At 38.2% G+C, this 57,891-nt stretch overlaps 8 protein-coding genes across 12 annotated transcripts; 6 read left to right on the plus strand and 2 right to left on the minus strand.

Annotated features, from left to right (window-relative positions):
- Window positions 1-149: 149 nt before the first annotated feature.
- On the plus strand, window positions 150-4,076 carry LOC147507471 (trans-ocimene synthase, chloroplastic-like). The gene is given in 9 exon segments (XM_086600174.1): window positions 150-302; window positions 376-528; window positions 1,224-1,485; window positions 2,012-2,390; window positions 2,512-2,730; window positions 2,847-2,985; window positions 3,092-3,200; window positions 3,203-3,339; window positions 3,637-4,076. Coding segments are annotated over 9 exon segments (1,854 nt in total). The 5' UTR covers window positions 150-152; the 3' UTR covers window positions 3,943-4,076.
- Window positions 4,077-5,218: 1,142 nt separating this feature from the next.
- On the plus strand, window positions 5,219-6,124 carry LOC147507472 (uncharacterized). The gene has a single exon (XM_086596283.1). The coding sequence runs from the start codon at window positions 5,219-5,221 to the stop codon at window positions 6,122-6,124; it is 906 nt and encodes a 301-aa protein (XP_086452409.1).
- Window positions 6,125-6,436: 312 nt separating this feature from the next.
- Window positions 6,437-6,952, plus strand: LOC147507473 (uncharacterized). Its single transcript, XM_086596284.1, has one exon. The coding sequence runs from the start codon at window positions 6,437-6,439 to the stop codon at window positions 6,950-6,952; it is 516 nt and encodes a 171-aa protein (XP_086452410.1).
- Window positions 6,953-28,071: 21,119 nt separating this feature from the next.
- On the minus strand, window positions 28,072-29,876 carry LOC147507474 (D-isomer specific 2-hydroxyacid dehydrogenase family protein). The gene is made up of 2 exons (XM_086600175.1): window positions 29,373-29,876; window positions 28,072-28,737 (listed from the first exon to the last, which is right to left on the minus strand). Exons 1-2 carry the CDS (start codon window positions 29,796-29,798, stop codon window positions 28,219-28,221), a joined length of 945 nt encoding a protein of 314 aa, XP_086456301.1. The 5' UTR covers window positions 29,799-29,876; the 3' UTR covers window positions 28,072-28,218.
- Window positions 29,877-42,731: 12,855 nt separating this feature from the next.
- On the minus strand, window positions 42,732-51,439 carry LOC147507475 (putative tRNA-splicing endonuclease subunit sen54). Of its 5 annotated transcripts, none has more exons than XM_086600182.1 (8): window positions 51,308-51,439; window positions 51,113-51,244; window positions 50,636-51,037; window positions 48,522-48,659; window positions 48,135-48,428; window positions 47,973-48,023; window positions 47,793-47,866; window positions 42,732-42,894 (listed from the first exon to the last, which is right to left on the minus strand). In XM_086600182.1, exons 1-5 carry the CDS (start codon window positions 51,379-51,381, stop codon window positions 48,389-48,391), a joined length of 786 nt encoding a protein of 261 aa, XP_086456308.1. In that variant the 5' UTR covers window positions 51,382-51,439; the 3' UTR covers window positions 42,732-42,894; window positions 47,793-47,866; window positions 47,973-48,023; window positions 48,135-48,388. The 5 variants fall into 5 exon arrangements, with proteins under 5 accessions (XP_086456308.1, XP_086456307.1, XP_086456306.1 ...); XM_086600181.1 differs by lacking the exon at window positions 42,732-42,894 and adding an exon at window positions 44,731-44,865; XM_086600180.1 differs by lacking the exon at window positions 42,732-42,894 and adding an exon at window positions 46,695-46,939.
- LOC147507476 (rho guanine nucleotide exchange factor 8-like) lies at window positions 42,915-47,365 on the plus strand. Its single transcript, XM_086600176.1, is given in 11 exon segments — window positions 42,915-44,775; window positions 45,064-45,180; window positions 45,508-45,662; window positions 45,778-45,852; window positions 45,933-46,010; window positions 46,013-46,201; window positions 46,278-46,343; window positions 46,346-46,600; window positions 46,690-46,814; window positions 46,816-46,958; window positions 46,961-47,365. Coding segments are annotated over 11 exon segments (1,536 nt in total). The 5' UTR covers window positions 42,915-44,564; the 3' UTR covers window positions 47,083-47,365.
- Window positions 51,440-51,500: 61 nt separating the features above from the next.
- Window positions 51,501-54,798, plus strand: LOC147507477 (D-amino-acid transaminase, chloroplastic-like). Its single transcript, XM_086600178.1, has 5 exons — window positions 51,501-51,699; window positions 51,793-51,836; window positions 52,730-52,908; window positions 53,280-53,953; window positions 54,426-54,798. The coding sequence occupies exons 1-5, from the start codon at window positions 51,501-51,503 to the stop codon at window positions 54,575-54,577; spliced, it is 1,248 nt and encodes a 415-aa protein (XP_086456304.1). The 3' UTR covers window positions 54,578-54,798.
- A 505-nt stretch (window positions 54,799-55,303) lies between these two features.
- LOC147507478 (putative glutathione S-transferase) lies at window positions 55,304-56,596 on the plus strand. Its single transcript, XM_086600184.1, has 2 exons — window positions 55,304-55,904; window positions 56,074-56,596. Exons 1-2 carry the CDS (start codon window positions 55,596-55,598, stop codon window positions 56,425-56,427), a joined length of 663 nt encoding a protein of 220 aa, XP_086456310.1. The 5' UTR covers window positions 55,304-55,595; the 3' UTR covers window positions 56,428-56,596.
- Window positions 56,597-57,891: the final 1,295 nt, after the last annotated feature.

Raw genomic sequence — 57,891 nt, forward strand, 5'->3', positions numbered from 1 at the left:
TGTAAAAACATGTTTTATTTGCCTTTGCTTTTTTATAACCATGTTTTTCATATTTTGTGTTCACTTGCAGCAGTTATACTTCAAATTTATAAACATGTTTTCTTTGCCTTTGCTTTTTTAATGTTTTCTTACCTGGACCGTGCTATATAAGTATGCATTTGGGTTACCCAGCTCTGTACCAGCACTCTTTCCTCTCACTGCTAGCGATGAATCTGATTAATTTGCAGTTCTCAACATCAGCCACGAGACTCAATGATCACCAATGCACTGCAAAACGAGCTTATGCGTTTGGGAATCTGCAGGTTAGTATGTTCCCTCTGCAGTTCTCATCATGTACAGAAGTTTTTTCTTGTTTTTTATTTTTCTCTTGTGCAGAAGTCACAAACCAAATGCAACTCAAGAGGAGCAAATGTGAAAGGACATCGTTCAATAATGTCCCCTGATTTGCAAAAGGAACGACGATCTGCTGATTACCACCCGACTATATGGGATCCTCAACTTGTTGAATCTCTAAAAAGTTCCTACTGTGTAAGACTAAGACTATTCATCTGCTGATTCTAGCGTTGTATATGAATTGTGATAACGACAAGTTAAATATTTTGAATTTGACAGTGTTCGTATAATCATATTTGAATGTATATAAGAGGATATGGCCAAAGAAACATATCAAGCAAGGCACCCAATACCTAAGAATTAGGGACACCAACCACTTTCTATCCATTAACCACCATCTCCACCATCATGGCATCATCCACCACCCAACGAACTAGCATATATTGGCAGCGTATCCCAAATGGTATCATAAGGATCGATCTCTAACAAACCTGGTAAAGTGACTAATTTATCATAGGTAAATTAGTATCATTTCAGAGGCCAACTGTTTTTCGGCAAGACCGGTGAGCTAAATCTTGCCAATGACTCTTTTTATGGTTTGTAAGTGGTAACAAAGTTTAATTATGTGTTTTCCGGTTAATAATATAGTCCATAATTGTTCTGCTTTCACAACATAACACGGTTTTGATAAGGTTAGAAACATCCAAATGAGCTGATTTTTCAAGTGGATGTTCTCCGACGGAGAGAAACTCTCCACAGAAGTTCATCTTTAATTTCTTGTGAGGGTCCACATTTAGGTAGGATGTCTATTAGAGGTGGCTAGCTAACGTGCCAATTAATGTGAATTCTTGTCAACAAACTTAAGTTTTTCAATGGTTTATCCCCTGCAGTATGAAAGCTTTAACAGCAACTTGGAGGAATTGAAGAAAGAATGCAGAAGGTTCCTCAAAGAAGTCAAAGAACCGATTGCTCGATTAGAACTTATAAGCTCCATGCAACGGCTAGGAGTGGCATACCACTTTGAGGAGGATATCAAAGAGGCACTTGATATCACTTATTATTCTGAAAAATATTACAGCTGCGACGATCTTCACACAACTGCATTGCAATTTTATATTTTACGACAACATCAATATTATCCAGTTCCTTCAGGTATCATTTTACTTTTCCAATTGAAACTAGCACATTGTCATGATGTTTCATATACAGAAACCTTGCCTTTATAGGTCGGACGGTCGGTGAGCAAATATGCACAACTCGTTAATTATATTTATCATGATAGTAAAGGGGTAACAACATGTTTACTCCTCTCCCTGTTCCTGCCATAGTACACTGCCGTTACATTTTCCATCTCAACAAATAAACCATTTCAACTAATAACCAAATATGGTACTTCAGGATTTTCCCACTTGACGTTAGCCGTTAGGTCCTATGTAGTTCAACACTTCAACAACAACAATAAATAATTTGTACAAGCTAGCGTGAAATCGCTAATAGTACTTGTTAGCAGAAAAAGCGCCCAATATATATAATTTAATTACTAAAGGACGTATTGAACATGAATACAATACGAAAATGGACCAAGTAATAATAATGTTGTTTCTAATTTACAGTCATTTCATTATATTATTCTCACTTTTTCTTCATTATATCTTACCTTTGTTATTTTGCTATAAAGCGGAATTGTGCTTTGAGAAATTCAAGAATGAAGATGGTAGATTCAAGGAGTACTTGAGCCGGGATACAAAAGGGATTTTGAGCTTTTATGAAGCTTCGCACCAATTTTTACATGGGGAGGATTTGTTTGATGAAACCAAGAAATTTACCTATAGGTGTCTGGAGTCTTTGAAAGGTCACACGAATATCGACCAAGCAATGCTAGTCCAGCATTCACTGGAGACACCTTTACACTGGAGAATGCTAAGGCTTGAATCTCGGAATTATATCGATGTTTATGAAAGATATGATAATAAGAATTTGGTTCTTCTTGAATTGGCAAAATTGGATTTCAACTTGGTGCAGTCCGTACACCAAACAGATTTAATTGAGCTATCAAGGTGTTGTTTCTTGACTAAATAAATTTCAATCCAGTCTAGCGCGATGAACATAAATAAGTTATTGAGATCTGAATATGAACTTGTTTGAAGCCATGACAAGAAAATGCTCATGAATCTGTAGGTGGTGGAAAGAGTTGGGCTTCAAAGAAGAACTAGCATTTTCAAGGGATAGATTAGTGGAAAATTTCATCTGGGCAATGGGGATTATCTATGAGCCCCAGTTCTCAAAATGCAGGATAGGCCTCACGAAATTCATTTGCATATTGACAGCCATCGACGACATCTATGATGTATATGGGTCACCAGATGAGCTTGAACTCTTTACTGAGGCAGTGAGTCGGTAAGATTGATCTGAGTAGATTTAGAACATCATGGGTATCATAGTTTCTTTAAAATGTACCTTATTGGTCAGTAAGATTATTAATAATCGATACTTTCACACTTTCCTTTCCTTAGATGGGATGTCAAGGCCGCAGAGAATCTCCCGAAGTACATGAAGATATGTTACTTGGCTATGTTTAATTTTGCCAATATGATCACCCATGATATCCAACGAGATCAGGGGATATGTGTCTTACCCTACATAGTGAAAGAGGTAATAAAAACAAGTTTAATATATGTATCTTATATCTCCTACATTTTTTCAGGTTGATTTCAGCTCATTAGTGTACTGAACTATTTTAACATGCATATTACCACAGTGGATTAGCCTTTGTAAGTCATACCTAGTTGAAGCTAGGTGGTTCTATAATGGGTATACACCAACACTGGAGGAGTACTTGGGAAATGCATGGACGTCTGTGGGAGGTCCAGGGCCATGGTCCATGCATATATTCTTCTTGGTGAAACGATAACTACTGAGTCACTTGATTGCTTACAAAATGGGCCAGAGCTAGTTTACTGGGCATCAGTCATAACCAGAATCAACGACGATTTGGGAACATCAACTGTAAGTTACTTATCTACTGTATCTCTATTGCATGCATCATGTTATTTTCACCTGGTGTACGTTTTGGGTCACAGCATTAAGTGGTTTCTTTACAAAAACATTAAGTGGTTTGTAAAAATACAAAACCATACCGAATGAGGGGTGTGTGTGTTTGATTACACATGGGATCTTATTCAGCGAAATGGAGATTCTAGTATGCAAGTTAAGGGAAACTATTATAGATTAACTCTTTATGAGCAAATATTTGTAGAGCTAGTTAGCAAATCTTTTTGTGACTAAACAATCTTACTATTGAAGGCTGAAATGAAAAGAGGAGATATACCGAAGTCAATCCAATGCTTCAAGAATGAGAAGGGTGTAACAGAAGAAGAAGCTACAGAGCACATCAAAAGCTTTAGGAGCAACTGCTGGAAAAAACTCAATCAAGAGTGTATGAAAACTTCCCTTCCCAAATCCGTAGTAAACTTGGCTGTAAACATGGCAAGGACTAGTCATTGCATCTTTGAACATGGAGACGGCATTGGTACTTCACATGGAGTGACTAAAGATCGAGCAGTTTCACTGTTTATAGAACCAATTGAAATCAAATTCAGCTCATTGTGATTACAAAGGGCCTTAGTTAACGGAAATAATTACCTAATTAGTATGCTCTTTCTTTTTGCTATTGGTATGTTTTCAAAAAAAATCGGCAAAGACACAACAGAGGGTTCCAAACTTCACAACACAAGCTGGAATGTTTAAGTAAACTTCTTAGAAGTTGATTCGCAAGTCAGAGCGCGCTCTCTTCGCGCACTCTCTCGAGCGGGCCCGTGCCTCGAGTCCTGTTTGCTATACTTGCACCGCTTGTATTTGTACAGATTCATCTTTGTTATTTTAGTTTCTATTTTAGGAACTTGTAATCTCTATATAAACCATTGTAATCTCTATAGAAATTAATCAAGTAAATATTCTCTCAAATCAATCTCTCTCTCTCTAATTTATCATGGTATCAGCCTAATTTCGATCCAAACTCTAACCCTAACCGCTCTAAGCTTCCGCCTCCTCTCCATTCTCAATAGTCGACGCCTCAAACACCAATAATGACTCTCCTCCAGGTTCTGATCCTTTCTTTGTACACCACTCAGATAGCGCCACGGCTATTATCGTATCTCCTCTGTTATCCGGTGACAATTATCCGATGTAGCGACCCAATTTATGATGGTCGGCGGTCCGGCAGATGATGGATCCAGAAAGAGGACATATAGTGGGGTGAGAAGCATTCTATTAGGGCCGCGGACAGAGGAGTCAAAAGTATGAAGGCTGAGAACTGAGGACTGATAGTGGAGAGTCGCGACTTGAGGGGATAGCTGACCTGGAGTTGTACCATCGGGACACGTGCCCAGTAGGAGCACGGGCAAAACCTAGGGTTGTACGGGAACCCTCCATGCGGCAATCAATGGACCGAGAGATGGAGGGACAGGTGGAGGGCCTAAGAAAGAGATGAGGGATTATAAATAGAACAGGAGAGGAGGAGCAAGAGATAGGTCACAACATTTGGCCCCGTCTGTGGGGAACAAGAGTGAAAAATAGTGAGATGGCAACAAAAAGAAGAGTGGGTCAACCGAAAAAGACGACGGTCGCCGAGATGGATGTGGAATCAGTAAGGAGTGAAGGGGAGGAGCAAGGTAGGGAAGAGACAGTAATGTCAGAGGCGGAGGAAACAAGGTTGTTGCATGAGGAGATAGCGAGGTTGAGAGAAGAAAATTAGGGGTTAAGGAGAGAGAAAGAGACAATAGAGGAGTCGGAAAGGGAGGTGTCGAGAGCAGAGAGAGAGGAGGAAGGGGGAACATATGCGGAAGAACAGACGGTGGTGGGGCTCACCAAGGAGCAAGTTAGAGAAATGATCGCCAGCGATCTGAAAGCTAGTCTGGAACAGGCCAAGGGCATGGGAGGTGCGGCAAGTCAGGTGGTGGCAGGGTTGAACCGCAACCCACTGGCGGACGCAATCTGGAAGTCAGAGGTGCCGAAGAGGTTCAACCAGCCAAGGTTTAAGAGGTACGATGGGACTGGAGACCCCGCTGACCACATTCATCACTTTCGGCAGCAGATGATGTTGTGGCAGGAGCCGCGGTATGACGGGCTAAGATGTATGATGTTCCCGGCAAGCTTAAAAGGGGGAGCATCTGACTGGTATTACAGATTACCTTCTAAGAGTATTAATAGCTTTCAGGAGTTGGAGCAGGCGTTCATTGACCATTTTATACACCAGAAGAAACGTGTTGTGGACATTGCGGCCTTGTTCAATGTAAGGCAGAGGTCCGCTAAATCGGTAAGGGACTTCTTGTGTAGATTCAAAGCGGAGACCTTGAAAGTGGAGAATCTGGACGAAAGGATGGCGGTGATAGATTTTGAGAGAGGATTGCGCCCGAGAACGAGGGTACATGAGTCGGTAGCCAAGAATGAAATTGCAACATTACAGGATCTGTACCCGAGGGTGGAGAAGTACATCAGATACGAAGACACCATGCAGAAGGAGGTGAGAAGGCCAGGGAAGGCGGTGTTATCGCTGGAAAAAGGCGAGGGGCGTCGGCGATATGAGTCCTCAGACAAAGGGGGCAGCGGATACCGAGGACATTCGTCGCGGCCCGAGAGGAGCAGAGAAGAGGCTAGGAGGGAGAGTCGAGACAAAAAGCCCTATCGCGAGGTAGAGCAAGTGCCACTGAACAAGTCGTTGAGCGAGATACTACCGCTGATTCAGAATTTGCAGGGGTATGAGGGTCCGCGAACCAAACCAGTGGAGGTATAAGGCAGACCTTATTGTGCCTATCATCAAATACACAACCATGAGACGGACGGCTGCTATGCGTTAAGATGAATGATTCAAAGGATGATAGGAAAGGGGTTGTTGAAAGAGTTTATAACAGAAGAAGAGAAGGTAGAGCAAGCACCGACCCAGGGGAGGATATTGGGGACGATCAACGTGATCTTCAGTAGAGAGATATTGAGCCACAATGCACGCCGAGATAGAATATGGCGGGCGGCGAGCATACAGCAGGTCCATGAATCAGCAGGACATTCGCAGGCGATCTCCTAGTCCGCGAATGGAAGGGGAAGTATAATGTTCACCGACGCGGATCTTCAGGCCATCGATTCCCCGCATGAGGACGTGCTGGTGATCACAGTGGCGATGGAAAATTACATGGTAAAGAGGGTGTTAGTAGACTGCGGCAGTGCAGTAGATTTACTGTTTAGAGGGACAATGGAGGAAATGAAGATAGAAAGGAAGCAGTTGAGACCCTCGCTGACGAATTTGTATGGGTTCAATGGAAGCATGATGGAACCTTTAGGGGAGCTTCTACTCCCAGTGACCACGGGACCTGTTATAGTGTTCTCGAGATTCAAGGTGGTGGATGCCGACTCACAATACAACGCCATCCTGGGAAGGAGGTGGATTCACGAGATGAAAGCAGTTCCCTCTACCTACTACCAAGTGATTCGATTCCCTACCCCTACTGGGGTATATAAGGTCCGCGGGGATCAAGTGACAGCTAAAAACAGTCACCAGAGTACAGTGAAGAGATTGATCCACGGATCAGAGGAAGAGACTTCGCGTTCCAAGAAGAGGCAGGCATAGCAATTCTGATTAATCACCGTCGGGGGGGTTGGTGAGTCAACGGAGGACCGAAGACCTTGGATGAGATAGAGGTAGTGAATTTGGGGGAAGGCGACGAGGAGAAGTTCACATCAGTGGGGTCCAGTTTGTCTGAGGAATGGAAGGTTAAGTTAGTACAGTTTTTGTCTGCCAATTGAGGAGATGTGTTTGCGTGGACGATTGAGGAGGTCACCGGATCAGACCCAGAATTCACATGTCATAGGTTACATATGAGGGAAGATGCTAAGCCAGTAAGACAAAAGATGCGAGAAATTAGACCGAAGTTCGCCGAAGGAATTCGCGAGGAGGTCGCGAGGTTGAAGGGGGCAGGTATAATATGACAGGTGTCGTTTACCGACTGGTTGTCAAATGTGGTCGCGGTGCCTCAGAAGAATGGCAAGGTACGTATGTGCGTCGACTTCACTGACATGAATTCAGAATGTCCCAAGGACAGCTACCCATGCGCCGAGTAGGAGATTTGGTTTAAAGTGTTTTCCTTCATGGACGCATCAATGGGATATAACCAGGTCGCCATGTATGGGCCAGATCAGGAGAAGATAACCTTCGTGGTGGAAGGCGGTACATATTGCTATACGAGAATGCCGTTTGGATTGAAGAACGCCGGGGCCACATTTCAGCGGCTAGGGGAGAAAATGTTTGAAAACAAGATCCGAAAGGGGATTGAGATTTACATAGATGACATGGTGGAGAAGAGCATGTCGGAGGAAGAACATTTAGAGGGTTTGAAAGAGACGTTCTATATACTGCGGTCGTATAATTTAAAGCTTAACCCAGAGAAGTGTACGTTCGGCGTTACTATGAGGAAGTTTCTGGGGTACATAGTTACTTACCGGGGAATATAAGCCAATCCCGAGCAGATAAGAGCCCTAGTGGAGATGTCATCGCCTCAGGACGTCAAAGAGGTGCAGAGACTTGCAGGAAGGGTCGCAGCTTTGAATAGGTTTATCTCAAAGTCATCGGACAAGTATAGGCCGTTGTATCGGTTGCTGAGAAACACAATAGATTTCGAATGGACCGTGGAATGCGAGGAGGCATTCCAGGAGTTTAAGAGTTATCTAGGTAAGGCCCCCCCTCATTGCCGCTTGGCGAACGAGGGGAGAAAAACTATACTTGTATTTAGGGGTCACGGAGTATGCAATTAGCTTAGTACTAGTCAGAATTGTGGGTAAGTTAGAAAAGCCGGTGTACATCCAAAGTAAAACATTGCTGGATGCCGAGACCCGATATAGCAGAGTCGAAAAATATGCCTTGGCATTGGTGTTCTCTGCCTTGAAGTTGAAACCATACTTTGAAGCACACTCTGTAGTGGTGGTGACAAATCTGCCTTTAAAGCAAGCATTGAAAGCAGAAAAGTCTGGGAGAATGCTGAAATGGGTAGTAATGTTGAGTTCTTACGAGATACAATATCATATCAGCGGAGAAGGCGTAGGCAGTGGCAAAATTCTTAGTAGAGTTTCTAGCGGAAGATCCCACCTGGGGAGAATAGATGATCATGGAGCCGGAGAAGATCATTGAACAGGACTGGTTGGACCCCTGGGATCGAAGAAATGGGTGGAGAGTGTTCGCCCGCCGGTCATTGACCACGCATTAATTGGGTGGGGGAGAGTGGTGCTAGCTAGTCGCGGGAGAACAACAGAATGGAGTTAACCATGAAGTTAGGGTTCGCGGCATCCAATAATGAAGCAGAGTATGAGGCGGTAATAGCGGGCATGAGAATGGCAGAGGATGTGGGGGTAAAAGAGCTGACAGTGTATTCGGACTCGAATTTGGTAGTGTGCCAGGCAAATGGGGGGTTTTCCGCGCGATGCCCGCGGATAGTAAAATATTTGAAAGTGCTGCAAAAGAGGGCCGCCATGTTTGCAAAGATCAAATTCATACATTTGGGTCGCGGCGAGAACAGACATGTCAATGCCCTAGCATACGTGGCTGCCGCAATTCCTGAGTCTGAAGAGAGAGTGATAAAGATAAAGCGACTGGAGAAACCTAGTATGGAGGAAGTGGAAGAGGAAGGGGCAGAGATATGTCAGGCTAAGGAGGAAGAGGGGGGTTGGATTAAGCCCATCAAGAGTTTTTTGTCTGGGGACGTGGTGAAAGATAAAAAGGAGAAAAAGAGATTGGAGCAGACTTCTGGAGGAGGTATCTCGATAAAAGGGGAGAGTGATCGAAAAGAATTTTAACGGCCTTTGTTGAAGTGTCTCGGGCGAAGTTAGCCCTAGAGGTGCCGGGCGGAGTTACATGGGGAGATCGTGGAAGTCACTCAACGGGCGTAACAACGACGCATTTGATTGATAACGCAGGGCTACTTTTGGCACACATGAAGAGGGATGCCGTGAACTACGCTAAGCGATGTGAAAAGTGTCAGAGATTTGCTCAGATGATCTTTGCGCCAGCGGAACCACTACATAGTGTGTCTAGTCCGTGGCCTTTCGCAATGTGGGCAATGGATATAGTGGGTCCGCTGCCCATGGCTAGCGGCAAAAGGAGATTCATGTTGGCGGCCACATACTATTTCACCAAGTGGATCGAGGCAGTGGCCCTGCAACAGGTCAAGGAAGCTCAAGTGATCAAGTTCTTGTGGGAGAATATCATCTGTAGGTTGGGTTGCCATATATTATCATAGCGGACAATGGAACCCAGTTCACCGGATCCAAAGTGCAGGCGTTCTTACAAGCATATAAGGTGAAGCAGGGGTTCTCAGCTCCATACAATCCAGAAGGCAACGGGCAAGTAGAGTCTTCTAACAAGACCATTATGAACAATCTCAAAAGGAAGCTAGAGGATAAGAAAGGCGTGTGGGTAGATGAACTGAGTCATGTTCTCTGGGCATATAGGACAACGCCTCGAACATCAACCGGGGAAACTCCTTTCTCTTTAGCTTATGGAGTCAAGGCCGTGATACCCTCGGAAATGGTGGCAGCCACAACGCGGACAAGAGCGGTGGAAACAGGACTGAATGAGAGCATAATGGCAGGGGATATGACTTTAGCAGAAGAGAGAAGAGACGCGGCGCGGATCAGACTAGAGGAATATTATCACGGCCTTCAGAGATGGTATAACAAGAGAGTCAAGCCGCGACAGTTCAGAGTAGGGGATGCCGTGCTGTGATGAGTGACACACAGTACCAAGAGAGAGAACGACGGAAAATTGGGACCGAACTGGGAGGGGCCCTATACAGTGGTCGACGTAGGAGGAGCTGGTACTTACAAGCTGCGAACAGCGGAGGGAAAAGTGCTAGAAAAGCCATGGAATGTGAGAATGTTAAAAAAATTCTATGTTTGAATGTAATGAAAGTCCATAAACGACATACTAGAGCTGTTTGTAAATATATAATACAATGGCACTTTTGGGGAGTAAATTTCGCCCTTACGCATAAATTTAACAGTCAGGCTAAACACGGTTTGAGGGAAAGAGATGCCCAAGGACGAGAGGTCCACCTCAATTAGAGCCACGGATCCGGGAGAGCCATCCGCGGAAGAAAGGCATACGCTACAACTGGGGGCAAAAGAGAGAAGCCCAACGGTTGGCGAAGCCACTCCAAAAGAGAGGCTGCAGTGGGGATGAGCCCTTCGCGGACAAACTGCTCAAATCGTGTCCACGACAGGTTGAGCTGCCCCAACAGACCTCGTAGTCTGTGAGTGCCTGCGATGTAAAATGAGATATTCACAAGTGATAGGCTTGGGTCACACATGGGGGCAAGAAGAGAGAAGGCCCCAATGTAGATACTGATAAATGGAGAGACATGCAGTAGAGATGGAAAGGGATGAATAGCAGCATTTCAGGCAAAACAATAACTAAAGCCAAGGGACCATACATATAATGTAGGGGAGTAAAACAGTTTCAAACCAAACAAACGCACAAGTAAAAAAATAACAATGTCACACTTAGTCGGGTAAGTTAGTTACAAGATAGCTAGTAAAATGACAGATATCCAACATGGGGGCTAATCTAAGTTCGGCAACAAGTCTTCAGTGAGGGATGCATGGTCGAGAGCACTCGAGGCTTGTCCCGGGGAGGTGGCCTCACAAACAGGGTCTTCGGGCAGCGGATCGAGAGTGGCAACATCAACTGAATTAGAAACAGTCTGTTCCACGGCAACTGGGACCGTGACAAGCGGATCTTCTGACATGGGAGATGGAGGTTTTTCTGGGAGGAGTCGGCCTTCTTTGATTAAATGTGCATGCTCGTCAGCGAGCTTCTTGGCCACACGCTTGTCGGCTTGAGCTTTGAAGCTTATCCGCAGCTGCTCCATGTCTTGAGTGTGTTGCAGAATGAGAGCGGCAGTATTCTCGATATGTTGGAGGACAAGGGCTTCCCACTGCTTGCTCAAGCGGTCATTCACTCCATCCATAAAGTCCTGGTGTGAACCTTCGGTAGTCCTTAATTCATCTTCAGCTCGAAGTTTGGCCATGTTCGCGGCCGCCGATCGGCTTGAAAGGCGTGCAGCGGGTGGCCTCGATCCATTGGGACCGCCGACCTCCTTCTCTAAAGATTCCACAGTACTCAGGGAAGAGAAAAGGCCGCGGATCATGTAGGACATGTCCAAGCTCACCTAGCAATGAAGAAGCAGTCAGAACAGGGACATACCTTCTCCCAGCCGGCATAAAGGGAGGTGTGATGCTGTTCAAAGGTCCCAGTATCTGCATAAGCCAGGTCGCGGGGGAGATGGGAACCATAGAACATGGATGAGGCCACAACAGGATTTTCCAGAGCAGAGACCTCCACATTGACAGAACGGCCGCGCACCTTGAAGGTGGGGCGGAAAATTTCCGGAGCCGCGGACCCTGGGAGAGATCGAGTGGTTTCCTTGCCAAGGCGCTGCATCTGGGAAGAGGGGTGAGGCGCCGTGGAAGGTCTTGCAGGAGGAGAGGATCGCGCGCTTGTGGGGGCTCTTGGATGAGAGATTCGTGGACATGGGGCGGGGTGAGGTCGGGACAACTTGAGAGAGGTGAGGACTTCGCCATTTCCATCATCGTCGAGTCACTATCGAATAACTTAATCTTGGGAGACATCCATGGGGAAGGCGGAGAGCGGGGTGAGGAGGGAATTGGAGGAATATATTGATCTTCCCAATCAGCAAGGGAGCGGAAGGAAGAAGGGGTATATCGGCAGGACTGAAAAGGAAGGTGGTAGTGGATTTTCTGACTATCTCCGCTAGAGCACGAGCCTTGGCCTGAGACTTGGTTGTTTTACGAGTAAAGCCGCGATTGCGAGGTTTACTCTTGGGAGGATAGGACACGGATGGTGGAGGAGGTGAAAGCCGAGGCTTTCGTTCTTTGGGGGGCGGTGGATGATAGAATGGAGCAAAGTATTTACCCAAAGTATGCAGAGCAGGGTCTGTCAATAAGGGGGTTCCGTGGGAGGGATCTATGCCGAGAACTTCAGCTTGAGAAGAGCCCAGGTTGCGAATTTGTTCAAAGACCGCGGACTTCACACCGGTGTAAAAGCGAAATTTCGAGTCGGTCCTCCAACCTGTGTAATAGAGAAATAAAGATAAGGAGTAAATCGAACTCACCGCAAGGCAGGAAGGTGAGATGATTGAGAGTCACTTCAGATGGAATATCCACGGACAAGAAATTATCGGAGACGTACAGGGGATAGTGGTGCCAAGTTTTGTCCGAGGTGGTGAGTTTGAGGACGAAGGACTGTTTACCCGGACAGACATAGTATAACACCCCGCTAATTTTCTTTATTTTTCCCTATTATTAGGATTTAAAAAGTAATAATAATATTAAAAAAAAAAGAAAAGGATAAAGATAAAATAAGATAAGATAAAAATGTGGGAGAGTAAAAAGGGTTTTGTTACAACCGAACTCTCCATCTTTGTTAGTTTTTTGGGGGTTTTTGAAATGGAAGAGAAAAACAGATAGACGGGATCTAAAAGAGAGAGAGATTACGATTGTGAGAGAGATAAAAGCCGAAAGAAGAAGACAACCTTCATATACGCGCAACGGTGTGACTTTCGGTTTTATTGGTTTTCGCTTTTCCGATAAATTCGCAAGTGAGTAGTCTAAACCTATTCTTTAAAATTTTATTTGATTGATAATCATATGATTCTATTAGTTATTTACTTATTTTATATATTGGAACCTTGTAATGAAAATATTGATGTGGTCAAACAGAGTTAATTGGCATTCTTGCGAACTCAAGCCTTACTTTGGTTATGCATAAATAGTCATGGGTATATGTTCTCTATGGTCAAAGGTGGCTGGCATATATATAAATATTTGGAAGTAGGTTTGCGTGGTGCCTTCCTTTTTGTTTTTGAGTGTCACAGCCACAGTGTTAAAATTGAACCATCATATTGTATAGAATGGAAACTTTGGAGAGAGCGGAAATTAAGCTATGGGATGCACATTTTTTATATGAATACAACCCAATCTGGGATTATCAAGGCATTTTTTTTTATCTCACCATTGATTATGTACAGCCCTTCTGAGGTGGTGTGTTCTACTGAGCTATTTATTTAAAACTTATATGTAATTTGCTTAGAAGGCCGCATATCTAGATTTAGCTGACCGTATTTGTATTGTATGGCAGCTTCAAACATTTTTCGGCCCCTAGATTTAATTGATAGAGGGTGTATAGTGGTAGGGCCACTACCTTGTTTTGTTACACGTATAAACTTAAGGTATTTAGTGAAGGTTTCCCAATATACTGCATGGGATGTATTAGCTAAGCAAACTTCAGTTTTCTTTGTTGTTTAACAACAATTTCTTAGCTATCTGGGTTTCCCTTTCCTTTATGTTTTGTCTTTCCTTGGGAGAACTTGAGGTGGAGGTCCATTTATATTTTGGAAATGGGAACTGTACTCGTGAGAAACATAAACATAAAGGCGGTACATACCTCACCTACCTGAGAAATCTACTTGTCTAATATATAAGAAGTACATGCTGAATTTGCTTAAGAAATGTTTGACTATAGTTACTGTGCACCTCTTTATGTTATTAGATGTGCGTCTACTGGGAATTACCATGTTTGATTTCTACACACAGCTACAGAGTGCAGTACATTCATATACAATTGAATGAGATGTGGTCAAAAGTAGAAATGTTTGACTGAGATACATGAATATATTTGTCTCTGTCCCATGATTAAATACCAGTGTTGTCGCTGGTCTGATTTCGAACTAAATTTTGATTTAGTTATAGTTTGAACTAGAATTTTAGGAAAACATAAAAATATAAGGTCTGGAAGTCTGCTTTCCAACCCAATCGACCTCGTTGCATTCCGAGGTTTGTGGATATGGTTACGGTGTTCGGAAGTTAGCACGTCAGAATTTTCTGACTGCAGAAATCCGGATCTGTGCCTGTTTTCGAACCACGTTTTCACATAGTTAGGTTCAGATTCAAACTCTCGCCAAAACATGAAAAAATAAGTTTTATGTGTCTGCTTTCCAACCCAATTGGCCTCGTCACATTCCAAGGTCTGTGGTGATAGATATAAGGTCTGGAAGTTTGGTTGACAGAAAACAGTGCGTCAGAAATCAGTTTCTGCGCACTGTGTTCAAGTCCAGTTTTAAAATAGTTAGGGTGAGAGTTAGAATTTTTATAAAACATAAAAAAGTAAGAGTTGGAAGTCTGCTTTCTATTCCAATTGGCCTCATCACATTCCGAGACCCGTGGAATTAATTATGGTGTTTGGAAGTTTGACTGGCAGAAAACAGTGCGTCAGAAATCAGTTTCTGCGCACTGTGTTCGAGCTTAGCTATCGAACATTTAGAATGAGATTGGGTATTTTTGTAAAACATAAGAAAGTAAGTTCTATGTGTTATCTTTTCAACGCAAAAAGCCTCGATGCATTTGGACACCTGTGGAAAACGTTGTGTCATTCAGAAAATAGTCCGTCAGAAATCTAGTTTGCTGAAAATTTGGATTTTTACCGTTTTCAACTTAAGTTTTCTTCTAGATAGGCTGAGGTTGGGACTTCGAGTTCTACATGAAAAAGTATGTCTACATACCCTAGTTTCTAAATAATTAAGTTACATGTCCTTTGGATGAATGTAGGAAAAACTATAGCATTGACTATGTGGCTGGTAAGAACTACGAAGGCTTGATTCCAATCTTAAAAGATTTGGATATGTAGGCAGCTTTGAGCAAAAGTACAGCCACTACACTATATCTATAATATATATATTAGTTTGTGTGATAACTATGTGATTGTGTTAGAAATTACTGTTGTTTTGAGACTACATAAATATATATGTGTGAGATAGAAGTTGTATATGAATATAGACTTTAGTATGTGGATATGTTTTGGACATTAGTGTGTGTGGACTTGAATTTGGGCTAATGAACTATTTGTTTACGATATTGTATATATGAGTGTGGTTATGTAAATTGTATTTGTTTGATTATAAGTCTATTTACATTTAATGATATTTAAGTGCTTGATTTGCCTTGACGCGCGAAAATGACTCTCTGCATGTGTGGTCTATTTTGACATGAGTAATGCTAGTATAATTATAAGTGATAATAATGTTTTAATGTGTCGCCCACATCTTTAGAACTCTCCACGCCTCAGGATTTGGTAATGAAAAGAAATGTTTATGACTTGTGATGTCATGTGATAGATGGGTATTCATTGAATGTGCCATGAATGACCCGGGTATTCATTGAATGTGCCATGAATGACCCAATCGTTTGGACTGCCCTAGAGAGGAACTAAGGTATTCGCCTTGCGGGTTGGTCGTATTCCTTGAATGTACGGGAATGTAGGTTTGGGTATTCCTTGAATGTGGCGGGAATGACTCAGGGTATTCATTGAATGTGCCATGAATGACCCGTTAGTGTTATGATGGGTATTCCTTGAATGTGGCGGGAATGACCCAAGGTATTCATTGAATGTGCCATGAATGACCTGATATTTTGTTATGCCCAAAGGAGGCTTTGTGATTATGTGTATGGAAAGCCCATAGATGGCTGTGACTCACAAGTTACGAGTTTACAAGATGAAAGTATGTTTCCTGGAGGCGATATCCCGCTTGGGACATATGTCTTGTAGTGGTACTCGGTGTTAGTGAGGCGTACGGATATGTGTGATTTGGCAAATGTGTGTAGTGCAAATCGTGGAGTAGGAACTAAAGGTTGGGCTGTGTCTTTGAATAAAGGAGTCAACAAGATAATTAATAAGCAAAGTAAAAATATTGATTTTACGTGTAATGGAGTTATTGTATGTGATGTATATGATTTCTTATGAGAAATATATATATAGTTTGTATAAGTTGATACTCACAAGGGACGAATGTACTCCTTGGTTGTGACTTTTCCTCGTTCTCATAAGTAGACGAGTGATAATAAAGTAAAAGTATATGAATTGTGTGATGTTATGGATATGAAGTGTGACGGTGAATAATACTAGTAAATGATTGTGAGTTCTATGTGACTGTAAATTGACTATAACTTGATATGTTATTATGAAACTATTAATGACTTGTGATAGTCCGAGATCTATGATTATGCACTTGAGAAACTTTATGACGTAATGATGTCATATGAATGACTACCCTTGATATAGGTATTATGATAAGTGGTATTCCCGAATATCTTGGAGACTAACCAGGTCATATCAATTAGACTTAAATGTCTTAAATGAGGTTTGGTTATGAATGGAATTTTGACTGGCTGAGATAAATCATTTTATTGTGATGTCTAACTCTGTTTTGCAGGAGGGTAGGATCTATTAATCTTTTCTACAGGGACGTAAATATCCTACCCTAAGACGACGTGTTGGCTTAAAGGTAAGGTATACCAAACTCATTTTTAATTAGGTTATCATATGTGCAGTTAATAAATGGAATGTAAGTGGTATTGTATTGTGAGTTATTTTGGAAAGTGGGAATGACGAGTACTGTTATATGAGATTCTTGGAATTTGTATGTTGGGGGTGAAATCTTACTTGGGAAGAAACTACACGCCGTTTTTGGAAAATGGAACTATATTGTCTTCCAAGTTGAAATTGTTTGTAATGTTATATTTATTCATTTGAAAGATTATTATATATATTTTGTTGTTAGTCTACTCATACCAGCAAATTCAATTTGCTGACCCATGTTTGCTTTGTTTTGCAACGTGGGTGTGTTCTTGGGAACATAGATGGTGGAGTGCAGTGGATGAAGACACGTGACTTGGATTTGCTCTTGGAGTCTTCTGGTTTAAGTTTTTCGAAAGTGTACGGTTTTGAATTGGAAACAAGTGTAATAGAGTTGGTTAATAAAAATATATATATATATATATATATATATATATATATATATATATATATATATATATATATATATATATATATATATATATATATATGAAGCGTTGTTCTTTCAGTTTTAATTTGATCTCAGATTTTAATATCGTTGTTGATAATATGTTGGTGGATTTTATTTCACCCCGGGTTTTCAAATGATTGAATATCAGTTTTAATTTTTCTGGAAATTTGGGGTGTGACACATAGAAAGAGTGATATCCAACGCTCACGTCTTTGGTGCTTTTGCGTATATAGTAATGAGAAATTATGTCGCGGAGGACTATTCGGGGCTCCTGGTGGAGGTTGTAATGGTTCGCGGCATATATGATACGCCAAAAATTGCCTATACCCTGGTAGGGGGGAATGTTGAAGTGGTTACATACTTCGACATCTAGTAGAGACAGCGGTAGCCGCAAGCCAGAGACAATTTGACCAACCGTGGCCACAAGACATCCAGGTCTGGGGGGAACCAAATAGGGGAAGTAAGTCACGTCAGGCACGTGCTCAAGGAGGATGTCGTCTGGTATACCATAGCCAACCCTAATCGCTTCTAGGTTAGGTCGACGGGAGGCGGTGGAAGTTTGAAAGGCCGCCCAGTGGTGGAGGGGGCCGCGGTGGGATCGGACGGAAGAGAGGACGCCTCCGCATATGACCGCGCGCGAGGAAGTTGGACCCTCTGATTGGGAATCCGACATGGGGAGAGAGCTAATAAGGAAGATGAACAGTTCACGAAAAGAAATGCAAAAGAGAATAGGAAAGATTACCAACCTGATGCGTCAACCCAACAGCAAGAGCAAGCAAGGTATATAGAAAGGAAGGGTGAGAAGAAACCTAGAAAGGGGAAAGGGTTGAATGCAAAGAGGAGAGAGAGTAGTGTAGGAAGAAAGTAGGAAGTGGAAAAATGGCATCTGGTGAGGAGGAAGAAGAAGAGTGAGGAATAAATGAGAAGGAGAGAGGGAGCGAGTGGAAGTTGAAGTGTGAATGGGGTAAAAGGGTAAAAAAAGGGGAGCGGAAACCAAGGAGCCGTCAGTTGAACCAGAGGATGAGTGACACGTGGAGGAGCGGGAAACGAGGCGATCCAAACCAAGCACGCGTGGGACACGTGTGCCAATGATAAGGAAGCGTGAAATAGAAGGCAAGAGAAAAGGCGGGCAAAATGAGTTCTCGAGCCTATGAACATTTAGGAGGTTCGCGGACTCGAGAGGGGGCATTGTAGCGACCCAATTTATGATGGCCGGTGGTCCGGCGGATGATGGATCCAGAAAGAGGACATACAGTGGGGTGAGAAGCATTCTATTAGAGCCGCGGACAGAGGAGTCAAGTATGAAGGCTGAGAACCGAGGACTGAAAGTGGAGAGCCGTGACTTGAGGGGATAGCTGACCTGGAGTTATACCATCGGGACACGTGCCCAGCAGGAGCACGGGGAAAACCCTAGGGTCGTACGGGAACCCTCCACACAGCAATCAATGGATCGAGAGATGGAGGGACAGGTGGAGGGCCTAAGAGAGAGATGAGGGATTATAAATAGAACAAGAGAGGAGGAGCGAGAGATAGGTCACAACATCCGACTTGGTTACGTTCTATCTCTAGAGCCCTTCGAGCAAAGAATAAGTTTGGTTTTGTCGATGTAGGCTCTGTCACACCTCCCAGTACTCCCAAAGAAAAATCCAAGTGGTCGCGATGTAGTGACCTCGTTGCTTCATAGATTCTCAATTATGTTACTCCAGATATCCGTGGAAGCATCCTCTATGCCAACTCTGCATTCGAAATCTGGAAAGATCTAGGTGATCATTTTTCACAAACTAATGCACCCAAGTCAACTGAAGGATTCCGTCACTCTTCTCAAACAAGACAATCGTCCGATATCTGTTTACTTCACTTTGCTTAAATCTTTATGAGATGAATTAAGTTTTTTGTCTACTATGCCTGCTTGTACTTATGGTCATGCATCTATTTTTGCCAAAGAGGTTTAAGACGATCGTTCTATGAAATTCATGCAAGACCTAGATGCTCGTTTTCAATCCTTTCGCAGTCAAATTCTCTTAATGGATGCTTTTCCTCGTATGTCCAAGATTTATTCTTTAATCCGACAAGAAGAGAAGTAACAAGAGATTCATGCACTCTCTCTTCCTTCTGCTCTAGACGCTGCTGCCTTGAGTACGAACTTTCAAAATACCAACTGGACTTCTTCTTGGAAATCAGGCTCGTTTAAACCTCCTGAAAGACAACACCGGTCGCAATGCCTCAAGAATGCCTCAAATGCGCCCTCGATCTGAGGCAACCGTGAGCTCTCCAGCTCATCCATTCTGCAATCACTATAACCGCATTGGACATCATATTGGTACATGTTACAAACTACACGGTTATCCCCCCAAACCTGCTCAAGCCAATTTGGTTGCTACGGACTCCAATTCTCCTATTTTCTCCACAAAACAAATACAACCAACTTCTTAGTTTGCTTGATTAAAGTAGCACCACTTCACAAGCAAACCTGACATGTATTTCTCTCTCGTGTTTTTCTAAATCCATATGGATCATTGACTCTGGTGCTACCAATCATGTATGTTCATCATTACATCTGTTTTCTTGTTATCATCCTTGTTTAACACATTCTACTCTTAAACTTCTGGATGGAACATACCATTTAATTACTCATGTTGGTAGTGTTATTCTCTCTCCTCTATTGCGTCTTGACAACGTTTTGTTTGTTCTTGCTTTCCATTAGTGAACTAATCAAGTCTCACCCTATCTTTGTCACGTTCACTAATGATTCTTGCCTTTTTCAGGACCAGTTATCGAAGAAGACGATTGGATTGGGACGGCTTAATGGGGGACTCTACAATCTCCAACTAGCTTCAGTTTTCTCATCCCACAACTCCACCACTAATAATTTATGGCATTATCACTTAGGACATCTCTCTTCCATGCCTTTGCAGATTTTAGTTAAGCAGTTTCATTTCATTTCTAGTTCCAATAATGTTACTTGCACTGTATGTCCGCAAGCTAAGCAAACACGTTTATCTTTTTCTCATAGTTCAATAAAAACTATTAGACATTTTCAAATGATTCATTGTGACATTTGGGGTCCTTTTCATTTACCTTCCTATTTCAATGCTCGTTTTTTCTTAACTATTGTCGATGATTTTAGTCGTGCTACATGGAACCAACGCTGGGAGCAAAAAATCACTCGAACATTTGATATGAATACTCGTGCTGCTGAACTAGAAAATAACGGTTATATTGAAAAGACACAGTGACTTACCAAACATAAAGCAAAAACAAAATGAAGAACAGGTTGCAGCGAAACTACATTCATTTAATGGTGTTTGCAAGGTGAATGAAGGGTCAATTATGTCGTTTGCACGGAATCTTATTTGTTTTTGTATGTAGGTAAAAGAATAATTAACGGAAAATTAGAAACTGGATGCAACTGCATTAAACTAAAATCAGAGATTAACTAATGAGAAATCAGAAATTGGATGTAAATGCATTGAAATAACCTCAAAGAATAGTTAACTGGAAATTGGAAGTCGATGTAATCAGACAGACCGACCTCAAAGCATAAATAACTAGAAATTGTAAACTATCGAACTAACCTAGAAAAATAATTAACGGGAAATCAGAAATTGGATGCAGATGTATTGAACTAACCTCAAAGAATAATTAACGAGAGATTGGAACCTAGATGCAAATGTAATCAACTAATCTCAAAGACTAATTAACGAAACATCGAAAAATGGATGCAATTGTACTAAATTAACCTTAATGAATACCTAACGAGAAATCATAAAGTTGATGCAATTGCACTGAACTAATCTCAAATAATGATTAACGGAAAATCATAAACTTTATGTAACTGCACTGAACTAACCTCAAAGAATAATTATGAGAAATTAGAAATTGGATGGAACATACTACATTGAACTAACCTCAAAGAATAATTAATGGAAAATCAGAATTTTGATGCAAATGTATTGAACTAATAACCCTAAAACATGTTTGTATTATATGTAGGGGGAATAAATGTCTCGACAAATATAGTTTTGCATTTTAAGTAGTGTTTATTATAATTCTTTTATTATGATTGGGAATGGTTTGATATTCAAGTAGCTTCAATATTATCTTCACCACATTGGATATTCTTACAAAACTTCAATCAAACTTTTATTATTAAACCTAACAACAAAAAGAAGTCGATGTGTTTTATCAAGGTTTGGTGATTCCTTTTTATAGAGAGTGATGCAAAAAATTTGAATGAGTGATTAATATAATTTTCATATCTCATAGCTATGCATAGTTGCTAATATTTTTTAGAATAATTTAATATAACGGCACCCGTTCGTAGGATGAGTTCGAAAACTAGGATAATATTAATGAACTTTCTAAAATTGTTGTTAATATAGTAGCCTTTTAGCCCAGCCGGGCCTGCTACCCTCAAGCCTATTATTCTAGTGTATTGGGCAATTATCATAATGTTGGGCTTTTTAATTAGTTTAGGTGTGGAGATTATTTTTTATTGAAAAGCCCATTGTCAACCCATTGTTTTGATAGTAGTTCGGCCTCAAGTGTTTTTTGGGAAACATTAGGACGTCTGATCCTATTGTTGCATCTCTACACTATATGATAGCCGGGGGGTTATTAGGAACCACACTTCTCAAGGCTATTTCTAATCTCTCATGTTTTATAATTTAGAAACACCTCCCTCAATTATTTTAATAAGCTCTCTCTGTTTTAAGTAATTTACAAAAAACTCTCCCGTCTCACTGAAATTAGAATTATTTTTTATATTATTTAAAATAATTTAGAAAATTTCTTTCACGCCATTGAAATTATAATCAACCCTTCCTAATGTTTCTATATTGTTTTTTAAAGATGTCGACAGGTTTAAAGATTTGAAAAAAAACGATGCATAGCATGGTTCGCATACTTGTGTAGAACGAGTGAATGGACATTCGAATTCTAAGTAAGTTATTTGGGTTTATGTTTTTGCATTCATGTAAACTGATATGGACGATTTTTTTTTAAAGAAATGGAGGGAGGAAAATTTGGGAGAAATTTGGCAATTTTAAAACAACTACGTTTTGAAACTATAGTACACCTACGCATTTGAAGTCATGAGCTATTTAATAGATTATTTTATTTGTTTTTCATTTTATTTATTTATTATTATTTTTTACTCCGCAATTATACTGGAAGGTGTACGTATAGGTGGCCTTCTTTAGCTGTCATTATCACCTTTTAGATGATTTAGGGATGTTAAGTTGAAGTTTTATAAAAAAAGCTGGATATTTAATATAGTAATTTAATTTTCAAGAGAACATCTTATGGACCATGAATGTGTTACGTTAGCCTCATAAGTCATACCCCCCGAACAACGCAAATAACTAAATCATGGTCATCTAGGGCTATCTAATTTGAATACACGGGATTTGGAGAGGCTTAGGTCTAGTAAGAGCATCTTTAGGAGAGCTACCAAAAAAACACCAAAATTTTGAACCAAACAAAACTCCAAACAAAAAAAACACCAAAATTTTGAACCAAACAAAACACCAAACCAAAAAAACACCAAACAACTTTAAGAGTAACATCAAAATTTTATCAAACAACTACGCGGTTTTGGCAAAACCGCCCCATATAGCCCACGCGGTTTTGCCAAAACCGCGCCACTAAAGCTCAACTGACAGGCCCAAGCTTACGCGGTTTTCAGAAAACCGCGCCATGTATCGCACATAAACTTTTTTCTTTTTTTTCTCAATTAGAAGCCCAAACCCACGCAGTGTTGGGAAAACCGCGTGAGTGATTTGATACAGCATCAAACCTGGAACCAAATATTGGCCGACTTGGTGTTTGATTTGGTGTTTGGTTTGGTGTTTTCATCAACATGTAGCTCTCCTGAAATTGAAAAAACACAAAATTGTTAGAAATTTGGTACTAGGTTGATATCACTCCTAAAGATGCTCTAAAACTACCGTAAATTTCGCCTCCTGATAAATTGTAGGACCAACAAAATCTGCACCATCCGTGCTTTGGCAATAACATTGATGACATATTCATCACTGGATGTGCTTTCCCGTTAGTTATGAACTTGAGGTATGGTCACCACGTTAGAACTCTTAACATTGAGGCGTTGAGGTCATTATCATTGGAATCGAAGTCTTCATCAATCGGTGTTTCTCTATATGAACTTGAACATTCTATGTCACTTCAACTTCGATGCTCTCATTGCCAATGTTCTCATTTGGGTGAATATAACACCCCGCGGTTTTTTATCGTATTTTTATTTAATTAATTAATTTAATTGTTTATTTTAAAATTCGTCGGATTGGAATTTCGGGATACGTGGGTTGGTTTTGGGGCCCGAAGTCGGTGTTGAAGGCTTGGTTTTAGGACCCAAGATATAAACACATTACAGAGAAGAATAGGGTTTGGAAGATAATAAAATATAAAAATGGAAGGAGAGAGAAAGTTCTGGTTTCTTTGGAGAGGTGGAACCGCGACGATTAATTTTAGGAAAATTCGTCGAAATGTTAGTTAGTTAAGGTGAGTAGATTAGTTTTTCTATTCACGTCTAACTTTACTGTTCAAAGATTCCACTCATGGTTTCTGCTCTTTCTGTCATTATTATTCGTCCTGTTGATGTGAAAACTTGTTAAACTGTCGTTATGAAAACTGGTTAAACTCTGGTTAAAACTCGGAAAGTGGAATTTACTGTCCAAGTTTTATGGGCGTTAAGGGCAGTTAAAGCCCAATAGAGAAATCGTTTTTTTTCCTTGTTTGCACTGTTTGCATTCTTTTTGATTTACTGTGGTTTGGAATTTTGTTGATGGATGTCGGGGGTGTGGTGTTTGAAGTAGGTTGTTGAGTGGATTGGGTGCTGTCGAGATTGACATTGGTGGTGTGGTGTTGGGGCTGTCGAAGCTTCGCATCCGACACTAAGGGCGTCGCCTGTTGGTTGGTTTGTTTGATTTGTCGGCTTGAATTGGGTTGTTGTTGAGAAGTGGGATAGTGTAGAATGTATGAGGCTGTCGAATGGGTGCTGGAAAGGGCTGTTGAAGCTCGAAGCTCCATTAATGGCAGTTCGACCAAACCTCCGCCAGTAAAACAGTTTGAACTGTTTTTGGTTGATTTGTGGGTTGTTAATGCATGTTTGAATGTTGGAATTTGATGGGGGCTGTTGGAAGCTTCGATAGCCATTATTGGCGGTCCGAATTTGAACTAGATCTAGTTTTGGGTAAATCTAGATTCAAACATTTGGGGTTTTTGGTTTTTTTAAAGTTATTGGGTTTTGCATGAGGGTTAAAACCGAACGGTTTGGAGTGGGGGCAAGTGAAAGTTTGTGGTGGCTAGAAACTAAGCTGCTGGTGTTGGTGGGGAAGATGACCGAGAGCACGATCCGGTGCTCCCGATCTTGTTTGGTAACATAAGATCTGTTTAGTTAGTTGGGCTTGGGCCTGGGTCGGTTCCTCTTGGGCCGGTTTAGATTGTTGGGCTTTAGTTCTATTTTGTTAAGTTGGACCAGTTCTATTTTGTTTTGATTGGGCCAGTTCAATTCGATGGTTGGGCCGAACCCATTTGTGTTTTGGACCAGTTTAATTAGTTTTCTTTGGACCGGTTTCTAATTTATGTGGGCTGGTCCTTATGACCCCAATTGGGTCAGGTGGAATAAATAAGTTGGTTTGAGACTTTCGGGTTCTAAGGTTTGGTTTGGCCAGGGATTGGAGTCGACCTTAGTCACTGTTCCACGAGCCACGACTTGACTTGACCTTAGCCAGCGAATGGCTATGACCATGACGAACCATTGATTGAATATAAACAGCAGTTTGACTTCGACCATGATGGTTGACTTTGACTTCGACCATGAGGTTGACTTTGACTAGGGTTGACTTTGACGGTTGACCCAATTTGACCTTTAACTTCGGATTATGATTTGGGTTATTAAGATAGGTCTAGGGCTATTAGCATACTTGACTTTTAGGCTAAGACCTATATATATCACGTGTGTATGTGTATTAACTACTATGTGATTTTCTTTGTATTTTATGATATGCAACGTTATATGACACTAAGACATCCCCGAAATTAATAACGCGTAAATAAAAAATCTGAGAGTCAAGATACACATTCGTTATCTTAAATGATATATAAAAGAAAGTTCAATAATGCGTAAATAAATTTACCGCACTCTTTTAGAATTCTCCCTAAAATTTCATAATTGACTTTTACGACCGTTGATGTCATATGTTAGGTGGGCATTTATTGAATATGTCATAAATTGCCCGTTAAGCGTTATATATAGGTATTATTCAACGATATTAATCATGAATGACCCGGGTATTCATGAATGTCTTGTGAATGGATTGTTTTGGACTACCCTGAGGAGGAACTAACGATATCTTGCCAGGTTAGTTGTATTCCTTGAGTGTCTGAGGAATGTAAGGTTAGGTATTCCTTGAATGTGGCGGGAATGACCTAAGGCGTACATAGGTTGTGAAATATGTGTATAAGAAAAGTAATTGATTAATTAATAAGAGAAATTAATTTGATTATGCGAGTGTGCTTGGGTTTACTTTTGAATACCCATAGGATATCGACGGATGTTAGAAGTTCTAACTTTCTTTCGGGGAGGATAGGACTTAATAACATTTTGTCGCAGGGGACGGGTCCTACCCTTATCTGGAAATGGATATCGGTAAGTTTTAATTCAATGGTTTAGATATTAAAATGAGGTATTATAATGAGTTATATAATGGAAGTCTTGCTTGGGAAGAAATTATGCGGTTAAAATGGCGGAACTACTCGCCTTCCAAGTTTGTGAATGATTGAGTTATGATATAAAATAAAGTGATTGTTTGAATAATTAAAAGTATGATAATGGTTATATGTGGTTAGTCTACTCATACCAAAGAAATTCCATTTTTTTCGACCCATGTTTCTTTGCAAGAAGCTAAGCGTGGGTGTGTTCTTAGGAACATAGGTGGAAGCTGATGGAACCATGGCGTGTGATTTGGATTCTCACTTTGGAGATCCAGGAGTTTAGTTTATTTAGGTCCGATCTTTTTTGGAAGGATGTAATAACATTGAGTTGACATATTTATATGACATGAGAGCACGATGTTGAAATTGTTTTTATTTAAAGTTTGTTTATGTTTGTATTGGGATGGAAGAAAGTTTTTAATAAAGTGATAGTTGAGGAATTTGGAGATTTTTGTTGTTAAGATTCTTTTATGATGTGGGTTTTAGGTTTTGACAGTGTCAGATCCACCCGTCATAGCTTTCAGTTTCTAGACAATTGAACCAAGTGATGTTTGAGATATTTATATTTCAAATATTCATTTATTTTAATTGTTTAGAAAATCGGGCTGTGACAGTAAATCTGCAGTTTCACCGTCTTCATTAGTATTCTCATCACAACTTGACTGGAAACTCTCATTCACTGGTGGTCGTACACAAGAGACTTTCTTTGCATGTTGTCTCTTATTTTGGGAGCTGAAAAAATTGCAATATTTCACCAGTTGACCACATGAAAACAAAACAGATAAAATAAAATTCTAAAAACACATAATGAAAATAAAAATGCAACTTACGCAAACATTCAATTTTGCTTCGAGCAACCAAACATCCAAAAAACATCCAAAGAAAATGTATAGTACACGCCAGTTCTTTCATGTCAAAGCTGTGAAAATATATAAAGACTACATAACCTTCTTTTTGATTAATAAGAGCAGTGCCAACAACTATTGAGGACCTGAATAAAAGTATATCAAGACCTAATGAGAAAACATAGTACAGGAACAGAATGACTAAGTTATATTCATTTTGAATAGATAGGTTCCATTGAAGCATCCTCTATTTTGCAGAATGCAAAATCATTGACTTATCAGTCCCAATGAAACTAGCAGTGGAGTTTGCTTTAAGTGCTGATTCACCAAATTTTGTTGCTCTTTCTATCTTTTAAGTATATCCTAAATTTTTTAATCTGCAGTTTGGAATTGTGAAGCCGTTGCATCAAACCATATAAACTAACCATCTAATCCAAATCGTTCCATCCATCTTGAAACCGTATTTACTTCCCACTTGACGGGATTCGCACCCCTTCGGTAAAATAAACTACTTTCTCTTTTGCATTCAATTCATTCTACACTTTACATCCATTCCTATGGCCACATAGAGAAGGGGCACGACAGTGGGGTGCCGTGAAAACCCAACGTCCACTGGCAACCTATTGGAGCGATGTACCTTTTTTGTTGATGTTACTAGATAGACATGGCAGGGAGGTACCGCTACATGCATGTGTTTCTTCATTGCAGGTACATTCTCTTTACCAGATGCCTTATTTAGGAGTTAGGACATAACGAAATGAAAAGAAAACTGAGCAACCCCTTTTAAAGAGGCGCCCTAGTGGAACAATCCACTGAATCCAGGCATAACACGACATTGCATCCATTAACAAACTCCGACCAAATTAATCTATTCATGCCACCTACAGAGTCACTTCAAAAGAATTTCCCTTGAATTGAACCACACCGTCTACACATCAATAATGGCACTTAGTCATGCCCACTTGATAATCTACAAAACAATTTCTTAAAGTAACAACTCTAAGAAACGTACTTGGTAACAAAATTCTAAAATCTTAATTGCAGTATAGAAGTCCATGAAAGCCTGAAAGGGGACCAAGTCAATTGTTGAGACTCGCATCTGTCAGATCATTTCATAAGCAGTAGCCATCAAAGGTTGGTGACCCTCAAAGGTGGACGATGATGGGTCAAACAACATGTTAAAAACATTGTCTCCACTCTCCACAAGATTTTGATAAAAAAAACAAAGAACTCAGTGATGCATGTAAGATGAAAAATAGTTTCATAAATTCTTGTACCAAAGAAACCACAAATTTTTTTTCAACACAATGTCTCCCAGTTTTCAAACAGAAAACAGAATTTATCAAACGAGATTTGTTCTCACTTGACAAGTACACCAATTTCCAAATGAATCAAACCACAGGAGTTAACAGAGGTTTGTTCGAAAAGTACGCCTCCAAGTTTCCAATCACAAGGTCTGCCATCGCATTACGGGTTTCGAATGTACCACTACCTACATGGGGAAGGAGTACAACATTGTCAAGCCCTAATAGTTCTTCTGGTACCTCAGGTTCATTCTCATATACATCCAGCCCAGCACCACCTAATCGCCCTTCAACCAGTGCAGACACAAGCTCAGGCTCATCTATGTGCGGACCACGTCCGATGTTGATGACCACTCCTTTAGGCCCAAGGGCATCAATGACTTGGCGGTTGACAATGTGTCGGGTTTCTTCAGTCAGTGCACAAGCAACTACTAGTATCTGACAGTTGGCTGCTAAGTCTAGGATGTTCGAATAGTACTTGTAATTTGTATTTGGCTTCTCTGATCTGGAGAAGTAGCTTATAGGGCAGTCGAATGCTGCAGCTCTCTCTGCAATTGCTGCGCCAATTCTTCCTAATCCAATAATGCCAACCGATTTTCCCGTGAACTGCAGAAAAGAGAAGGTTGAAAAGATTGAGTTTACTAGCACTTCTAAATGAAGTCTTTTCTTATGAAATGATAACGAATCATTGAAAATTATGCCATGATCTAAAAGAAACAAAGACAGGTATTACTGGTACTGCGACATTAAAAAATATTCAACAATAATCAAGAATTTCAGGCGACATCGATAAACAAGAATCAAGATCATCACTGAAGCAACTAATGATTTATTCTCCTAAAAAAACCTTTTAAGCAATTATATCCATCTTCCTGGTTTCAACATACATTATTGAAAGCTGATACTCTACATTAAGAAAAACCTCACCAACACGCAACACTTTTATACTTCAATAAACGAGTCAAAACTACTCGACTCATACCTACATCCGGGATCATATAAAACAACAAATTAAAGCTGTTCAACTCAACAGATGAACAACTCAAAATGACAACCGATAACTTCTCAAACTACACAAAGGGTATCCTATGTAAATGCTAACAAAATTCAAATCATCATAAAAAGTCAACTCTTAACATATATCAAACCAAACAATCAAATTATAATCTACCCTTTGTAACCAAATCAACAGATTCATCATAAACATCAAGAAATAAACTCAAGGATTGAAATTTTTTCACCTTAGTAGACAGCTTGAAATCACCTTTCTTCCAGAGCCCATTTCTAACATACCGATCAGACTCACAAATCCTTCTCAAAGTAGACAAAATAAGAGCAATTGCCAAATCAGCAACATCATCAGTCAAAACATCAGGTGTATTACTAACTCTAATTCCTTTCTCCTTGCACTTGTTCAAATCAATCTTATCTAGCCCAACACTATAACTCGATACAATTTCGAGTTTGGGTAATGAATCAATCAATTCTGAACTTGCCCCAACTGCTGCATTCCCAACTATAGCTCGGATTGATTGGGAATTTTCTTTCAAGAATTGATCTTTTTGGTCAGTGTGTTTCCAAATTTTGAAGAGTTTGAATTTCTTTTCTAGTTCTTCTTCTAAGTAATTTGACATCGGGCATGTCATCAATACTCCAATTGATTCCATTTTTTATGTTTTTGGAGAAATGCTGTGAATTTTAATGGAGTTTTGATTTTTTTTTTCCCAGTGTTTTTGGAGGAGTTCGTTAAGTTTTTATAGGAAAAAATTATGTGGGCTGGAAATGCTGGATTAGGTATTGTGGGGCCCACTTTTTTGGTTTCCATACGTATCATTTACCATTTTCATCATATCAATTGAGCACATGTATTTAAATTAAAACTATACAAACTATGATTGTAAGCATTGGCCTAAAACCAGTTGCAAGTTGCAACACGGGAAGACTTTGATTGAGGAATCTGTGAAGAAAGTCAGCTTGGGTGGCTTACCACATGATGTGAACGTACATGTGCAAATGAGGATTACTGTTTGGAAGACAAATGTCCAGTTCTTCTAGTTTTTTATTTGGAGATTTTGATGTAAAACTCATAAATTGGCCATTGTTCATGCCTTTGAGAAAGCAACGCAACTGGGGTGGAGACTGATGACTCTCAGCAGCTACAACATTCCACATTGACATGCAATATCTTTTGGAAAGCAAGATCGAGCTGTATGGGATCGAATGCAAGTGTGCAACCATTCATTTTCATTACATGCTACTGGAGGGAGACCAACATTACAGCAGAAAATATGTGCTAGCAATTAGGAGTTTATACAACCATGAACAGAAAGTAATGGTGGGATAGCAGGCCTCCTTTACTTTCTAGAAAAGTAATCCCAGACGAAACCCACCCAGACTTCTGCAATAAGGCATGAGAGTGCTACTCTCTACCAGAAATGTAATTTTTTCACTCTTTTTTCCTCTGCAGCAACGTCCTCTTCCGCTAGTAATACAAATTACACTTCAGCGGAAAAAAAAAGACACAGAGATGAACGAAAAAATGATTTCTTCTTAATAAATCCTATCTGCATCAGTTTTCATGGGTTCAATATATTTTCTTTTAGAGGATCTGAAGATGTATACCATATAGCATCAAGCACGTGACAAACAACTTATTGGAACATTTTGTAGTTTTTAATCCTTTATGTCATACTAATGATACAACATATTTACTATGATTTTTGCTGGTATGTTAAGTTAGATTAAATATTTCAGAAGGTTGGTGTTAAAAACGAACACTGGAGAAGGGAGATCGATCTTCTTTCTAAAGAAAACTATTTATACCAATCTTATTAGAAGATTAAAATAAAAACAAATTCTGCAGTATCAAATAAATAAAAAAAAAAAAAAAAAAACATGAAATTTGCTAGTAAAATTTCTTTCTCAGTCATATCAGAAGAGGCATATTACATTGCAAAACAGTCGGTAAAACAGTATCCACTAGCCGTACAATAAGTTGAATGAGCCTGGACATCAGCGAGCAAAGAGATTCCCTCTTCAGGGTCAGCCCTGGTAACTCGAAAGGTGAAACTAACACCGGATGCAAAATTGTTCCGAAGATTTTTTATAGTGGTCGTACCAAATAACAAACAAAGATTCATTTCCTATTTGAACAACACGTCCAACCTAGAGAGTGAGTGAACATAAGATCATCGACAATGGCAGCTCTATCAGACCAACGAGTTGGTTTGTAAAGAGGCATCAAAATTTGACTCCAAGACTCATTTATCACGTCAAAACAGAATACATACTCATTCCAGGACAAAAGAATTTTATCCCTGTTAGCAACAAGAGCCGGTACGAAAGACACCATAACAATCTTCAGTGGTCTCATGAGGAGGGTCAGGAAGGGCGGAGGATGTGTTTAATTCTGAGTCGAAAACTTCAGCCCATGGTTTTGGATTTAACATCTTGTATCCGAACACGTAGATTTTGCCATGTGTAGCAACTAGTGCAGAGTTGCACCTCTTGGCAAGCAAGTGAGTGTCCTCCTTTTGCCATTCAAAAATATCGTCATTGCTTTTAGTATCAAAAGAGAACACATCTGTAGAACCGTCATAACTATAATCTTCACAACTTCCACTGTGAATACCACCCATCAGGGCATCTCTAATGGGGGGTGTAAACCGTATAGAGTGGAAATTTTACACCCCAAATATAAAAAAACTATTTCCAATAGGGGTGCTAAACCGTAGGTAATAGTGTATTAACTAATAGAGAGGGTAGGGAATTCCCCCTCTCGCTATTAGTTAATAAAAAGCCCGAACGTCACTTAAAATAACGTCTGTTTAACTTAAAAACTCGGACGTCACTTCAACGTTTGCCAGTTTTATTTTTAATTAGGGGACGATTTAAATTAAAGAGGGACGTCACTTGGAGTGACGTCCGAGTTTAAAATCTATTTTTTTTACACTCTTCCATTGGAGAGTATAGAGTGTGGATATTTATGAGCTATACAATACTATACAATTAGAGGTGTAAAATCCTAATGGCACCTACGTGGAGCCTAGGTGGAGGTGTAATTTTACACCCCCCATTGGAGATGCCCTCATAAAGATCTTGGACCCTAGAGCGACAGAAGCACTACATCTACAGATTTCAGGGTAAGGAATTGTGCAGACCGGAGTCAAAAGAGAACTAGTGTATGTAGTTTTGCTGATATTTGTTCTTTTGCAAGGATCGATCCTGTACCAATAAACAGTAGGATCTATGCAACCGTCATCAAAACTGATAAACAATTTCCTCACCTGTTCGGATTCCAAGTTGGAGAAGTGATGCACAGACGAGGATGAGGACAGTTCCCCTGTGCCTTTCTCATCCTCTATCTTTCTCTTTTTCTATACGTGGGAAGTTGAGACTTGGATATGAGGGATTGCAGAAAATTCTTGATTGGTCGGGTTTTCTGTCGTGGAAGAAAAGTGCTCTTGGGGTCGGGAAGCTACTGCACTTGGTTGGTAAGTTTCGAGTTGCCGGCATCATCTTTTTCAACCAATTCTGATGCAAGGCCTTCTTGCTCCTTTCTCTTTAGCTATCTCTTCCATGATTACTTCACGGCACAGATTAAGTCTGGATGCTCAAAAATCTACTGCATACTTTGACAAAACTTGTTCCAAATCTGACAAGACATTTTCCTCGTCTTGCAAATATATCCTAAACCCGATTCCTAGACCCAAATTCCCAAAACCCCTACAAGTGCTATGGGTGTAAAAATACCAAAGGTGTAGAAAATATACAGTTACTAATTCAGGGAAAAACAAAGCACTGAGAGTCCACAAATAAATGCACTGATTTGTGCATAACACTTGAGTGGCTAATTAATACCAAAGGCGGACAACTATGGTGAGTCGGCATACTCCTCCATTGAATTCCTAAGATATATATTACCAATTGGTGTCATGTGTGGTGTGCAAAACTTAATCTAGACACTCAATAAGGAAGCGAGATGTGGAATGGAGTTTTGTTTCTGCTCATCATCCTCAAAATAATTATTATCATTACCACTACCAATACTATATATCCCAAAGACCTTCTAGTGTGCTACTGCTACTAATAATTATTATCATTACCACTACCAATACTATCCCAAAGACCCTTCTAGTGTGCTACTGCTACTAATGACAGAGAAATTATGCTAAGAAAAAAAATTCAGGGTGCTTTCACAGTAACCTAATTTGAAATTCATATGGCAATGTGCTGAAGTAAACGGTACTGAAAAAACACATGGGCATGTCATATAAGGTAAAATTCAACCTCCAACCCTTGTTAGCAATTCGGGATATGGCAAAAATTCGGTACGAGAATAATTTGGTGATTCAAAAAAACGGTACAGTCAAAAATTCGGTCAAAAATTCACAATATGGTAATTATGCGGTGTTTAATTAATACGCGTTTTAAACGTTTAGTTGCAAAAATTTGGAAGTAAAAAATTCGTAATATTATGTTATCACGAAAATTCGGTACGGGAATAATTCGAGAATTATTTGGTGATTCAAAAAAACAGTACGGTCAAAAATTCGGTCAAAAATTCACAATATGGCAATTATGCTGTGTTTAATTAATACGCGTTTTAAACGTTTAGTTGCAAAAATTCAGAAGTCAAAAATTCGTGATATTATGTTAGTAAATATTAATAATAGTTGTCATTTTTTACAACATAACAAACATATCTAAACAATTTAGCTACAAAAACATTGAAACCAATTGAATGGTCCACATAGGTACCTTTATTTATTTGTTCTTGGATTGAAATTACCGTTCAAATTTCAAAATATACACTCTGACATGACAATTTAAATATTGTCCAAAAAATATAAAAGCAAAACTTTTGGATTAATTTATCACTAAAAATGTAAGAGTTGGGGACTTAAAAGTAAGAGTGAAGACATAAAGTACATTAAAAGAAGCACAATCGGTTTTTTTTTTTTAGCCGAATTTTTGAAAATTTTTCCAAAATCCGTATTATACGTTTTAAGACAAAAAATCACAAATTTTTCCGAATTTTTTAAATATTCGGAAGTATTATACGTTTTGCCTTTCAAAAATTCAATTCGCGAATGGCTAACAAGGCCTCCAACAGCTAGTACTTAACAATAAAGATATTCTTGTGCATCATAGTTACTGATTGGGGTGTCGACTATATAATATAATTTCATCAGACATCAATGGGGTATTCCAATATACATACAATTATCAGTAAACTAAACAGATTGAAAGAAGAATACAAACCAAAATAATTAAAAAGTATAAAAATTGAAATATTGTACCTTGAATATACGGGTGCCAACGGGTCGGTTTTGGGTCGGATTTTAGCGGTTTCAGGTTGGGTTTTACTATTTGCGGTTCTATTGGTTTCGGTTCTCAACGGTTTTAGTATAAGAATTATATAACCCAACCCAAAACCATCAAAACCCCCAGTTTTTTATCGGTTTCAGTTCTAATTCAGGTATTTATTATAATTATTAAATAGTTTCAATCATTTAAACACTAAAACTTGTTTTTATTTTTTATTTATTTTTCTTTTCCTACATGATAATATTTTATGTATAATTAGTGATGTATCAACAATCATATTTACATCAATCTATAAACATATATCAATCATGTGATAATTTCAAACTTTGATATAGAAATTAAAATAATCAAATATCTAACTCCAAAAATTTGATTTTTTTTACGTGCATACACATATATTTGTTTCCTTGTATTAACTCGATCGTGTACATGTGCAATTATATATATATTTGTTATCTTGATATATTTTACGTGCATACACATATATATGTTTGTACACGTGTATTAACTCGTATTTTAAATCAAACATGCGAGTACATGCGTCTTACAATTACATCTCATCACTAATTTTTAACATGAACACTACATATTGGTTTATAATAAGTACGTGTACCACAATATATCAAGCATGCATATCATATTTAAATATACACGTGCATAAGTTAATAAATATAAATGTATTAATTAATTCATAATATACACTTTGATATTATTATTAACATCTATGATACACTTGTTTAACGTATTGTTATAAAATATATATTTAACAACGCACATTCATTATTATGCTATATATATTTAATAGATTTTTACATGTAAAAAACATATTTTATATTATAATGTATGAGTTTGATTATCTTAAATGTAATATAATATTAAATTTTATATATCGAAATTATAATAATCGGTTCCGGTTTCGGTTTGAGTACCCACGAGTTTTTTACTATTCGGTTCTACAGTTTCAGTTCTTTATCGGTTCGGTTCTTAATGACCCGTTTTAAATGGGTCTAACTTTTTAATACCCATAACTGGAACATTCGATCAGTTTCGGTTCCGATTTGGTTTCGGATAATCGGGTACTCATTGTCACCCTACTTGAATAGCAGTAAACTTTCAAAAAATAATAATAAAAGATTTATCTCGAGTAGCAGTAAAACTTTGATGTCGAAAAGAGGTAGAATTTAATGTTGCTTAAATTGAGATTTTGGAGGAGAAGTGGAAGTGTTGTTCCACACAAAGTTAGAACTTAGAAGAACTTACTTGCGTGCAAAAAAAAGAACTTAGAAGAACTTTCCTAATCAGTACAGACTTATTCCTAGAGGGTGGTCGCCCGGCCCTCAAAAAAATTAAGCCCTTGGCCCGGCCCATCCCTCATATGAGCATTAGGAGAAATGAAGAAGCGAAGTTTAACAAGTAAAACTACTTTTTTTTTACAACATATGAAATTAACTATAAAAAAGAAATGATTCTAGACTCGAATTGAATTGGAGAACCAAATTTATTTAGAAACTCAATTTTTCTTTTTACGTTCCTTGAGCTCTTTGTAAGTTACGCCTTTTTGTTCTACGCCATCCATCTCCATTGCCCATTTGTGTGGGTAGGTAAATTTCTGATTCAGCCATGATAATGTCATTTTGTTTTTAATCCGGTCATTGTCAGCAACTCAATGCAAAAAATTGCTAACATTATCCCACTAGTTGCTGACAAAATACGCTGAGTTGCAATTTGTGGTCGAATTAGGAACACATTGACATTATCATGGCCGAATCAAGAATTTACCCTTTCCTTAATTAGAAGATATTGTCACGGGAACTTCTTGTATTTTTAGGGTCGATTATACAAGCAAACAATGTGTGTCACATAAGATGAGGATGGAGACGAACATGGTAATTGGTAAACAGCCAGTGCGTAGCAGCGATGATGAGTACACCTTGGCAATATTATTTCTTCGCTATATGTATCTTAAGACGTACATACGTACGTCGTATAAGGGAGAAGTGATTCTCGGTCAATAAGTCAATAGAAGGTTCTGAAGATCCAGCTCAGCATAGTACACATCAGCACAATTAGTTACAACCTGTTTTATTTTATGTGTATTTTAATTTCCTCAATAAATACTCAAGGATTGTAAGAACATAAAATAGTCAATATAATAAAATGTTTTTCCTTCTTCCAAAAATTCAAAATGGTATTTTTAGATCTGATTTTTTTTTTTTTTTAAGATCATTCAACTTTATTCAAGTATCGATTCTAAATTTCATTTTCAATCTTTCATTTTTATTCTCAAAATCAGATCTACTCCAATTAATTCTTTCAATCTCTTTTAGGGTTTCAATCGTCAAACTCTTCAATTAATTCATGGCTCGTACAAATCAAACAAATCAAGTATCAAATCCAAATATTACTTATGCAGCTGTTCTCAATACTCCTCCACCAGTGAATCCCAATTTCAATTCAATGAATCAGGGAAATCTCCCAAATCTGCCAATGGTAGTACCTCCATCCAATACTTCTTATTCTATACAAAACATTTCTAACATGGTTCCTCTTAAATTCAATCGAGAAAATTATTTGATGTGGAAACAAGTATTTCAACCTATTCTTATCACCTTTGATCTAGAAGGTATTATTGATGGTACTGATATATGTCCTTCAAAGTTTATTATTAATTCAGATGGTTCATTATCATCTCGACTCAATCCCGAGTTTATTTCATGGACAAAACAAGATAAAATGTTGCTTATATGGATGAATGCTACCCTATCAGATGAAGTTCTACTGTATGTAGTTGGAATCTCAACTTCAAGACAATTGTGGAACATTCTGGAGAAAAGGTTTTCTTCTATATCTAGGTCTCATGTAATTCAACTCAAATCACAACTTCAAGCTGTTGTCAAAGGGAATTCTACCATAGCTGAATACTTACAAAAGATTAAGAGTATTGTTGATAAATTAGCTACTGCTGGTGTACCTGTTGATGAACCTGATGTCATTTATCATATACTACGAGGCCTACCTGCTGAATTTCATTCATTTAGTACTGCTATTAGAACTCGTTCAGTCAATGATCCAGTTACTCTTGATGAGTTGCATAATTTAATTCTAAGTGAAGAGTTAAATATTGAAGATCAAAGTATGTAGAAACTCACTGTCAACTGATCATGTTTAAGCTTTTGCTGCTTTTCGAGATTCTAATCTTAACTTTGGACAACATCAGTTCAATAGTTCAGGACGAGGTGGTAGCAATAACAATGGCTCAGGCAGAGGTCATAACAATAATGGAAGAGGTTACAATGGCTCTTATAATGGTAATAACTCAAATGGTCAAGGCAGAGGAGACAATACCAATACTGGATTTGGTTATAATGGAAATGGATCTACTGAATATAAGAACAACAATAGTTCTTATCATGCTGGCTCTTCTAACAATTCCAATGGCTCAAGTGGTAACAGCTCTAGACCACAATGTCAAATCTGCAGTAAATATGGTCATGTGGCAATAGATTGTCACAATCGGATGAACCACTCTTTCATGGGCAGAATTCCTCCAAGTAAACTTGCTATGCTCGCAAATCTTAATGATGGTGGTTCCTCTTATAGTGGTTCTAACTATAATGGATCTCAGTACAATGCGTCCTCTTCAAGCTACACTCCAAAGGATTCCTATTGGTATGCAGATACTGGTGCCTCAAACCATCTTACATCTGATCTCTCTAATCTGGGAATTCATTCTGATTACAAGGGCACTGACAAAGTTGTTGTTGGTAATGGCCAAGGTCTGTCAATTCTTCACACTGGTTCTAATTTCTTTAAATCACCTGATTCATTACATACATTTCACATGAAAGACATATTATATGTTCCTCATATCAAACATAATCTTCTTAGTGTACACAAATTTGTCACTGATAATCATTGCCTTCTAATATTTACCCCTAATGCCTTCTATGTAAAGGACATTGTCTCGGGGAAGATGCTTTTCCAAGGCCCAACTGAAGATGGACTATATCCTCTTCATCTTGTCAACAATCTAGTCTCTTCTTCTACTGCATTTCTCTCTACCAAAGCTTCAGCATCAATCTGGCATACAAGATTGGGTCATCCTTCTTCAGCTATTTTTCATAAGTTGTTTAATTCAAAATACATTGATATACAAGGTTGTCATCAATTTTCTTTTTGTAATGACTGTGCTCTAGGCAAGAGTACTAAGTTGTCATTTGGTACTTCTACTTGTAAAACCAATACTCCTTTACAACTTCTTCATATAGATTTGTGGGGACCCTCTCCAGTCTATTCTATTAATGGTTTCAAGTATTATGCTAGTATAGTTGATGATTTCACTAGATATTGTTGGTTTTTTCCTCTATCTTATAAGTCTGAATTTTGTGCCATATTCAAGTCCTTTAAACATTTGATTGAGAATGCTTTGAATCTTTCAATAAAATGTGTTATAACTGATAATGGAGGAGAATTTACTAGCCATATATTTGAGAATTTCTTGTTAAGTCATGGTATCAGTCATCAATTCACTTGTCCTCACACACCTGAACAAAATGGAGTTGTTGAGAGGAAGCATAGACATATTTTGGAAATGGCTAGAACTCTCATATCTCAGTCCTCTCTTCATCCTACCTACTGGGTTGAATTGTTTTCTACATGCGTCTATTTGATTAACAGACTTGCCTCTCCTGTGTTGTCCAATATATCTCCATGGGAGAAATTATTTCATAGACCTCCTGTTTACACGATTCTTAAAGTGTTTGGTTGTCAATGTTATCCTTGGCTAATTAAGGCCATATACATCTAACAAATTGGAAGTCAGGTCTAAACCTTGTGTTTTCATAGGGTATAGTTTGAATCAAAAGGGTTATAAATGTCTAGACATTTCCACTGGAAAAATATATGTCTCTAGACATGTGGTGTTTAATGAGCTTGAATTTCCTTTTCAAAATGTTAGTTCATCTTCAATTCACTCAATCTCCATAAAGGATTTCTTGTTATCAGAATTTTGCAATGACTCTCTTGATGTGCCTTACTCATCTACTTCTGACATAAATCATGTTTCAATATCAACATCACCTCACAAGTCCAATTCTTCTGACATTGTTCCTGCTGCAGCTTCAATTTCATCTCCATCTTCTGAATTAATTACTTCTGCTTCACCTTCTAACTCTTCCAATATCACATCAACTTCAAGAATTCACTCTATGCAAACTAGAGCTCAAAATGGAATTTTCAAACCTAAATCTCTCCTAACAACTAAGCATCCTTTGCCCCAAGCTCTCACTACTACTCTTTCTTCCATGCCAATAACACCTACATGCTTTACTCAAGCTAACAAAGACCCTCATTGGAGAGAAGCCATGGTTAGTGAATTTAATGCTCTATTGAAAACTAAAACATGGATTTTAGTTCTTTTTTTACCTTCAATGAATCTGGTAGATTGCAAGTGGGTCTTTAGACTGAAACAAAAGATAGATGGTGGTATAGACAAATTCAAAGCTAGGCTTGTAGCTAAAGGGTATAATCAAAAACATGGTATGGATTATGATGAAACTTTTGCACCTGTTGCAAAACCTACCACTATACGATTGATTTTATCCTTAGTTGTTCATTTTGGTTGGGATATAAGACAATTAGATGTCTCTAATGCATTCTTGCATGGTCATCTCAAAGAAGAAGTTTACATGAAGCAGCCTCAAGGTTTTACTGATCCTTTAAAACCTACTCATGTTTGTAAACTACTTAAGTCCATCTATGGTCTAAAACGAAGCTCCTCGAGCTTGGTATGAAGAGTTATTTCAAGCCTTAATGTCTATTGGATTCAATACTTCACAAGCTGATCATTCTCTATTCATTAAAAAGGATTCCATTTCCATTACATATGTTTTAGTATATGTGGATGATATTTTGATCACTAGAAGTTCACCTGTTGTCTACATGAATATTATCAAGCAGTTAATCTCTATATTTGCCATGAAAGATTTGGGCACTTTGCATTATTTTTTGGGATTGGAAGTTCAAAGAAAATCATCAAATGGACTGTTCCTATCTCAAACAAAATATGCCTATGATCTGTTGACTAAAGCCAAGATGCAGGATGCTAAACCTTCTTCTACTCCTATGTCTTCAAGTTGTAAGCTCGATAATCATACTGGTGAAGTTTTAATTGATCCTACTGAATTTAGATCACTTGTGGGTGGTCTGCAATATTTAGTATGGACTAGACCTGATATTGCATTTGCAGTGAATGTGGTATGCCAATTCATGCATAATCCCAGAAATCCACATATGATGGCAGTGAAGAGGATTTTGAGATACATTAAAGGTACAATAGATCATGGCATTTGGATCAGCAAGGGTCCTCTGACAATTCAAGCTTATATTGACGCTGATTGGGCAAGTTGCCCAATGGATAGAAGATCCATCACAGGATTTTGCATTTATCTTGGTTCTAATCTTTTGTCATGGTCTGCTAAGAAGCAACACACTGTTGCTCGATCATCAACAAAGGCAGAATATCGAGCTTTGGCACATACAGCTGCTGAACTTTACTGGATATGCCTTCTTCTTCATGATCTCAGAATTCCTCTATTTGTTCCTCCTTTAATATTTTGTGATAACATTAGTGCAATCTCCTTAGCCAACAATCCTGTCTTTTATGCTCGTACCAAACATGTGGAGATTGACTATCACTACGTTCATGAACTTGTCACCAGAAAACTCATTGACGTTCAATATCTCAGCACCAAATATCAAATAGCAGATATTTTTACAAAAGCTTTATCTACTGCAAGGTTCAAGTTACTCTCTCACAAGCTTTCAGTTCAATGTTCTCCCTTGAGCTTGAACGGGGTACAAGGGAGAAGTGATTCTCGGTCAATAAGTCAATAGAAGGTTCTGAAGATCCAGCTCAGCACAATACACATCAGCACAATTAGTTACAACCTGTTTTATTTTCTGTGTATTTTAATTTCCTCAATAAATACTCAAGGATTGTAAGAACAGAAAATAGTCAATATAATAAAATGTTTTTCCTTCTTCCGAAAATTCAGAACGTCGTCCCCATAGGCCATAGCTCACAACCTTCCTAATATGCCATATTTTCTCTACTATGTGTTTTCGAGAGTTATACTTTAAATAAAATTCCTAGTAGTTATCCCAATTAGAATCCTACTACCAAATTAGAACTCACGACTCCTCTATATATTGAAAACTAAGGGCTGGCCATTATTCCAATCAGAAAGCATAGTCTTTAGGTATTCAAACCATAGTTTCGAGAGAAGTACGTATTCTAACCATGGAGATGTTTGATGGAGTTAAGAAATCATTGAAATCCCTTCGCAAAAAGTTCACCATGGAGATGTTTGCTGGAGCTAATAAGAAACCATTGAAATCTGTCAAGTTGAAATCCAAGAAAAAAGAAGTAGCCAAGGAACCCGAAGCTAGGGTAAAAGAAGTACCAATGGAGAAGTTTATTGCTGGAGTGAAGAAATCATTGAAATCCTTTGGCAAAAAGTTCCAGTTGAAGTCAGAAGCAAAAGCCAAGAAAGAAGACGTACCATCATCAGATCAGGAAGTACAGAATTCGGAAGCAAAAGCCAAGAAAGAAGACGTACCATCATCAGATCAGGAAGTACAGAATTCGGAAGCAAAAGCCAAGAAAAAAGACGTACCATCATCAGATCAGGAAGTACAGAATTCGGATATAAAGTTCAATGAAAGGGAAGCCGAGCTACAAGAAGTACCATCATCAGCAGAAATGCATGTAGAACATTCGGATATCAATGACATGGAAAGCGAAGATAAGGAAAGGAAAGCTGAGAAAGAAGGATCGTCAGAATTACAAGAGAATCCAGATATCAAGGCCAAGGAAAGCGAAGCTAAGGAAAGGGAAGCTAAGCTATTGAAACTTGAACAAAATTGCCAAGGTAAGCTTGATGTTGCTGTTGGCGCTGCAACTTTTAGTGTGAAGTCTCTTCCGAGGACTAATAGCTCCCGCGAAGTACTTCCCTGAAGTGTACTACTAGATAGAAAGCGGTTTTGTTATTAGATTTACTTATGATTATATTATTAGATTTTGATTATTGATATGTGAAGTACTGTCCAAATTAACTTTCTCAAATTTTATTTAGTTTAGTGATGTCAATTTGTTATCAACATGACCAAATCCGTTCTTACTTCCATGCATGGATCAGAGCATCTAGATTATTAGAAGCAATATATTACAAACAGGAAATAACGTTAAGGTGCAAAACAGCCTATTATATTGTGTTGGAAAACAATCTGTAAAAAACAGGATTAACAATGAAATTGGAAGCTGAGGCGCGGACTAGGTTACTCTCTTTAAGGTATTGCGGGTATGTTCCTCCTGGTGCAGACAGACACGGAACCTCCAGGATATAAGAGCCTCTGTAAATGTCTTGATGATCACTGCACAGCAAAAACCAAAACTAGAAAAGAGAACAAGAACTAATAGTCTACTGCCATTATAAGGGAGAGAAGTTTTTCTTAAAGAGAAGGAAGATGCGAAAAATTGGTGTGTTTGGTCTATATATAGGCTCGAGAGAGGTAACGAGATTTATAGTCAAAACAAAACGTTTCTTTTGTTTCAAAACAAACCAAAACTGATTTTCGTATTTTAAAATAACCAACATATTGCTTCTTTATAATTCGCATATCTAAAATTGAGAAATTATATGAGCACATTGAATTTCTGAATTTCCTAATTGCACTATAAGGAGCAATATACAGTCTCTAACGTAAGCAGGAGGTGGAAATAGTTATGAATTAATGTTGAAAACATGGAACGCGTCGAGGCATAGACCAAAAAAAAATATTGGGTTGCGCACGCATTACTGTACGTAGAACTCTGTTATTAGTTTTTTATGTGAACTAAATCATCCTTTTTCGACATTCTGTTATACAAGAAATTTATCTATGTATTCCGGAGGTTTTGATGGATGGCACGAACTTTTAAGAGACTGTTGTAATCAGGACAATAAGCTCATTTTGCAAAATTCAGGGTCAGTAACATCTTATTATCACCTAAAAACACATTAGGCTATTTTTAAAATTAGGCACGCACAAATTTGTGAGGGACATTAAAATCTTATTATTAACTAAAAAATTACGCTATTTTGTGAAGAACGTTTAAAAGAACAAAATTTAAGAGAAATTTTATTAGTAGAATTTCGGTATAGACCCAGTGACCCACTGCAAGCTGCAAGACTGCAATCATATGGTGCTAGCCTTAAATATTTATGAAATTCAATGCACAGTTGCACACATGTTTTTTTGCAAGTCTTTAAAATTATCTAATAGCAAATTTTGAAGATTTCCACAGGTCACTATAAGAGTACTAGATATATTAATCTTGATTTTCCCAGCAATAAACACTGTAAGCGGTTTACAGTTGAATCTTCAATCAAATTAGCTAGTGGAAAACAAATAAGATTTTTTTTTTTATAAAATAAGATCGATACAGTGTATACAATATTGATATTTTCTTAATATATAGTATTACTATTTGTAAACTAATACCCTTGCGTGTATATTTAAAATAAGCAGATGATGAGGTGGTTTTAGTTGGTGCTCTAGCTTCCCGGGCTTCTTTTGCCAATCTTAACCTTCAAACTGAAACTCAACCATTCAATCCTTTCTAACCTCACAACAAGAACCCCAATTAAAAGTAATCTCAACTCCTCTCATATGTTCATTAACTCTCCTTTCTTCCTCAACCTCAACTTTTTGTTTCTTTAACATGCACCCCACGTTCCTTTGATACAAAAAAAGCAAAAACACACAACACCTTCAAACCAAGCAAACAATCGTTTTTCTTCTCTTCATTCACCAAAGCCAATTTTTCTTGCCATTTTGCTCTCCAAAACCAGCACGGATACTCTCTCTCTCTCTCTCTCTCTCAAGTATCAGTATCAATATCAATATCAATGAGCATACTAGCTTCATAGCCACCTACAAACTGGTTCTGTATTGTTCTTTTTACAAAATTTTATATCGACATATATACATATAGGTGGAAACATTCTCATGTTCTTTCCTACATCATATTTCGTTGCTATAGTTTTCGCTCGAATCATAGAATGGTTCGAGCTTCTGAAAAAGAACATTTCATACAAAAATCAAAATCCTTCTCCGCCAAAAAGATTTTTGATATCACTAAACTGATTGATAACGACGAAACTGAGGACGATAAAATGGTAACAAGAAGTCAGGGTTCAATTGATATCATCAAGTCACCCTTGAGCAAGGATGGCACTGCAAATGGCCTTCAGGCGAAAGACCGATCTTCAGGTACTTCTTTGTTCATATATGGCATATTATTATGTGATCAACTTGATTATTGCCACAAAGAATCTTCCATCAGTGCTCATCTTCCATATGCTTATCATAATATAATATTAAATGAGTTAGGTAACATATATGGTTTCATGTACAAATAAAAACATGATATGAGCAAGTCTATTTTGTCTAATGAATTATTTGAGCAAATACATTTGTGTCATCATCTGAATAGTATCATACTGATAATTTTTGTAACTTGTTTCTGTCCTTGTTTTCTTTTTTATTGCTGGCTTTTAGATGTGGAAATGATGAAAGAAAGATTCGCCAAGTTGTTATTGGGTGAAGATATGTCCGGGGGAGGGAAGGGAGTTTCGTCTGCTTTGGCATTGTCGAATGCTATTACGAATTTAGCAGGTACATAGGACATTTTTTAAGTATCTGGTGAATTATTTTCAAGGAATTCATTGAAAACATCCTTGAATATGCTAGTTTTATGACTTTAAACTGTATGTCCTTCATAATTAACGAGGTTGCAAAAAATGGCTGTTCCCTACTCCGTTGCTGTCTTATTATAATGACAAAAGTGTTGGGAAATTCGCGAACTGTTCTTTGAAATGAGAGGTTTCAGCTGATAAATAATGTCCAAAATGTGGTGCTAGGTTATGGTTTTGTTCGATGATTATAGACTTCTTGAAAGGTGGTCATCGACATATTTTGACCATTTTTGCTAAACTAATGCAGCTTCTGTTTTCGGAGAGCATAGGCGCTTGGAACCAATGTCGGTTGAAAATAAGGCAAGGTGGAGAAAAGAAATTGACTGGCTCTTGTCAGTCACTGAACACATTGTAGAATTTGTTCCCTCACAACAGAAATCCAAGGATGGAATAAACATGGAGGTACCCTGTAACTCTATTATCATGAGCTTGAAAACAATAACGTATCTGTTTGCTTTCTGGAATTAATTTTTAATGCTAAGATTGTCTTAACCTGAAAATTTTCCTTACATGAAAGATAATGGTAACACGACAACGGACTGATCTTCTCATGAACATCCCTGCTTTAAGAAAGCTTGATGCTATGCTCATTGTAAGTACTGCATTATGACGCATTTGTTTTCTTTGCTTCGAACTTTCGTACGCGTTAACATTATGATCACGGTTGAATAGGGATATTTGGAAAACTTCAAATACCAGAATGAGTTCTGGTATGTGTCTAAAAATGCTAGCGAGGAAGAGAAAGGTAACGAGGGACGGACGACAAATGGTGGCTACCCACTGCCAAGGTTCCCCAAATGGGCTCTCTGAAGAGACAAAGAAAATGGTTGCAGTTTCAGAAGGAATCTGTCAATCAAGTTCTAAAAGCGGCAATGGCCATAAATGCTCAAGTGCTATCAGAAATGGAAATCCCTGACAACTATATCGAATCCCTCCCCAAGGTATATGGAAACAAGATAGATTGGTAATTCTAGATTATATTTTCCTCTAGTTGATAATGTTTTTCAATTGTGTTAGAATGGAAGAGAGAGCCTCGGGGACACCATCTACAAAAGCATTACGGTTGAATTCTTTGATCCCGAAAGCAATTTCTTTCAACTATGGACTTATCGACAGAGCACAGAGTCCTAGATCTCAAGAACAGGATCGAAGCATCCAATGTAATTTGGAGGAGGAAGATGACTCACAAGGATGGGAAATCTACTTGGGGTTCTGCAGTGAGCTTAGAGAAGAGAGAGCAGTTTGAAGAGAGATCAGAGAGCATCTTACTCATCCTCAAACAAAGGTTCCCCGGCCTTCCTCAATCCTCCCTCGACATATGCAAAATCCAATATAACAAGGTGAAATCAGATTACTACTGACCTGTCTTTAATCTTAACCTTCTGTTTATGTATGTACGAGCTAAATATGAATTTGTCAAATTACACAGGATGTAGGACAGTCTGTCCTTGAAAGTTATTCAAGGGTATTAGAGAGCTTGTCGCACACTGTCATGTCTCGAATTGAAGATGTCCTTTATGCCGATTCACTCGCTCAAAATCAATCTGTAGCGGATTGAACAGAATGACATCAACAGTTTCTGCACCAGAAAGAGGTCTAGCGAAGTTGTTGGAATCTGGAGGGAGCTTGAAAGGCTTAATTCTATTGAGACACCAACTTCAATGACACTATCAGACTTCCTGAAAGAAAATGACGATGATGGCACGATGATAATGAAATGCCAATGAGCAAACCTCTTAAAGTTGCGACCAATAAGAAAGTTTCCTACATAGAGAAGCTTGAGACCTTAGGTGGCTTGAGAAGCCCAAGAGCTCGCCATTAGAGCATATACTACATACAGAGAAAAGGAGAAAAAACAGGAGAGATAAAGAGAGAAGAAGTATAGGAGATAGGATCCAAATGTAAGAGTCCAGACCCAACCGTGTCTTTGATTTGTAATTATCGTCACTCATCATTCGGGCTGCGACATAACAAGGAAGGCAGTACGAATTTGATGTATTTGGGTAATACTTTCATCTGTAACTTGTATAGTTGGTCGGTGTTAATTATGTTTATGCTAACATGTTTTTAGTAGGTCGAACTGACAATAAACAACCAATTAGGCATCGTGCATTTCCTCTCAGCAACATAGACCGTATCCTTCTTCTGTAGTTCTTACCACTATCAACAGAATAGTTTCAAGACATTTAACAACTAATATAGCATCCTGCGCGTTATTGTCTTTTATCTTTGCAGTAGGTTAAGTAAATATCTATCCATTACTCTTTGCTGACGAAATTCATTAGCCACTACAGCTTAACTCAGCAAACCTCCTATCTATCAAGTTGATAATTGATATTGGGACTCATAACCCATTTGTTGTAAAAGGTATGGTCAAATCAAGAATAAATAATCAGGAGTACAATGAAATAGCATTGGTATGTTTATTGGAGATTGTATGTATTAAATAAAAAGACAAGATTTAGCGGCCTTTGTAGATGAGTAGATGCCATCTGAGGCTATGAAAGTAGGTCAAGTAAGGGTACAACTTACCTCAACCTATTAGAGCAGCAATCCTCTGCAAATATGTCTCTCGCCGTCTTCAAATCAATGATACAAATGGAAAACTGTGTGAAAAGGCATGCTAACATTAAAAGTGAGTTTTATTGTTTTTCTTTATCATAAATGAAATATATCACCACTATGCATCACGACTTTCTGTCAAAGACGTACCAAACCTGGGACGAGCAATGGAGCAAATGGAGTGTAGGCTTCATAGATAAACTGTCAAAACATCAGCAGCCAATGACAGATAATTGAAATGAGACTAAATTCAATGAGAAAAGACAGAACATCTAAACATATCATGACCATTCCCCAAGTCAATTAATAAACCTTGGATTTGGATGCAGATATGGATTCGCAGCGTGACCAAAAAAAAGCAAGTATATCTTCATGTGGAGGCAGGCTTTCTATGACAACTCTTAAACTGAGAAATTCCTTTATCCCTTTGTCTATGGTGGGAAAGTTCTCTAAATCTAACAAATGAATTCCCACTACTTAATCAATAATTCGAGCCAAAATGCTATGAAGTTAATAGTCTCCCCTCCAAAGAACTTTTGCTTCTTCAATGCCCTTCTCATTTTCCTTCACACCAATCCAACAAGCCATCCATAGTCTCGGTATGCACTGCAAAGTGATAACGATACTAAGTGTTTTGACGAACCAAAGCAGAATAGATGGTATTTACTAATACATAGATAAATAAGTAAAGATCAATACCTTCTCATTGATGAACCTAGCCCAAAAAACTGTCTTTGATCTTTAATAAGGTTCTTCAGACAATATAAGATTTGTTGTCCATGTCTCATCAAAATAATGGAGAATAACAAGCGATTCCATGACAGAGTTAATTCCGTTCTGTAAGAGCACAGGAATTTTCCTATGAATAGGGTTGTACTTCAGAAGCAAAGGACTCTTGTTAGAGAGATCTTCTTCAATGTATTGTAGCTCTCCTACTAAATGGGCTAAGCCATGCACCAAACAACTTCACTTCTTAAGACATTGTAGCTCTTGCATGTAAATTAGTAATTAAGTTACGTAACAACTTTTTTGTGTAGTCTTCCCTATTCTTGGTACCTTTATAGACTTTGTTCACAATCATAACTTGCAAGCAACTCTGTAGTCCTCACAAAAATTTGTGAATCAGAATGATTATCAGATACTGGAGCTTCACACTACTTGTAACGCAAGATTCCTATATTAATGGGTCAATCATTCATTTTTGGGAGAAGCAAGCATTTCATTCATCAAGGTGAAAGTGTGTGATAACCTCGCCAAGTCAACTTTTCATATAGGAGCTACTTGGACTATATTATCTATTAAAGGGAAGCACTTTCCTCATCAGAGAAAAAATTGACTTCTTTACCAAATCACGTTCTTAGACCATCTAAAACTCAAGTAAAGTAATAGATAGTACTCCATAACTATATAGTCAAACATCTAGAAGGGAAGAGAGAATCTTAATGTGACAATTGATCTATACTACGTAGTTTACCTTAAAAAAACTTCTGGGAAGTAATGAGAAGACAACAAAAATGGTTGGGTATTTGCTGACCTGAATAATGGGGTGATAACAGATTTTACGAAGTCCCACGTGTATCTAAACCTAAAATTGCGGGACTCTTTATCAACATTTGTGATTCCAAGGTCATCTTGCATAGTTAAAACTGCGCAAAATAACAGAAGCAAAGCAACATGACAATAAGTTAATAAATGTAAGAGCAAGTGAAAGTCATCCAGAAACAACTCTGAACAAGCAATTGCTCAATGTGCTGCCTCAGTAGGGACCTATTTCTACACTTACAAATCGTTTCCTGCTAAAAAGCGGCAAAATTGTACATTGTACAACGTACAAATGCAGTGTCACAATGTCAAGAAGCATTAGGTCATAAAATAGCTCATTTTCAAGTAGCAGAACTTTAGAACATATACTCCTTTTTGTATGGGCGATAATATTCTGAAGGATCACCGTAAGACAGGAAGCTCGGTTTTGTTGAATGAAAAGAAACTCACGAGCCCATGCTCAACATTACAGATCTTGAGGGGTACACCATTGCATCTTCTTTCAAGATTTTCAATCTCAATTTTGGATGGTGGATCCCTACAGGTGTGAAAGCCAACTAGAGATTTAGTATTGGGGAGAACTCGTGTTCCAAATGAACGTAAGTTGAGAAAAATCAGGGCAAAAAATCATAATTAAACTATGAAATTTTTTAGGCCAATGCAGTACTTCCTGATGCAAGACATAACTCTAGCTACCATACCAGATATGAGCACAACATTAATTCCTTGTTTCCTCTCATGCTACTTTTACACAAGATTGGCAAGGGGTGACTCTCACTCACAAGGAATAAGCTTAAATGTGCCATAAATATCAGACAATGTAACCTACTACAAGTATACATATACATATTATGAGATTCCATTAGGCATCCCAACAACAATTGAATCATGCAGAAACTTCATTTCACTCGCAGGGAATCATGCAGAAATCTTCACTAGCAAGGAAGGATAATATAAGATTATTCATTGAAGGAAAGTGAACTACCAAAAGTGTGTGTATCCCTCTTGATACAATTGAGGCAAGTAAGGTAACAAAGACTAACAACTTCGACTTGCAATGGTTTTGCTTACAAGTGGAGTGTCCTCACACGTATCAATAAGGTAAGAAATGTGAATATATTTGCTCTCTTAGAAGAACTATCCATGCCATTCAATTCGACAGACAAGTATGCTTGCTCTTTTGGAGTATGATTCTTTATCTTCAACAGCATATACATCCAGTTATGACAAAGATAATTTTGTAAAGATGGTATGCTGCTGATAGAAATTACCTGGCTATACATAGCACAAAATCAGGATCACCAGGAGATGATATTCTGAAATTGCTATTGGGCAGATAAACATCAAAAGCTAGCCTCAAATTGTTGATCTGCATACTTTGAAGTAGACTGCTAACTGAAATAGTATCTTCCATTTCCCTGCCTGACACTGTGTCACTTTCCGGAATGCCCTGAGGACGGGTAGGTTCACAACTTTTGTTATCATTCTTCAAAGTCCAAGGAACTCCATGCCGCGCAACAATATATCCTAGGGACTTTAAATGCCTAAAAGCTTTAAAAGATTCCCAACAACATCCATTATTTGCCTCTGCAACCATCTTATATATATTTTTCAGGGTAAAAATTGTATCTTTTTCATCCAATAGAAGTAAAGCCCCTCTTTCAGCCAAGAACCTACAATCAAGTAAACAGAGAGAATCATATCCAACAATAAGAAAGCTTTTAATATAAAAAAAGATTCATACTTACAGAGTTTCCTCAATCGAAAAATAGTGTTTGCTCCAACGGAATATTCCCATAGTCTTCCACATTACACCTTTCTTTTCTATCACCTCCGCCATTCCCAACTCCGCATCCCAACGAGCCTTGTATATATCATTCCTGTCAAAAACAAACAATGAATAACAAACTCACCAAGTCCCATCTCAAAACTCAGAGATATACCTGAACTGTAACTTGGGTTCCGAGTTTAACAAAGGAGAGTGCCCATCCTCATTCATCTCTTCTTCACTCTTCATCTTTTGAGTTTGGAATTTCGTATATAAAGAGTTTGAAATATTGACATGAATATATCGGTTAAATATTCCCAATACATTGTTTGACTTTTTTGTTTTTCAGTTCGATAGATTCTGTGTTCATGGCTTTTCTCTCTTCTTTAAATGGCCCCACCTCAAAAATCAAATTTTTGGCTAAGTTAACTGATTTTTCTTCCAATGCTTTATCTCTTAGACGAAATTTAGCAGTTTTTGAGAGTGGGTACAAATGTTTTGGACTAAAAGTTGATGGGAAATCATTATGGGAATCAAGAGTCCTTCACAACTCTGAGCAGATAGAGGGTGAGTTTCTTGGGCATTCTTATATTATGCAGTGTGTAATATACCAATTTTTGTTCATTTGAAGCTGATCATATATTGGTATTTGTATGGCAGAGTTTATCAACGTATCTGATGTTCCTTTGCTGTCATCTTCAGAGGTACATTTTCTTTATCTTTCACTGCTTTTCATGTCTCATTCCACAATGTAGACTCTACACCTTAGAAATTATGCTAATTTGCACCTTTAGGTCTATAGACAAAAGTTGGTTTTAAATGCTTCTTCTGAATGCTGATTGCTAACCACAAACAAGTGCAAAATTTACATGTTATTCAAGTTCATGGTGTGTTGTGGCTTGTTTCATAAATTCTGTTAAGTAGTTAAACTTAGGCATTATCATTGCTTATGGGATAATAGTGAAAGTAGGCTTAATTTGATTACTTTGCGACGACAATCACCTCCATTGTTCCCACAATGACGATTTAAGGACCAATTTACAATGGAAGTTATCTTCTTTCCATGAAGCTTGTGAATAATTGTCAGTGAGGACAATCTAAGTGGTATAGTAGAGAAGTTATAGATTCTGTTCTAGTGTAAACTTATACGTACAGCTTCTTTGCTAAGATGATGAAGTCATGAAACTAGTATCTTTGTTGAAGTTTGATATTCAGTGAGGTTCCGAGCGCTCATGAAGGTTATTGTGAACTTGTCATAACGGGGTTGCCGAGTTAAGGTTTATCATTTGATACAATATGGAGATAATATCCAGTTTACCCAATGGTAACTAAAGTCGAACTTACGAGGAATGTTGACTTGAACTCACATTAGTGTAAATTTCTACTGTCTTGAATTACATGTAACTGATTATAATGTGTTGCATAAGCTAAGGTCTTTGAAATAGTTGAAGCCTACTTGTCAAAAAATAATAATAATTGAAGCCTACTCTGCCCTATATGAATGAATTTGGGTTAATTTTACTCATTTTTTTTATTCGTCCCCTGATCGAGACGGCTGGCTATTTTCCTAAGATATATTTTGTTGGTGTTTATTAAGGTTTTCGAAAGACTAAAAGAAGATAGGGAAAAGAGGAAAGGCAAACAACAATTCTTGGCTATGTACTCTAGTGTATTTGGTGGAATTACAACTGATCCTACAACAATGGTCATCCCCATGGATGATCACATGGTCCATAGAGGGCATGGTGTTTTTGATACTGCAGCAATAATGGACGGGTAAGACATCATGGCTCTTAAACTGGACCCTTACTTGTGTAATGAGAATACAATATCTTTTAATGCAATATATATTTGGCTTTACTACAACTCCATCCTCCCATACCAACTCACTAAGTCACCATTTTGTTTTCTCCCTTTTCCTTTTTTATTTTAAATTTGAGAGACACGTAATTAGAGTTCTAGTTAAAGTTTCTGGAAAACTGCAATTGCTTATGGACTAGATTGTCAGAACTGTTTGTAATTATTATTTTCTAGGTTTATTTTTAATGTTTGACTTGTATATGAGTTTGAGCGTAGTCAATGTCGTATATTTATATTCTTCTCTGGTTTATCACTAATTCAGTTCACATTATCTTGCCACTTTGAAGATATCTCTACGAATTGGATCAACATATCGACCGCTTCTTGAGATCTGCATCCATGGCAAAAATTTCCGTCCCTTTTGATCGAGAAAGCATAAGAAACATTCTCATTCAAACTGTAAGTGCATCCAAATGTAGGGAAGGTTCATTACGTTATTGGCTCTCTGTGGGACCTGGAGATTTCCAACTATCTCCATCTGGGTGCAAGCAGTCAGCTCTCTATGCCATTGTAATACAAGACAAAACTCCATTAGGACGAGAAGGTGTCAAAGTATGGACTTCAACAGTTCCAATCAAACCTCCGCAGTTTGCCACCATGAAGAGTGTAAATTACCTACCTAATGTTTTGTCAAAGATGGAAGCTGAAGAAAAGGGTGGATTTGCAGCAATCTGGTTAGATGAGGATGGCTATATTGCTGAGGGTCCCAACATGAACGTAGCATTTGTCACAAAGGAAAATGGACTATTAATGCCGTCCTTTGACAAAATTCTAAGTGGGTGCACAGCCAGACGAGCGTTGTCTCTTTCTGAGGGTTTAGTAAGGGAGGGGAGGATTAGTGGAATTAGAGTAGGAAATGTTACCATGGAAGAAGGTAAGCAAGCTTGTGAGATGATGCTTATCGGGAGCGGAATTCTCGTCCGTCCTGTTTTGCAATGGGACGATCAGATAATTGGAGATGGTTAGTGAACTTCATACACTTAAGTACACTCCTATAATTTACACTTTTGCAAGTAATCTGTCAGTTTAGATACTTTGACCACCTTTATTTCTTGTTTTTAATATTGTGTCAAATACTATTGATGTTTTCAAAGGATAAAATGGTGTCTTGAGACTGCAAATAAGCAGTCATTCATATAGGAAGCTGTTTTGCATCCGAGATCTCTATGCTCGAATGAGTATCAAACAGCAACCAAAAACTTAATAAAATGGCTGAGATGTAACTGTTTCAGACTCCTCTTAATTGATTTATTTATGGGTCTTTGGCTTTTTTAATTTTCATGGAAACAGCTAGAATTTAGACTCTAATTCTGAACTTACCCTTGTATCATTTGTATGTATTTTGATATATTTTGGTTATATGTAATGATAAAGTGTTCCAGTACTTGTTACTAATCTGAATATATTTGACAGTTGATACTGTTTCTTTGTAGGCAAAAGTAGGTCCAGTGGGTCAGGCTCTTCTCGATCTGATTCTGGACGACATGAAATTCGGCCCAACAGATGTTCGCGTTCCTGTTCCTTATTAGTCATCTCTGATCACTTCCTTTTCTTTCCGCTGTGGCATTGCAATCTAGCTTCTTAGAAGGCTAGAAAACTCTATAAAGTATGAAGCTACTCCAAGGCGATAATGCAAAGCAGTTGTGTTTGGAAATTTGTATAATAAATTTTTCCACATAAAGGTAATATGTTAGCAATTTGTTGTCCATCCATAATAATATAAGAAGCTAACTCATGACGCTTTCAATTTTTCATAGTTCATAAAAGTTCATATGTTCTATACAAAAATGATATCTGAGTTGATCTTGTCAAAGCATTAGGGAATTTTATTTGGGTATTATTCCATTTGTTGCACAAATTTAATGAGATTTGAAGGATACGAGAATTTCATCCTTCCATGCCCTTCCTATGTAAGTGTTCTGCTGAAGCTGTGTCAAATGTGAGGGCGGTAAAAATTCCATGCCAGGCCGGAATGATTGCAGTAAAAGCGGGATTCCCTGCTAAAAACTCCCTTGTGTGATCAAGTTAATCATGTTTTTTTTTTGAATGACAATTTTAAGTTCATCATATGTTTATTCTACTAGTATATCTCTCGGCTACGTGTCAGGGTATTTGCAGTCAAAAACGCGACCAAGTAGAGTTTTTGTCAATGAATCCAACATTGTAAATTCATGAGATTAACTTAAGCCATCTTTTGTTGATTATGGGTGAAAAACATGAACAAAAGTCAGTGACTTAAACCCCCTTGCGTTGCGTTGAAAACTCTGCACTCTCCCTCCTAATTGAATAATATTAGAGCCTATAGGTTACTACCCTCTTGCTTCCATTTTTATTCTTTATTTCATTTCTCTGGAATAAGTTGGCTAAAACTTAGTTTAATGCGACGTTTGTCACAATTTTCTACTTCTTCATGGTCAAGGATGGCCCGCCTTCAAAGAAAAACTTGAAATGAGGGATGAACTACTATGGTCTGCGTCACAAAAAATTCTTCGTTGACACTTGATGCTGAAGCAAGAGGATTCCACCTTCGCCTATGATGAATATAAATGAACTTCAACAAAGGCTAAAAAAAGAAAACCAAAATCTTCTTTGTGAATTACACCATGGAAGAAGTTAAACTCTTGGGAGCTTCGCCTAGTGCTTTTGTGTACAGAGTCATCTGGGCTCTGAAACTGAAGGGTGTAAGTTATGAATATATAGAAGAGGATCTTGCCAATAAGAGCACTATGCTCTTACAATATAATCCAGTGTACACAAAAGTCCCAGTTCTTGTTCATGCAGGAAAGCCTATATCTGAATCCATTGTTATTATTGAGTACATTGAAGAAACATGGCCTGAGAACCCACTGCTCCCAAGCGATCCTTACGAGAAAGCCAAAGCGAGGTTTTGGATGAAATTCGTAGAGGATAAGGTGATTATCTTACAATACTGTATTCATTTACAGGCTTTCACTTCACTTATAGTTTTAAAGTGCCAAAACCTTTTCATCTTCCATTCAATTAGTATAGAGCCACTGATATCATCGATCTGTATATAAATCTTATTTTCAGTCTTCATGACCATGGTTTGTGATGATGTAGGTAATGACATTTGTGGGATTTTTTTTCACTAAAGGAGAGGCACAAGAGACGGCAATAAAAGATTGCTTAGAAGCTTTGAAGACGGTAGAAGAACATGGACTTGGGGACAAGAAATTCTTTGGTGGTGACTCAATTGGACTAGCTGATATAGCCTTTGGATCGATTGTTCATTGGTTGGAAATGATGGAAGAAGTTGTAGGCACAAAGTTGGTTGAAGCTCATGCCTTCCCACACTTGCATCAATGGATCCAACACTTTAAGGAAGTGCCCATCATTAAAGAAAATCTTCCTGAATGGGATAAAGCTTTACACTTTTACAAGGGCAGAAGGGAGATGGTGTTGGCTTCTAATTAGTTTTACACTTTTACAAGAACCCTTCCATACTAGAATGTCACATTTACTTTATATTTTGGTTTCAGTTCATGTATTGTGCAATTCAGTTTTCAGGATTATGAACATCTTATCTATGCGCGCGTTTTTTGAATGTGTATCAAAATTATAATATTAAAATTCTTACAGTCTACAACTTGATTCTGAAAATTGAGCGATTTTTGCAAATGCAATATATTTGATGCAGGCCTTCTCTTAAACCAATTATCTATTCACGGACATGTGTCTTGGACATCTTATTATTTAGTGTCTTGAACAGTTTATACAGTGTCTTGAACAACTAAATAAACTGTTCAAGACACTAAATAAGCTAGTCAAGACACTATATAACATGTCCATAAACCGGATAATCCGTTTAACAGAATTCTTGTTTGCCGATGTGAATATTATGAGCCTAGCTTACACCTATTGGCGTCTCTGTTTGGTAGACATGTACAAGCCATTGGACCCAATGATTATCAAGACTTGAAATATTGATATCATCTGATAATCATCAGACCGCACTGTTTCCACCATATAACGTTGCTTGTTTGAGTGTGGAGGAGCTTGGTGGTAAACTTTATGTCCTTTGCAAGAACTTTAATACGGATATTCAAATTTGGGTTATGACTACTTATATGGTTTAACGTATTCGTAGACTAAACTTTTTACAATGATCCTCCTAAGCTACTGTATGTTGCCGAGAATGGTGAAGTGACAATGAGAGATGGGAAAACAGTGTATTATAAACTATGAAACATCTAGGAATCTTCCGACTCATGATGTTATACATTCTGATTTTAGGCCGATATGGACTCACTTTGCAAGCTAGCCTTGTTCGACTGAACTGTGGTTTGTATCATCTGGTACTGCAGTTGAAGCATAGAGACTACCAATTCCTCTCTGTTTAATGCCAAACAATGTAGGAACATACATACGGAAATCAACTGTACACCACTCCGCAGAAGCTATTTCCACTATTATGGTTACCAATTATGATGGTGGGTTGACAGTCAATGGTTTCTACCCAACAGATCACTAGTTCAAGGTTTTAGGTAGCTTACATCACCTTCAGGTTCCAAGGGAAAGGTAAATTACGGCCAGTTCGTAAAAAAAAAGTGGTTTTTCATTTGGCGCCAGTGGTTGAAGTGGCGTAGAATGGAATGATGGATCTGTTTCAGTTCTTGGCATTCTAATGGAGTTATAATTGTGGTTCTTATATTGGAAGAAAATGGAATTAAAATGGTGAAGAAAGAGAAAAGAAATGGCTGCTGTTGGGAAGAAGAGGACGTGGGGTTATGTCGAAACTTAATGTACCTTATCCCCCCATCACATTAATACAAGGCATATCCTTTAAGTACCCCAATGGTTGTCTGGTCACTAAACCACATCGCTTCAAAGAAGAAAATGAAGAAGTATTGGGTCCTAAAGTACTATATGTAAAGGAGC

This window comes from Coptis chinensis, chromosome 3 (genome assembly GCF_015680905.1).
Source record: "Coptis chinensis isolate HL-2020 chromosome 3, ASM1568090v1, whole genome shotgun sequence".
NCBI classification, from domain to species: domain Eukaryota; kingdom Viridiplantae; phylum Streptophyta; class Magnoliopsida; order Ranunculales; family Ranunculaceae; genus Coptis; species Coptis chinensis.

What these genes read in the sequence shown, in the direction of transcription:
- LOC147507472 (XM_086596283.1), top strand. Translation starts at nt 5,219, where the DNA reads ATGATCGCCAGCGATCTGAAAGCTAGTCTGGAACAGGCCAAGGGCATG.
- LOC147507473 (XM_086596284.1), top strand. Translation starts at nt 6,437, where the DNA reads ATGTTCACCGACGCGGATCTTCAGGCCATCGATTCCCCGCATGAGGAC.
- LOC147507474 (XM_086600175.1), bottom strand. Translation starts at nt 29,798, where the DNA reads ATGGAATCAATTGGAGTATTGATGACATGCCCGATGTCAAATTACTTA. An exon ending in ATTTCAAGCTGTCTACTAAG is followed by an intron (nt 28,738 to 29,372) that starts GTGAAAAAATTT and finishes TCTTTTCTGCAG; the next exon opens with TTCACGGGAAAATCGGTTGG.
- LOC147507475 (XM_086600182.1), bottom strand. Translation starts at nt 51,381, where the DNA reads ATGAAGAGTGAAGAAGAGATGAATGAGGATGGGCACTCTCCTTTGTTA. An exon ending in TTTTCGATTGAGGAAACTCT is followed by an intron (nt 51,038 to 51,112) that starts GTAAGTATGAAT and finishes ACTTGATTGTAG; the next exon opens with GTTCTTGGCTGAAAGAGGGG. An exon ending in TTTGTGCTATGTATAGCCAG is followed by an intron (nt 48,660 to 50,635) that starts GTAATTTCTATC and finishes GTGCTCTTACAG; the next exon opens with AACGGAATTAACTCTGTCAT.
- LOC147507477 (XM_086600178.1), top strand. Translation starts at nt 51,501, where the DNA reads ATGGCTTTTCTCTCTTCTTTAAATGGCCCCACCTCAAAAATCAAATTT. An exon ending in CTTTGCTGTCATCTTCAGAG is followed by an intron (nt 51,837 to 52,729) that starts GTACATTTTCTT and finishes GTGTTTATTAAG; the next exon opens with GTTTTCGAAAGACTAAAAGA. An exon ending in ACTGCAGCAATAATGGACGG is followed by an intron (nt 52,909 to 53,279) that starts GTAAGACATCAT and finishes GCCACTTTGAAG; the next exon opens with ATATCTCTACGAATTGGATC.
- LOC147507478 (XM_086600184.1), top strand. Translation starts at nt 55,596, where the DNA reads ATGGAAGAAGTTAAACTCTTGGGAGCTTCGCCTAGTGCTTTTGTGTAC. An exon ending in TGAAATTCGTAGAGGATAAG is followed by an intron (nt 55,905 to 56,073) that starts GTGATTATCTTA and finishes GTGATGATGTAG; the next exon opens with GTAATGACATTTGTGGGATT.